The 72,089-nt window shown below is 45.5% G+C and overlaps 2 protein-coding genes across 3 annotated transcripts; both read left to right on the top strand.

The window, feature by feature from the left end:
• Positions 1–42,790: 42,790 nt before the first annotated feature.
• Positions 42,791–52,472, top strand: LOC140739856 (proteinase-activated receptor 4-like). Of its 2 annotated transcripts, none has more exons than XM_073068458.1 (2): positions 42,791–43,111; positions 47,344–52,472. In XM_073068458.1, the coding sequence occupies exons 1-2, from the start codon at positions 42,952–42,954 to the stop codon at positions 48,465–48,467; spliced, it is 1,284 nt and encodes a 427-aa protein (XP_072924559.1). In that variant the 5' UTR covers positions 42,791–42,951; the 3' UTR covers positions 48,468–52,472. The 2 variants fall into 2 exon arrangements, with proteins under 2 accessions (XP_072924559.1, XP_072924560.1); XM_073068459.1 differs by having other exon boundaries at positions 42,993–43,184.
• Positions 52,473–57,759: 5,287 nt separating this feature from the next.
• On the top strand, positions 57,760–70,658 carry LOC140739860 (proteinase-activated receptor 4-like). Its single transcript, XM_073068462.1, has 2 exons — positions 57,760–58,028; positions 66,825–70,658. Exons 1-2 carry the CDS (start codon positions 57,947–57,949, stop codon positions 67,856–67,858), a joined length of 1,116 nt encoding a protein of 371 aa, XP_072924563.1. The 5' UTR covers positions 57,760–57,946; the 3' UTR covers positions 67,859–70,658.
• The last annotated feature ends 1,431 nt before the right edge of the window (positions 70,659–72,089 follow it).

Raw genomic sequence — 72,089 nt, 5'->3', positions numbered from 1 at the left:
GCAGGGTGGAAGTCAGAAGCAAAGTTGATGAAATTGGTGAGCTGAGCATGGCTGCATGAAGCAGCACCAATATAGTGGAGGAAGATTTGGGGAGCATTACCGGGGGAGGCTTGGATCATGGACTGCCAACAAAAAGGCAGGCATAGCTGGGGCCATGTGGAGGCCTATGGCTACCCCTCGAGTCTGGAGACAGTGGGAGGAGCTGAAAGATAAATTGTGAGGTCCAAGTCTGCCAGACAGAGGAGCATGGTGGTGGAGGGGACCTGGTTGGTTCCTTTATTGAGAAAGAAGCAGAGAGCTTTAAGGCCTTCTTGATAAGGGGTAGAAGTGCAGAGGGGCTGTACATCCATGCTGAAAATGAGGAGGTCAGGGCCAGGGAATTGAAAGCTGCTGAGGACATGGAGAGCACGAGATGTGTTGCTGATGTACAATAGAATGGAGTTGAGGTATGAGGGCACGAGTTCAGTGGGGCAGGAGCAGGCAGAGACAATTGGCCTACCTGGACAGTCAGGTCTGTAATCTTGAGTAGGAGGTAAAAGTGATTAGTGTGGTAAGTTTCGAGGAGGAGGGAGGAGTGCTGTAGTCGAGGTGGTTTATGTCTCATTGCCAATTCAAGATGAAAAGGTCCAAAGCAGGCGGAAGAACCAGAATAGTGCATCCAAAAAGAGGAGGAGGGTTGGAGGTGGGAACAAGGGTCATTAGTGGGAGGTGTGGAGTTCTTGCCAAAGAAGATGGAAACGATGAAAGAGTAATTTGAGCTGGGATCGGGAGTGGGGTGGGGGGGAGGAAGAGAGTTGGTGATGCCAGAAGAGAGGGGGTGGTGGGGATGGTGGGGGTTTTCAGGGGAGGTGGGGTGGAAGGAAGATACCATTTTATTACCCTGCAGTACAGTGGCTGCACAGCCCTGGAGTTTAATCAATATCGGGACTAATTTCATGCCATGAAGGGAATCAATGGATATAGAAATTGGCTGGTACCAGCTGAGGCAAGACCACCTTAATGAATAGAAGAGCAAACTTCAAAGTTTGCATATTGTTTGAGAGCTAAAACATCTGAACTAATGTTTTCAAACTTCAAATGAAATATGGAGACATTTTAACCTTTTGGTCGAGGTTGTAGTCAGACTTTAATGTTATAGTTAAGCTGGTTCAGTACTTCACATCACTGACTGCACTTCCTTCACCTCCCTGTGCCCCCAAGCCCAATTTGATTTTGTTTCAGATCTGCTCCTGATCTAACCATGACAATTACTGAGCTGGAACAGCATATGTGTACATCGATTTGTATCTTCCAAAAGCACAAAAGGCTCAAGGAAATGTTTAAGTTCGTAACCTTGTATTTTGTTGCACTAAATAAAGTTTCTCTTGAAATCCTTGCCTATTTCAATGACTGTCGTTCAATGACTACCGGATACTTAGCTCGCTCACGTTTGATCTCAATGAAGCCTGATGAGCCAAAGCTAATGACTATCATCACTTACATCCATAGTGATGAAATGTTTTGAGAGGTTGTTGATGAAACATATCAGTTCCTTGCCTCCAATTTGTCTAACAGAGCAACAGGTCCACAGCAGATGCCATCTCATTAGCTCTTCACTCAACCCTTATCAACTACAGCTCTGCATTCAAGCCCATCATCCCCTCAAAACGAATCAATTGGTCTCAATACCTCCTTGTGTAATTGGATCCTTGACTTCCTTACTTGCAGATCCCAGTCACTTCAGATGGTAACAAAATCTCCTCCACGATCTCCATCAGTACCGGTACACCACAAGGCTGTATGCTTAGCCCCCTGCTCTTCTCACTTCACATTTATGACTTTGTGGCTAAGCACAGCTCTAAGGCCATATTCAAGTTTGCTGATGACATCGGTGAATGAGATTCATTAGAAAGGGCAAGTAAAGATAAGGCAGGGGAAAGTGGAGTGGCCATTGTGTGAGTGGGCCAGTGATAAAGAGGCTTTGGCTCATCAGGCTTCGCTGAGATCAAACTTGGGGGAGGTAAGTATCTGGTAAAGTTCTTCTAATTTTGTTCATTTCTCATCTGTTAGGGCACATTAGTGCAGAGAGAATAGCACCAGGGGCTGTGTTGTGTTCTGTGTGTGAGATGTGGGAAACCTGGGATACCTTTGGCCTCCTGGATAACCACATCGGCACCAGGAGCACCGAGCTGCAGCTCCTCAGAGAACGTGTTCCAGAACCGGAGCTGCAGCTTCTCAGAGAACGTGTTCCAGAACCGGAGCTGCAGCTCGATGAGCTTCGGCTCATTCGGGAGACTGAGGAGGTGACAGATGGAGTTACGGCGAGAGAGTCGCCCCTAAGTTGCAGGGGGCAGGTAACTGGGTGACTGTCAGGAGAATGAAGGGAAATGGGAGTTCTCCTGTGACCATTCCCCTCAGTAATACCGTTTTGAATACTGTTGAGGGAGATGACATACCGTGGAGAGCCACAGCGACCGGGTCTCAGCACTGAGTCTGGTGCTGCTGTTCAGAAGAGAAGAGAGGTGAAAGGGACTACAGTAGTGATAGGAGACTCTATAGTTAGAGGAATAGAGAAAAGATTCTGTGGGTGGTATGTTGCCTCTCAGGTGCCAGGGTCAGGGACGTCTCAGATCGGGTGTACGGCATTCTAAAGGGGGAGGGTGAGCAGCCAGAAGTCATGGTACATATTGACACTAATGACATAGGTAGGAAAGGTGAGGAGATCCTGAAGAGAGATTTTAGGGAGATGGTAAAATGGTGAGAAGCAAGAGCACCAGGGTAATGATCTCTGGCCATGTGCCACTAAGGGTAAGAACAGGAGCATTTAGCAGATAAATGCATGGCTGAGGAACTGTTGCAGTGGGCAGGAGTTCAGATTTCTGGCTCATTGGGATCTCTTCTGGGGAAGGCACGATTTGTACAAAAGAGACGGGTTACACCTGAACCCGAGGGGGACCAATATCCTCGCAGGCAAGAGGTACAGGAACCCCAGGATAAGGAACAGTTATTACCCCTCAACCATCAGGCTCTTGAACCAAAGGGGATAATTTCACTCAACTTCACCTGCCCCATCATTGAAATGATCCCACAACCTATTGGCCCACTTTCAAGGACTTTCATCTCATATTTTCAATATTTATTGTTTATTTATCTTAAATTAATATTCTTTCTTCTTTTTGTAATTGCAGTTTGTTGTCTTCTGCGCACTGGTTGAACACTCATGTTGATGCAGTCTTTCATTGATTCAATTATGGTTATTATCCTATGGATTTATTGAGTATGCCTGCAAGAAAATGAATCTCAGGGTTGTATATGGTGACATATATGTACTTCAACAATAAATTTACTTTGAACTTCGACCATGTGCTGTTTATTTTAGCCTTGGTTTGTGGTTGAAAATGGAAGGCTTGGACATTGGTGTGGTTTGGTCAATTCAAAATAAATTTATTATCAAACTATGTACAACCTCGAGATTTATCTTCCTGCAGGCAGCCACAAAATGAAGTGTGATGAATATTCACTGTCCTAGACCAGTGGGCCTCTTTCTCATATTTGCTAATCTCTGTTTTCTAAGCACAGTGTCCACCATTTGTAAGATGAAAAACAAAAACTTCCAACTAACAGTGTGCTTAGTTCCTGGTTGTAAAAGCTCTATTTATAATACAGACGCTCTGACTGTGAGAAAGCAGATGCTAGTCACTGCACCTGCTTTATTACTACTGGAAGGGTGCAGTTTAATTTGGGTTGTTTCAAACAGACTAGCTGACTATTAATTTGCTTAGTTCAACAAGCTTGCTGAACAGAAGGATAATGTCATTTAGCATATCAATAATGGATATGTTTATAGGTGGAAGGTTTATTTACTCAAGAAAGTTAGCTTCACAGCACTTACATCCTTATGTGAGGTCTATGAATCCAAAACATGTTTTAGATGATTTGTGTTAAAAGGATTTCTGATATATCGAATGTGTCACTTCGTCCCAATGGTAAAGAAATTGTATATGTGTAGAGAGCAGGTCAGGCTTATTAGGAATGGGTAAGGAACTTCAAGATGCTATGGAAGAATCAGGGGGTGAACTAGAATCTATTTGTCTAGTTTCTGTGACAGATGACTTGTTCATCTGTGTCGTGGTATGTTTTTAGTTATAAGGATTGTTCCTGTGTTTTGGAAATCCTTTGTGTTTAGGAGAGTGTTTGTGTTTTAAGAGCATTGTTCAGACTCAAATGTGTATCATTAAAAATAAATGAACTGTGTTTTAAACCACTTGTTGGCTGGAAGTATCTTCTCCTTGGTAGTGAGAGGAGACCCCACCCCCCACCAACCTCTGCTCGAATAGTGACTATTGGCATCTAAACTTGCCATGGAGAATAAACAGTCTTTGAAGATTAGGCAGTTACAGTATAATCTCCCTTTAGTAAGAATATTTGTGGCGATTTATACAGATAGAGCTCAAGGTCTTTCTTTGAGTTTAGAGCTTCACAGTCAGCAGATCCAATACCATTATAGTTGGGGTGCCTAATGTGATCACGCTATAACAAAAGTATTATTTTAAGAAATAATTTACATTGTTTACATTTACATCATCATTATTATTATATTGTAATTTGCCCTTTACTGTGCCTATTGTCTTGTTTATTAAATATTGTATTACCTTGCACTGTTGTGTGCATTGTATGTAGTCCCTTGTCGGTCTGAAGTCTAATGTAGATTTGTGTTGTTTCAGGTAGTCTAGTGTCGTTTTGTGTTGTTTCAGGTAGTCTAGTGTAGTTTTGTGCCATTTCAGGTAGTCTAGTGTAGTTTTGCGTCGTTTCACATAGTCTAGTGTAGTTTTGTGTTGTTTCACGCAGTCTAGTGTAGTTTTGTGTTGTTTCAGGTAGTCTAGTATAGTTTTGTGTCGTTTCACATAATCTAGTGTAGTTTTGTGTTGTTTCAGGTAGTCTAGTGTAGTTTTGTGTTGTTTCAGGTAGTCTAGTGTGGTTTTGTGTTGTTTTATGTAGCAGCATGTTCCTGGAGGAATGTTGTTTTGTTTTTACTGTGCACTGTACCAGTCGTTATGATTGAAATGACAACGAAAGCGACTTGACTTGACTAATTATTATTTAGCTGCAGTCCAACTAGGAGAGTTCTCAACAAGTGCTACGGTACCCCACCTAGAACCATAAAATTGTGACATTTTGGTTTCTGGTAGTTGCACAGACAACTGTTGGGTAATATTATGAATGTGTTTTAAATATAGCAGAAATATGGGATAGTACCCTGAGTGCCCCTCACATTGAACAGGATGAATATTTTATTCTTCAAGTCAGAGACTGGAATGATGATGGGATACAACACAGAGTAGGATGCAGATTAGACAGACCAAACCCCGCTGTACAACCTGCTGGACTCAGACCGTGACAATTTGTAGCAGGTCCCAACAATAGAGCAGAAATTCATGCCTGCAGACCACAAACTGGCCCCTCTTTAGATAGAAACCAAGCACCACGTGCTTATGTGATAGAATCAGGTGACCCAAACCAGGGGATTTCCACAGGGGTCGGTTTTGGGACCGCTGCTTTTTATGATGTACATCAATGATTTGAACTATGGGATTAATGAATTTGTGGCTAAATTTGCCGATGACACAAAGATAGGTGGAGGAGCAGGTAGTGTTGAGGAAACAGAGAGCCTGCAGAGAGACTTAGATAGTTTAGGGGAATGGGCAAAGAAGTGGCAAATGAAATACAATGTTGGAAAGTGTATGGTCATGCAATTTGGTGGAGGAAATAAATGGGCAGACTATTATTTAGAACATAGAACAATACAGCACAGTACAGGCCCTTTGGCCCACAATGCTGTGCTGACCCTTAAAACCTGACTCCCAAATCACCCTCCACGATAAATTCCTCCATATACCTGTCTAGTAGTCTCTTAAATTTCACTAGTGTATCTGCCTCCTCCATTGACTCAGGCAGTGCATTCCATGCACCAACCACTCTCTGAGTAAAAATCCTTCCTCTAATATCCCCCTTGAACTTCCCTCCCCTTACCTTAAAGCCACGTCCTCTTGTATTGAGCAGTGGTGCCCTGGGGAAGAGGCGCTGGCTGTCCACTCTATCTATTCCTCTTAATATCTTGTATACCTCTATCATGTCTCCCCTCATCCTCCTTCTCTCCAGAGAGTGAAATCCTAGCTCCCTTAATCTCTGATCATAATGCACATTCTAAACCAGGCAGCATCCTGGTAAATCTCCTCTGTACCCTTTCCAATCTTCCACATCCTTCCTATAGTGAGGTGACCAGAACTGGACACAGTACTCCAAGTGTGGCCTAACCAGAGTTTTATAGAGCTGCATCATTACCTCACGACTCTTAAACTCTATCCCTTGACTTATGAAAGCTAACACTCCATAAGCTTTCTTAACTACCCTGTCTACCTGTGAGGCAACTTTCAGGGATTTGTGGACATGTACCCCTAGATCCCTCTGCTCCTCCACACTTCTAAGTATCCTGCCATTTACTTTGTACTCTGCCTTGGAGTTTGTCCTTCTAAAGTGTACCACCTCACACTTCTCTGGCAGATGAACTCCATCTGCCACTTCTCAGCCCACTTCTGCATCCTATCAATGTCCCTCTGCAATCTTCGACAATCCTCTGCACTATCTACAACACCACCAACCTTTGTGTCATCTGCAAACTTGCCAACCCATCCTTCCACCCCCACAACCAGGTCGTTAATAAAAATCACGAAAAGTAGAGGTCCCAGAACCGATCCTTGTGGGACATCACTAGTCACAACCCTCCAATCCAAATGTACTCCCTCCACCATGACCATCTGCTTTCTGAAGGCAAGCCAGTTCTGAATCCACCTGGCCAAACTTCCCTGGATCCCATGTCTTCTGACTTTCTGAATAAGCCTACTGTGTGGAACCTTATCAAATGCCTTACTAAAATCCAAGTAGATCACATCCACTGCACTTAGGTGGCAAGAGAATTCGAAATGTAGAGAAAGCAAAGGGACTTGAGAGTCCTTGTGCAGGATACCCTAAAGGTTCACCTCCAGGTTGAGTCAGTGGTGAAGAAGGCGAATGCAATGTTGGCATTCATTTCTAGAGGTATAGAATACAAGAGCAGGGATGTGATGTTGAGGCTCTATAAGGTACTCATGAGACCACACTTGGAGTATTGTGTGCAATTTTGGGCTCCTTATTTTAGAAAGGATATACTGACATTGGAGAGGGTTCAGAGAAGATTCACAAGAATGATTCCAGGAATGAGAGGGTTACTGTATGAGGAACATCTGGCAGTGCTTGGGCTGTATTCCCTGGAGTTCAGGAGAATGACGGGGGATCTCATAGAAACATTCCAAATGTTAAAAGGCCTGAACAGATTAGATATGGCAAAGTTATTTCCCATGGTAGGGGAGTCTAGGACAAGAGGGCACGGTTTCAGGATTGAAGGACGTCCGTTTAGAACTGAGATGCGGAGAAATTACTTCAGTCAGAGGGTGGTAAATCTGTGGAATTTGTTGCCACGAGCGGCTGTGGAGGCCAAGTCATTGGGTGCATTTAAGGCAGAGCTAGACAGGTTCTTGATCAGCCAGGGCATCAAAGGGTTAAAGCCAGTTAAAGAAGAACATAGATACAGATTCCTATACAGAGAGCTGCTGCAGCTTCCCCAGTTCAAACCTCCCATCAAGATTTTAGACTTTTGACTATTCAGAGTTTGCAAGCAGTATACATCACAAGTCCAGCTGATGCTGAAGGAATATTGAAGTAGCTACTTCAGAATGTTAGGTTACAAGTCTTCCAGGCCCATCATACTCCCCGTATTTTCAGCAATTCTTAGTAATGATAGACCACATAGACTTGGTACCACCTCCACATGAGTGGGAAAATGGATATAAGAGATATGTGTGGATTTATACACAAATAAATGGTGGAGATGTACATGGAGAACATAGAACTGTTGTGTGGGAGTGGGAGAGGGAGAGGGAGAGGAGAGAGAGAGAAAAACACAACACACCCAAAATGAGTGTTAATTACTGTGATCTCTGAGGCTACGTCCACACTAGACCGGATAAATCCATAACCAAAGCTTTTTCTCTTTGGTTTGACCCTCTGTCCACACTGAAACGGCGATTTCCTCCCCTGAAAACGGAGCTTTGCTAAAACTCTCTCCAGAGTGTGTAAATCTGAAAACGCCAGCTGGGCGGTGTAGTGTGTACGGGGTAACCGGAGTTTTTTAAAAACGCTGTCACGACGTGCCTGTGGCTGTAGGAAATGTTCCCAGGGTGACCCCTCTGTGGGAGTGGGGAAGATGTTGGTGGGGCCACCCGGGGGTCTGTGTGTCTGTATGTGTAGCTATTGTAATGGCTGTGAGGCTGGTATTGTGGCAGTGAGAAGTACTGGGGGGAGCCATCATATTCCTCATCATTACAAATCCCTCTGCAACAGAGTCCGTCAGCCTGTAATTTCCTGAAAGAATTCCAATAGATTTGTCAGGCAAGATTTCCCCTTTAGAAAACTATGTTGACTTTGGCCTATTTTATCATGTGCCTCCAAGTTCACCAAAACCTCATCCTTAGTCATAGACTCCATCATCTTTCGAACCACTACTGAAGTTAGACTAACTGCCCTATAAATTCCTTTCTTCTGCTTCCCTCCTTTCTTAAAGAGTGCAGTGCAATCTTTTAGACCTCAGGAACCTCAAGAATCTAGTGATTCTTGAAAGATCATTACTAATGTCTCCACATTCGCTTAAACTACCCTTTTCAGTACCCTGGGGTGTAGTCCATCTGGTCCAGATGATTTATCTGCCTTCAAACTTTTCAGCTTCCCAAGCACTTTCTCCTAAGTAATAGCAATGACACTCACTTCTACCCCCTGACATTCTCGCACCGCTGGCATTCTGCTGGAGTCGTCCACAGTGAAGACTGATGCAAAATACTTAGTAAGTTTGTCCATCATTATTTTGTTCCCCATTACTACTTTTCCATCTTCATTTCCCAGCAGGCCGATATCCACTCTCATCTCTCTTTTATTCTTTATATATCTGAAAAATCTTCTCATAATCAGAATCAGGTTTGATATCACCGGCATATGTTGTGAAACTTGTTAACTTTGTGGCAGCAGTACAATGCAATACGTGACAAATATAGAAAAAACTAAATTACAGTAAGTATATATATGTATATTAAATAGACGGGTTAAAATAAGTAGTGCAAAAACAGAAATAAATAATGAAAAGTAGCGAGGTAGGGTTCATGCATTCAATGTACATTTAGGAATCGGATGGCAGAGGGGAAGAAGTTGTTCCTAAATCGCTGAGTGTGCACCTTCAGGCTTCTGTATCTCCTACCTGATGGCCACCATGAGAAGAGGGCATCCCCTGGGTGGTGGGGGTCCTTAATGATAGACGACACCTTTTTGAGATGTCATTCCTTGAAGATGTCTTGGATACTTTGGAGGCTAGTATTCATGATGGAGCTGACTGATTTTATAAATTTCTGCAACTTAATTTCAACTGAAATGATAGGAGAAGACAGGAGGGGGAGGTGGAGGGGTGAAGCTAAGAGCTAAAAAGGTAATTGGCAAAAGGGATACAGGGCTGGAGAGGGAGAGAATCATGGGACTGGAGGCCTAGGGAGAAAGAAAGGGGGAGGGGAGCACCAGAGGGAGATGGAGAGCAGGCAAGGAGTGATTGTGAGAGGGGCAGAGAGAGAAAAAAGGAGAGAGAAAAAAAGGGGGGGAATAAATAAATAAATAAGGGATGGGGTAAGAAAGGGAGGAAGGGCATTAATGGAAGTTAGAGAAATCAATGTTCATGCCATCAGGTTGGAGGCTACCCAGCCGGTATATAAGGTGTTCTTCCTCCAACCTGAGTGTGGCTTCATCTTGATAGTAGAGGAGGCCATGGATAGACATATCAGAATGGAAATGGGATGTTGAATTAAAATGTGTGGCCACTGGGAGATCCTGCTTTCTCTGATGGACAGAGCGTAGGTGTTCAGCGAAATGGTATCCCAGTCTGCGTCGGGTCTCACCAATATATAGAAGGCCGCACCGGGAGCACCGGACGCAGTATACCACACCAGCCGAAGTGTTGCCTCACCTGGAAGGACTGTGAGGGTCCCTGAATGGTGGTGAGGGAGGAAGTGTAAGGGCAGGTGTAGCACTTGTTCCAATTACAAGGATAAGTGCCAGGAGGGAGATCAGTGGGAAGGGATGGGGGGGGGACAAATGGACAAGGGAGTCACGTGGGGGCCATCCCTGTGGAAAGCAGAAAGGGGGGGAGGGAAAGATGAGCTTGGTGGTGGGATCCCATTGGAGGTGGCGGAAGTTACGGAGAATTATATGTTGGACCCAGAGGCTGGTGGTAGGTGAGGACAAGGGGAACACTATCCCTAAGTGGGGTGGTGGGAGGCTGGGGTGAGGGCAGATGTGTGTGAAATGGGAGAGATGCGTTTGAGAGCAGAGTTGATGGTGGAGGATGGTGTACAGAGGATGTGGAGAGTCTGCAGAGGGATATAGATAGGTTAAGTCAGTGGGCCAAGGTCTGGCAGATGGAATACAACATTGGTAAACGTGAGATCATCCACTTTGGAAGGAATAATAGAAAAGCAGATCATTACTTAAATGGTGAAAGATCGCAGCATGCTGTTGTGCAAAGGGACTTGGGAGTGCTTGTGCATGAATCACAAAAAGTTGGCTTGCAGGTGCAACAGGTTATTAAGAAGGCTAACAAAATGTTGGCTTTCATTGCTAGAGGGATTGAATTCAAGAGCAGGGAAGTTATGCTGCAACTATACAGGGTACTGGTGAGGCTGCACCTGGAGTACTGTGTGCAGTTCTGGTTTCCTTACTTGAGGAAGGATATACTGGCTTTGGAGGCAGTGCAGAGGAGGTTCACCAGCTTGATTCCAGGGATGAAGGGGTTAACCTATGAGGAGAGACTGAGTCGCTTGGGACTATACTCTCTGGAGTTCAGAAGAATGAGAGGAGATCTTATAGAAAGATACAAAATTTCTATATAAGATAGAAGTAGGAAAATTGTTTTCATTGGTAGGTGAGACTAGAACTAGGGGACATTGCCTCAAGATTCAGGGGAGAAGATTTGGGACAGAGATGAAGAGAAACTGTTTTTCCCAGAGAGTGGTGAATCTGTGGAATTCTCTGCCCAGGGAAGCAGTTGAGGCTTCCTCACTAAATATATTTAAGATACAGTTAGATAGGTTTTTACATAGTAAGGGAATTAAGCATTATGGGGAAAAGGCAGGTAGATGGAGGTGAGTTTATGGACAGATTAGCCATGATCTTATTGAATGGTGGGGCAGGCTCGATGGACTGGATGGCCTATTCCTGCTCCTATTTCTTATGTTCTTATGTTCTTAAAATCAGCTCCTAAATAAAGCACAACTTGCATTGAAAATAGCAGTTGAAATCGCTGTTTCAAAGCAAACAGCAAACAGAAACACAGTTGAGTTGCAGTCAGGAATGACAAACTTTGTCAGTGAACAAAATTGCAACGCCTAAACAGAAGACCGCTCGGTTGAACAAATTGTGTTAACATTGTGGCAGGGGCTCACATACACCAGACCAATGCAGAATTTAAAGGCAAAACTTGCAGAAAATGCAACAAAATAGGACACATACAAGGAACATGTTAGGCAGACAAAAATAAATGGACTGCATGGGGAAGAGGAAAAAGCTAAAAAGTCAAGTTACACTTTCAAAAAGAGCACTAATCTGCATGCTGTTGATGAGAAATCTGAAAATGATGAGAGGGACACAGGATTGTGCAGCCCAGAGATGTATAGTGTGAAAATTAACCATAGAAAAGCAATATGGTTTGCGCCAAAAGTGAATGGCAAATTAATTAAAATGGAATTGGACACTCAAGCAACACACACAAAATGCTGGTGGAACACAGCAGGCCAGGCAGCATCTATAGAAAGAAGCACTGTCGAGGTTTCGGGCCGAGACCCTTCGTCAGGACACTGGCTGTTTCAGTCACTCCACAAAATGAGTTTGAATGGCATTTTAAAGATACCAAACAGAAGCCTGCAGGTATCCAACCAAGAACTCATACTGGAGAAAAGACAACTCCTGTGGGAATGACATCCGCAACAGTGAAATCCAATAACCAACAAGCCACATTGAGCGTGTATGTGGTAAAAACAGAAAGACCAGCATTGTGGGGCTGTGATTGGCTGAGACAACTACAACTTGATCGGAGATCCATCCACCGTTTGCATGCCACACCCCCTGCAAAGAAGCCACATGAAAGTGAATTAAAAAGAGATACTGAATGATGCCACAGCAATGCTCAGGGATGGCATTGGAAACCTCAAATCATATCAAGGGTAAGATAGTGTTAAATGAAAATGCCGCACCCAACTTTTGCAAAAGCTGTTCAGCTCCTTATACCATCATTGATAATGTAGCCAGTGAGCTAAATCGCATGGAGGCTGAAGGAATTCTTTCCCAGGTTGCGTGGAGCTCACGGGCAAGGCCGTTGTTCCCAGTGGCCAAGAAGAATGGGTGTCTCAAGATCTATGGTGATTTTAAGGTTACCATCAACCCAGCGTGAAATTTGATCAATACCCTCTGCCCAGAGTAGAGGATACCCTTACAAACCTTTCTAAAGGGAAACACTTCAGCAAAGTGGATTTAGTTGAGTCCTACCTACAGATGGAGATGGAAGAAGAGCCCAGAGTGTTTCTCAACATAAACAAAGGGTCACACAAGTGTGCTGAAAAAAATTCCGGCTGTGGTGGATGCCCCAAGGCCAAAGGGTGTGATACAGTCCTTTTTAGCATTACTATAACTGGTTCCCACCAAACCTGGCTACCGTACTCCACCCCTTGAACTCATTACTGCAGATCGGGAAGAAATGGCATTGGACAAAGCAGAGGGAGGTGACTTTCAAAATGTACTGACTCATTATGATCCACGTTGTCCGCTGAAGCTTGCCTATGATTCCTCGCCTTCTGGAATAGGAGCTGTCATGTCACATGCTATGACTGAGGGAAGTGAACGCCCCATAGCCTTTGCATTATGTTCCCTTACTACTGCAGAGGAAAGTTACACCCAGATTGACAGAGAGGCCTCGAGTCTGGTTTAGGGTGCAAGATGTTCCAACCTGTACTTGTATTGGAGAGAGTTTACCCTCGTTACTGATCGTCAACCACTAGTGTCCATTTCCAATCCACAGAAGGATGTTCCACTAACAGCAGAAGCACGAATACAGAGATGGGCTCTGTTTCTTTAAGGACACAATTACAGGATTGAATTCAAGAGGATGACATCATTGAAATGATGATGATGGATTATCCTGTTTACCTTTGGAAAAGGAAGAACCAGAAAAATTTATTAAAAAGGACATTCCTCTTGACGTATTCTCCCTAACACAAATCGAAAGTCTCCCCATTACAGCAAAGATGGTCCAAAGGAAAACCAGAAAAGACCCCTCACTCAAGTCTACAGGGTGACCCGTAGTGGCTGGAATGTACAACAGAGACTCTAGTTTCCCCATTCTTACCAGTGCTAAGATGATCTTTCCCTTGACAGAGGTTGCCTTCTGTGGGGATTGAGAATTGTTGTACCATCCAAGCTGAGAGTTTAAAGTGTTAGAGGAGCTACCTGCTGGTCATCTAGGCATAGTCAAAATGAAAGTGTTGGTTCAAAGCTTTGGTGGATACATCAGCAGATCGAGCAGTTTGCCATGCCCTGTATGGGATGCCAACACCCAGAAAATGCCAAGAGCAGCGCCTCTCCATCCCTGGGAATGGCCTGCATTGCCCCAGCAGATGATCCATATCGATTTTGCTGGACCACTCATGGACTCAAATTTCTTGGTAGTAGTGGCCAGTTTCCAATAGCCTCCATTACAGCCTTACACACTGCTAACGTGTCGAGAAGCCTCTTCACGAGATCTGCTGTTCCAGAACACTAAATCAGTGACAATGGACCACAGTTCGTGGGGGAACAGTTTCAATATTACTAAATGAGAATGGAATAAGACATATCCGCACTGTGGCACCCAGCTACAAATGGCTTGGTGGAGGGGTTTGCCCAGTCTAAAGAACACACTGCGAGCAACTTCAGCAGAACACACTACACTGACGCTGAACCAGAAGCTCGCCAATTTCCTGCTTACGTATGTAATGTGACACACTCCACAACGAACAGCTCACCAGCTGTGGTTTTCCTTTGTCACCCCTTGTGTTCACACTTGGATCTCCTCAAACCCAATCCCAGGAGGAAGCAGGACAAACAGCTGAGAGAAGTTGAAGTCTCATCAAACAGGGAGGTTTAATATTTCATTCCTGAACAAGCAGTCCTGCCGAGGGACTACCGAGGTGATCTAAAGTGCGTACTCGTGAAGATTAAGCACAGACGTGGACCACTCTCCTGTAGGGTGGAGATTGAGTCTGATATCATCTGGATACGACGCATCGATCAGTTGAGGAGAGCACAGTCAATTGATAGAGAAGAAAATTGGCTACCACTATCAGAACCAGTCTCAGAGACAACTCCTACAACCACCATGGAGGAAGCTCCAGAACCTGAGGTTGTTTCACAGCCACGTGTCTCACATGCCAGGCAGAGTGATTCCCCCGTCACGAGCAGCGTTATCCCACATTAGTAAGAAATTTTCTACAGCGATTACATCATTCAGATTGAATGGCATGATTTATAAATTTACTATGTCGATGTCTGTATAGTACTTGTATAGTATATTGTGTATATAGTCTCAACCCTAACCCTTTTCTTTTTGACTAGATTTACAACAGCCTTTGTACACCACGGTTTCTGTATCCTTCCATCCTTTCCCTGTCTCATTGGAACGTACCTATGCAGAACTGCACGCAAATATCCCCTGAACATTTGCCACTTTTCTTCCATACAGTTCCCCGAGAACAGCTGTTCCCAATTTATACTTTCTAGTTCCTGCCTGATAGCCTCATATTTCCCCTTACTTAAACGCTTATTAAATGCTTCCCTAACAAGTCTGTTCCTATCCTTTTCCAATGCTATGGTAAAGGAGATAAAATTGTGATCATCGTCTCCAAAATGCTCTCCCACTGAGAGATCTGACACCTGACCAGGTTCATTTCCCAATACCAGATCAAGTACAGCCTCTCCTCTTGTAGGCTTATCTATATTGTGTCAAGAAACCTTCCTGAACACACCTAACAAACTCCACCCCATCTAAACCCCTTGCTCTAGAGGGATACCAATCGATATTTGGGGAATTAAAATCTCCCACCACAACAACCCTGTTATTATTACACCTTTTCAGAATCTGTCTCCCTATCTACTCCTCGATGTCCCTGACACCCAGTAGATTTATTGACCCCTTCTTGTTTCTAGCTTCCACCCACAGAGACTCAGTAGACAATCCCTCCATGACTTCCTCCTTCTCTGTAGCTGTTACTCTATCTCTGACCAACAGTGCCACGCCCCCACCTCGTTTGCCTCCCTCCCTGTCCTTTCTGAAATATCTAAAGCCTGGCACTCTAAGTAACCATTCCTGCCCCTGAGCCATCCAAGTCTCTGTAATGGCCACAACACCATAGCTCCAAGTACTGATCCACACTCTAAGCTCATCCACTTTGTTCATAATACTCCTTGTATTAAAATAGACACATCTCAAACTATCAGTCTGAGTGTATCCCTTCTCTATCACCTGCCTATCCTCCGTCTCAGACTGTCTACAAGCTCTCTCTATTTGTGAGCCAACCGCCCCTTCCTCCGTCTCTTCAGTTCGGTTCCCACCCCCCAGCAATTCTAGTTTAAACTCTCCACAATAGCCTTTGCAAACCTCCCTGCCAGGATATTGGTCCCCCTGGGATTCAAGTGCATCCCCGTCCTTTCTGTACAGGTCACACCTGCCCCAAAAGAGGACCCAATGATCCAGAAATCTGAATCCTTGCCCCCTGCTCCAATCGCTCAGCCATCGCAAACGCATCTCTCCCATTTCCCGCACATCTGCCCTCACCCCATCCGCCCGCCACCCCACTCGGTATAGGGTTCCCCTTGTCCTCACCTACCACCCCACCAGCCTCCAGGTCCAACGTATAATTCTCTGTAACTTCCGCCACCTCCAACGGGATCCCACTACCAAACACATTTTTCCCTCCCCCCTCTTTCTGCTTTTCGCAGGGACCGTTCCCTACGCGACTCCCTTGTCCACTCGTCCCCCCCATCCCTTCCCACCGATCTCCCTCCTGGCACTTATCCTTGTAAACGGAACAAGTGCTACACCTGCCCTTACACTTCCTCCCTCACCACCATTCAGGGCCCCAGACAGTCCTTCCAGGTGAGGTGACACTTCACCTGTGAGTCGGCTGGTGTGGTATACTGTGTCCGGTGCTCCTGGTGTGGCCTTTTATATATTGGTGAGACCCGACGCAGACTGGGAGACCGTTTCACTGAACACCTACGCTCTGTCCGCCAGGGAAAGCAGGATCTCCCAGTGGCCACACATTTGAATTCCACATCCCATTCTCATTCTGATATATCTATCCATGGCCTCCTCTATTGTCAAAATGAATCCAAACTCAGGTTGGATATACCAGCTGGGTAGCTTCCAACCTGATGGCATGAACATTGACTTCTCTAACTTCCGTTAATACCCCTCCTCCCCTTCTTACCCCATCCCTGACATACTTAGTTGTTTGCCTGTTCTCCATCTCCCTCTGGTGCTCCCCCCCGCCCCATTTCTTTCTCCTGAGGCCTCCCGTCCCATGATCCTTTCCCTTCTCCAGCTCTGTATCACTTTCGCCTATCACCTTTCCAGCTCTTAGCTTCATCCCACCCCCTCCGGTCTTCTCCTATCATTTCGCATTTCCCCCTCCCTCCACTACTTTCAAATCTCTTACTATCTTTCCTTTTGGTTAGTCCTGACGAAGGGTCTCGGCCCGAAACGTCGACAGCACTTCTCCCTATAGATGCTGCCTGGCCTGCTGTGTTCCACCAGCATTTTGTGTGCAAAAACAGTAATATATTTTTTTTTTAAAGTGAGGTAGTGCTCATGGGTTCAATGCCCATTTAGGAATCGGATGGCAGAGGGGAGAAGCTGTTCCTGAATCACTGAGTGTGTACCTTCAGGCTTCTGTACCTCCTTCTTGATAGTAACAATGAGAAGAGGGCATGTCCTGGGTGATGGGGGTCCTTAATAATGGATGTCACCTTTCTGAGGCACTGCTCCTTGAAATTGTCTTGGGTACTACAAAGGCTAGTACTCAAGATGGAGTTAACTAATTTTCTGTAGCTTTCTGTAGCTCCTTTCAGTCCTGTGCAGTAGCCCACACCCCCACCCCCCATACCAGACAGTGATGCTGCCTGTCAGAATGCTCTCCATGGTACATCTGTAGAAGTTTTCAAGTTGACAAACCAAATCTCTTCAAACTCCTATTGAAATATAGCCCCTTTTCTTGCCTTCTTCATAGCTGCATCGATATGTTGGGACCAGGTAAGATCCTCAGAGGTCTTTGACACCCAGGACTTGCTCACTCCGCAATTCTAATCCTCTGGGTCACAAACGTTGTCCCAGTATTAAAGCATAGGTCCAGCAGCATTTGTGGAGGTTACAAGATGACTATCAATTGAGTCACGTCTCTGAGACATCATCCCATTCCTAAAATAGAAATATTTGCATTTTATCTGGAAGACCACAGTTCCCTAAATTGGTTACCACTTGTCCACAGCAACAGATTGTTATAGAGACTGGGCTAAGAACTGTTTGTGTTCACATTGAAGTGATTTGTCTGCACCAGTGAGCCATGGGAATTTGCTGCAGGCAATTCCAGTGTTACTGTATACTTGGATAACGCCCTGGTTATGGCAGGTGTCTAAAGTGTGTTAAAAAGTAGAAAAAGCTACCTTTAGAAGTGTACTTGGTGAACTGAAGGACACCGGGTATTAAAGTATTACACCCTGTGAAAGTTAAAGTAAAACATCACTAATATTATTGTCATAATGGGGGCGAAGGGAGAGGACCCAAAAGCAAGACACAGACACTGAACTACCAGGAACAGGACTAGGTGTAAGAAGGAAGCAAGGGAAGTGAGGAAGAAAGGACGCTGGACATGACACATGCCCCGGACGAGGCAAGGAATCCGGGCCAGGGCTAGGACTTGACAAGGATAGCGGAACCAGGACATGGAACTAGGAACTAGGAGCCTGGGCTTGGACTCCGAGCCAGAGACTGGACAAGGACCCAGGACCTGGGTCTTGACTCAGGCTCGGGCTCCAGAACCAGGCGAGGAAATAACAAGGCTACAGGACGAGGAGAGGCAACAGGACTGGACGTGAGACTCCTGGACAGGACGAGGGAACCCCAGCACCGGACTGGGCAAGGTACTCCTGTGCTGGGCAAGGCACGTGGACATGACGAGAACACAGGCCGTGGCTCGGACAGGACAAGGACCTTGGACGTGACTAGGACTGGATGAGACCCCGAAGCCTTGACTTGGTCAAGGAAAACAGCAACACAGAGCCTGGGTTGAGGGAGAACAGGAACACAGAGCCCCGGGATCGAGGGAGAGTCAGGAACATGGAACACCAAGCCAGGACCCCTCCTTGGATACAGAACGTAGGGCTGGGACTCATGACGAGACATGACGAGACAGTTCCCAACACTAGGTAGCGTCAAATGGCCAGACCTTCCTAATGAAGGCATGGACACAGACAGACAGTTCCAAACAGGGCAAGGCTCCAGGCAGAGGCAGGGCGAGGTGAGGCTCCAGGCAGAGACAGGGCGAGGTGAGGCAAGGCTCCAGGCAGAGGCAGGGCAAGGTGAGGCAAGGCTCCAGGCAGAGGCAGGGCAAGGTGAGGCAAGGCTCCAGGCAGAGCGAGGTGAGGCGAGGCTCCAGGCAAAGCGAGGTGAGGCGAGGCTCCAGGCAGAGGCGAGGCGAGGCAAGGCAAGGCTCGGCTCCAGGCAGGAAGGTGAAGGGAAGGGATACAGACAAGTGTTTTGGACAGGAACACTCCAGCAGCCAGAGGCTGAATCCTGAAGCTATTTATGAGGCCAGCCCAAACAAGAATCAGCTGCCTCAACAGAAACTGGGGAAACCTGGAAAACCTGGAATAAGGAACATGGACCGGACCATGACAGTTAATACACAGAAAAAACAGACGAAACTCAGCAGGTCAGGCAGCATGTAACAAAACGAATAATCAGTCGACGTTTTGGGCTAAGATCCTTCATCAGCTCCGGAAAGGACCGGGGAAGAAGCTACAATAAGAAGAAGGGGGAGGGGGAGGGGAAGGAGTACAAGCTAGAAGGTGATAGGTGAAGCCAGGGAGGTGGGGGAGAGGTATGAAGTAAGAAGCTTGAAGGTGATAGGTGAAGCCAGGGAGGTGGGGGAGAGGTATGAAGTAAGAAGCTGGAAGGTGATAGGTGAGGCCAGGGAGGTGGGGGAGAGGTATGAAGTAAGAAGCTGGGAGGTGATAGGTAGAAACGGAATATGGTGAGAGAGGAGTGTGGACCATGAGGAAAGGGAAGGAAGAGGGGGCACCAGGGGAAGGTGATAGGTGGAGGAGGAGAAGAAACAGAGAAGGGGCTAGAGTGGGGAACTGAAGCAGGGAGACGGGGAAAATTTACTGGAAGTTGGAGAAATCGACGTTCATGCCATCATGTAGGAGATATGAACATTACCAATGTTCCTGACCTAAAGTCTGTTACTTTGCTGAAGGAACATCTATAACTGTTGACTTGTAATAGATTCTTGCCAGATCCAGCAGCCCTCCTGGCTCCAGCGCAGCAGTTGCGGTGAACGAATGCGATGTGCGGGTGGAATGAAGTTCTCTGGAAGCATTGCTACAGTCTGTGGATGTGCGCATCCACAACTTGCTAGACTAAGTTAATCGCAGTTTGTGCCACGCCTCTGTGGCTGTTGCTGCTCTGTTGCTTCATTAAATGGAAGATGGCTCAGATAATGCGCCCAATGCTGATAGCAGCAGAGAAGCAACAGTCTTAGCTGGATAGGTTTTGGCATCATAGCTCCATGAAGACTTTTTGAATAGTCACTCCACTATTTGCTCAGATAACAAAATGGAATGAAGCCAGAGCCTTAAAATTTTCCCATCTGTTCAACAATAAGTTTTGATTTTTGAGAGCAGATAAATATATTAATGTTTTGAATGCAAGGAAATGCCTTGGAAACGGATGCTCCCAGCCAGCTTCTGATGCCAGTGACAGGAATACAGGGCCAAATGCTGTGATTCATCTGGATGCAATGCCTGTGAGTGAGCCAGGCCCTGCTTTGCACAGCTCTGCAAAATATTGATTCATTATAGGGAACGTGGACCTCCAGTCTGCATCAAGCCCTGTATTTTAACAACAGCACAGCTAGTAAATCTTGACCTTGACTCTATCTGTGTGGAGTTTGCATGAGTGAGCCAGGCCCTGCTTCGCACAGCTCTGCAAAATATTGATTCATTATAGGGAACGTGGACCTCCAGTCTGCATCAAGCCCTGTATTTTAACAACAGCACAGCTAGTAAATCTTGACCTTGACTCTATCTGTGTGGAGTTTGCATGAGTGAGCCAGGCCCTGCTTCGCACAGCTCTGCAAAATATTGATTCATTATAGGGAACATGGACTTCCAGTCTGCATCCAACTCTGTACATTGATGGCAGCACAGCTAGTAGATCTTGACCTTGACGCTGTCTGCGTGGAGTTTGCACGTTCTCCATGTTCTGCCTGGTTTCTTCTGGTTTCCCCAGTTTCCCCACCCATTTGTCAATATTTCAAAGGTACGAGGGCTTGATAGGTTTATTGACTACCGTAACTTGTTCTGGGGAGTAGACTTGATGGGCTGAATGGCTTAATTCTGTTCCTATGTCAACTGGTCTTATGGCCTAGTCTGGAGAGACAAGAGAAACTGTAAATGCTGGAAATCTGGAGCAACGCACGTCAAATAGTAGAGGAACTCAGCAGGTCAAGCGGCATTTATGGAAAGAAATGAACAGTCGATGTTTTGGGCTGAGACACTTCACTTTTTTTGTGTGAGTTGCTCTAGTGTTGAGTTGGATGTTAAAATCTGGAAGGCAGGGTTTGTGGATGGGAATGAGAGAGACAAAAAATGGAATTAAAGTAGGGTTGGAATAAATGGACGGTTGATGTCCGTGTGGGCTCTGTGGCCTGTTTCCGAGGATCTCTGCGATTCTGAAAGGGACTCACTCAGGTTAATCTGCTGTGAAACCCTGCCCTCTACTGGGACTCTGCATCAAAGCATCAGCCAAGGCTCAGGGTGGAGAAACTTCTGCAACAGCTTGTGTTGTGTGTGGGCTAGGGCAACAGTTGCAGCTGTTCAATGCTAAGATATAGGGCTCGGGGCTCCACCCAGGCCAGCAAGGTGAGGATAAGACATCACTCGGGACTGGGATTACTTGCTCCAATACTGAATGTGACAGGAGCTGCTGTCTCCCAATCTCTTTGGTAGGCTGCATGGCTCTTCCCTGCCCGGAGTCTTCTCAATGTAAATTCTCCAGAAGGCATGGTGGGATTTGAACTTGTGTGTTAGAATCAAATGGCTGCTGGTCCAATACGCTACCATAGAAGGGCCATAGGGGTCGGCACAGCACTATTACAGCTTGGGGCGTTTTGGAGTTCAGAGTTCAATCCCAGCATCAATTTAGGGCAGCACAGTAGTGTAGTGGTTAGCACAACAGTTTACAGAAACAGTGACCCGGGTTCAATTCCCCTTGCTGCCTATAAGGAGTTTGTACGTTCTCCCCATGACCATGTGGGTCTCAATGGCCACTGACTACTGAAAGCATGTTCAGTTCACAATTTCTTCAAGTTCTCTCTTTTTCTTTCTTCCTCTGGCTCTTCCACTTTATACTCTGCTTCAGCTCTCTTTCTCTCTCCTTCATCTCTACTCTTCCTCTTTCTAATCTCATATGTTCTCCTCGTTCCTCTTTTGCTTTCTTTGGTGACTCCTCTCATTCTCTTCTTTCTCTACCTATCTCCTTCCCCATATCTCTTCTCTCATTTCCTGTTGCTATCTCTTTCTTTTCTTTCCCTATCATTACATCAGCTCATTCACTCTCGCAGATATGCGGCACTACATCCTGCCCCTCATTAATCAGCCTGCACCATCGTTGTAGTGGTGCAATCGCCCGTCCAGTATGATGCTCTCCAAATGGGTTGTCTATTGATGGGTCCTCAGTTGGCTATAGAGGCCGATCTGGGATCCACATATTCTGATGCAGTGTGGGCAAGAGTAAGCAGTGGCTGTTAGTGGTCAGGTCTTTTGTTTGTTCAGTCTCGCCTTTTGCAGCTGCCACTTGTTTCTCTACAACCGAGCGGAGGCCGTTCTCATGCAGCACAACTCCCTTTTGAACGGATTTCAGCCACGTGTATCTATGCCACTGTGATACTGATACATCTGACTTTTGCTTCTCCTTCTCAAGTTGCCGGGTGAACTCTATGATATTACAATCACTAGGAGTCCCTTTACCTTTAAGCTCTCTAATCAATTCCAGTTCACTGCGCAACACCCAATCCAGAATAGCTGATAACCCCTAATGGGCTCAACCATGGACCGCTCTAAAAAGCCATCTCATCAGCATTCTAGAAATCCACCCCACACAGGAATTCCCCCTATTAAACTGCATATTGAAATCCCCATGACTATCACAACATTGCCCTTATGATGTGCATTTTCCATCTCCCATTGTAATCTGTAGACCACATCTTTACCAGTGTTTGGCTGTCTATAGATAACGCCAATCAGGTTCCTTTTACCTCTACAGTTCCTTAACTCTACCCATAATGATTCAACAGCTTCCAGTCCTAGGTCACCTCTTTCTAATGATTTGGTTATATTTTATATATATCTTATTCCTTCAGAATACTCTCCATTGGCTTATCTACCATAGATTTTAGACTGACTGGTTGATAATTCCCAGAGTTGTTTTTTAACCGCCCTTTTTAAATAAAGGCACAATATTTGCCTCACCCGTGGCTAACAATGATGCAAGTAACTGTCAGGGCTCCTCCTGCTCTTGGCTATACAGGTCAGGCCCTGGATATTTGTTTACCTTCATACAGTTTAAGACATCCGACACCTCCTCTATAGTAATGTGAGTTATCCCCAAGTCGTCCCTATTTACATTTCTTAGTTCCAAAGTCCTTACATCTTTCACCACAGTAGCATTCATTAAGGACCTTTGACCATTTCCTGCAGCTCCACAAAAAGATGTCCCTTTCATCTTTGAAGGACATTATTTTGTCTCTACTTACTCTTTTTCCCTCAATATACTTGTACAATTTCTTTGGATTTTCCTTAATCTTCTCTTCCAAAACGAGCTCATTCCTCCTTTTTGCCCTTCTGATTTCCTCCTTGACACTCTTGCAGCCCCTATACTCCTCCAGGGATTCGCTTCATCCCTGATGCCTGTACCTGGCCCCTGCCCTCCTCTTTTTCCCGGCCAGTGCCTCAGTATCCTTTATTATTCAGGGTTCCTTACTCCTACTAGCCTTGCCTTCGCTCAGACAGGAATAAGTAGGCAGATTTTGAGCTCCCACTACCTCACCTTTAAAAAGCTCCTACTAGCCTGTAAGCAACCTACTCCAATCACCCTTTGCAAGCCCCTGTCTCATACTGTCAAAATGCACTTGCCCCAAACTAGGACTTAAACCTGTGGACCAGTTCTGTTTTTTTTCCCCCCAAACTATTTTAAAACTAAAAGAACATGCCCACTGGTCCCAAAATGCACCTCCACTATCACCTCCGTCATCTGGCCCAGCTTGGTACCCAAAAGTAGTTGGAGCTTTGCTCTCTCGTTAGTAGAGAGCAAAGTGGGGCCTTCTATATGCTGCCCAAGAGAACTTTCATGAACACACTTAACAAATTCCACCCCATCTAAACCTTTAACAGTATGGTCATCCCAGCCTATGATAAGGAAGTTAAAATCCACCACTGTAACAACCCTATTATTCTTACAACTCTCTCTGTATAGTTGTTCTTCTAGTTCCTAATGACCATTAGGGGGCATATAGTACAATCCCAACGACGTGATCGTTCCCTTCTTATTTCTCAGCTCCATCCATAAAGCCTCACTGGATAATCCTTGATGCACCATCAATAACTCACTCTGAGACGTAAGAAGCGAGGTATCGGCTTTTATTGACTGGAAGAATGAACAACACTACATCCTGGAGAATGAGGCAGGGCAACAGGTCACAGTCGCCTTTATACAGGGGTCTGTGGGAGGAGCCACAGGAGCAGCCCAGACAGATATATGTAGTTCACCACAATCCTGCACTAATTTCATCTCCGACTGCTGCTGTGACATTCCTCTTGATCAAAAATGCAACTCTTTTTCTCTCTGTTCTCCACTCTATCCCGCCTAATTATTAAGCAGCCAGTCCTGTCCCTGCCTTACAACACACACAAAATGCTGGAGGAGCTCAGCAGGTCAGGCAGCATCTGAGGAAAAGAATAAACAGTGGACATTTCAGGTGGAGACCCTTCATCAGTCCTGTTTACTTTTCTCCACAGATGCTGCCCGGCCTGCTGAGTTCCTCCAGCATTTTTTGTGTGTTGCTCGGATTTACAGCAGCTGCAGATTTTCCCATCTCTGTCCCTCCTTTAGCCATGTTTCTGTATTGGCTATAATATCAAGTCTTAATTAGCTTTCCAGGCCTTACCTGTCAGGCCTCTTGCACTGAACTAAATGCAATTTAATCCAATAAGCTTTCCTGCCATTCTCCAGCCTGCCAAGCCTATTCGACTTTCCGACACTGAGCTCTGCCTTTCATTTGTCTCATCGATGCTTGGGATCTCACACCTCTTGTTAATCTATTTTAAGTCCATCCACACAGCACTAGCAGATGTCCCTGCCGGGATATTAGTCCCCTCCAGTTCAGGGGTAACCTGTCTCTCTTGTAACGGTCACCTCATCCCCAGAAGACATCCCAGTGGTTCAAATATCTGAATCGCTAACCCCTACACCTCTTTTATGGCCATACATTCCATTACCGTGTCCTCCTATTTTTACCCTCACTAGCACGTGGCACTGAAAGCAATCTGGAGATTACTACTCTCAAGGTCTTGTTTTAAACAATGTCTCTAGCTCCCTATATCCACTCTGAGGAGCTCAGTATTTGTGTCAGTGTGCACAATGACTTCGAGGTGCTCATGCTCCCCCTGAAGAATGTTCTACATCCGCTCGGTGACATCCTGGACCTTGTCACCAGAGAGGCAACACGTCGTTCTGTGTCCACAGAATCTCCTGTCCGTTCCCCACCCCTCACCCGATCCTCCAATGACTGAATCCCCCTCGCTGGAGTCCTGTCAGCCTTCTCGCTTCCCTGATGAGCCTCAGAGCCAGTCCCGGTGCCGCAGACCCAGCCACTTCTGCCTTCTTCCACCCCACTGACCAACAGTTTCCAAATGGCATACTGTACTTGCCTGTCACACTGGTCGGCACAGCATTGTGGGCCAGAGGGCCTGTAATGCGCTGCAGATTTCTATGGTTCTGTAACTCCAGAAACGAATCAGAAGTAAAATACCGGAGCGTGGAGAACACATCTACTTCAGTGAGGAGCTCACTTATGACGCGATGGCATAATGACGAATGCCATTGAGATACTTCTCACGTAACCTGTAATGGGTTCTGTAAACAATTAAAGAATGCTTAATCAAACAATATATTTAGCATATTACTCAAATATTACTGAAATACTTTAATCAATGTGAAGGATTTCTTACTCTTGTGGGATAACATCTTTCCCGATAAGAGGTGTCACTCTGCATGGCAGGTGAGACAAGGTGGCCGTGAAACAATCTCAGGTTCTGGGCCGTCCTCATTGTGGTTGTAGGAGTTGACTCAGGGACTGCAGGAAGTGGTTCTAACCGATCTGGACACCTTTAACAATTGACTCTCTTCTCCTCAACTGCTTGACCAGTCATCTCCAGGTGACATCAGACACAATCTCCACTCTGTAGGAGAGTGGTCCGCTTCTGTCCTTAGTCTTTCCGAGTTCCCCCTTTTGATCACCTTGATAGTCTCCAGGAGTGAAGCATTGAACCTCCCTGTTTGATGAACCTTCAGTTTGTCTCAGCTGTTTGTCCTGCTTTCTCCTGGGATTGGGTTTGAGGAGATCCAAGCGTGAACACAAGGGGTGACCAAGGAAAACCACAGCTGGTGAGCTGTTCGTTGTGGAGTGTGTCACATTACATACATAAGCAGGAAATTGGCGAGCTTCTGGTTCAGCGTCAGTGTAGTGTGTTCTGCTGAAGTTGCTCACAGTGTGTTCTTTAGACTGGGCAAACCCTTCCACCAAGCCATTTGTAGCTGGGTGGCACAGTGTGGATGTAATATGTTCATTCTTAGGAATGATTGAACGTGTTTCTCCTCACACTGTGGTCCATTGTCACTGACTAAGTGTCCTTGCAAAGAGACTCCTCAGTAGATCAGCAGTGTGCGAGTCAGTAGTGGCACCTATTGGGAACACTTCTGGCCGCTTTGTACCTGCATCCACTACTGCCAAGAAATCTGTGCCCATGAACGGTCCGTCTAAATCCACATGAATCCTCTGCCAGGGCAATGCAGGCCATTCCCAGGGATGGAGAGGCACTGCTCTTGGCATCTTCTGGACACGTTGGCATTCTACAGAGTACACAGCAAGCTGCACGATCTGCTGACCTACAGGTGGCTCTGTAGGACTGAGACAGTGTGGGGCCTTTTCTGGGTTTCCTTTGGATCATCTCTGCCATAATAGCGAGACTTTCAATATGAGTTAGGCAAAATACGTCAAGAAGAATGTCTTTTTCAATAAATTTTCTGGTACTTCCTTTTCCAAAGATAAACAGGATAATCCATCAGCATTTCCAAGATTAGTCATCCTCTTGAATTCAATCCTGTAATTGAGTCCTTAAAGAAACAGAGCCCATCTTTGTATTCGTGCTTCTGCCATTAGTGGAACATCCTTCTGTAGATTGAAAATGGACACCAGTGATTGGTGATCAGTTATGAGAGTAAACAAACATTGGTTGAAACGTTTTACACCCCAATCCGGACTAAAGGCCTCTCCGTCAATCTCTGCATAATTTTTCTCTGCAGCACTAAGAGAATGTGATACAAAGGCTATAGGTGATTCACTTCATCACTCTGAATGCACGTATACATTAAGGTGAAGTGTCACAGGCAGGTTTCGCTGGATGATGTGGACCATAATGTGTGAGTACAGAGTCTGACATCACCATTTCCTTTGTCTTTTGGAAAGCCACCTCCCTCTGCTTTGTCCATTGCCGTTTCTTCCCGATCTGCAGTAATGAGTTCGGGGGGGTGGAGCACAGTAGCCAAGATTGGAAGGAACATGTTATAGAAATTGACAAATCCTAAAAATGACCACAGCTATGGCGTGTCCTTTGGCCTTGGGGCATCCACCATTGATTGAAATTGTCAGCACACTTGTGTAATTCCTGTGCATTAATGATGTGACCACAATAAGTGATACTTGGTTTAAAGAATTCATACTTGTGTCATGCTCTGATCCCATAATAGTCTAATCTTTTGAACACTGTCTTGAGGTTTTGGAGAACTTCCTTATCCTCTTCACTGGTTACAATATTACTCAAATATTACTGTAACATTAAATATACAATATCGTTGTCAAGGGGAATGGTCTCGGGGTTTTCCTTCACCCTCTGCCTACTTCCTTTTCTCTTTCAGGTGATGACTGAGATACTTCCAGGCAGGACTTGTAAAAGTTTCCTGCTCAAAGCAATGGCTGGTCTATGCAGCTGTGAAAAAATATTGAGTAAGACACTGCAGATCCCACACTTAAATTCTCTCACTCTATGAGTGCCAGCACATCATTTTCCAGAATCTCTGTGCTTGCACAATAGCGATGCCCAGAAGGGATATTGATCTTCATCGCTGTGCCAGACTCTGGTGAGGTCCCGCGTAATCTGAGCATCAGACAGACACAGTCATTGCTTGGCACTTGGAGCAAGGAAGGAGCAGCAGATGGGCGGTACCGTCCCTGACCAGCAGGTGGGGCTGTGGGAGGAGGAAGACACAGTCCCAGAGCCACAGCACTGGGAGTCCCCCCACCCAACCTTGTCACAGGCTGTGAGGTAGCACTTGATTCAGTAAAGGTTCCCAGTAATGACCACTGCTGCCTGCACTCATATTCTCAAATCATTTGCACATCTGCTGGCTCATTTAAAGCAGTTCAGCTTCTGATGAATAATCCTCACTCAGTGTGATATAGTCACTTAGTCCTTCCATACTCTGCAGCCCCAAATGCAACTAAATTCCAGAGATTCATGTAATTTAAAGTGCATGCCGATCTCATTCCGCCTTAAGCAAACAGCTGAAGCTAACACTTATTTGCCTCACGCACCAAGGTACAGTGAAAAGCTTAAACACAAGAGATTCTGCAGATGCTGGAAATCCTGAGCAACACACACAAAATGCTGGAGGAGCTCAGCAGGTCAGGCAGCGTCTATGGAGAAGAATAAACATTTGATTTTTCGGGCTGAGACCCTTTGTCGGGACTGGAAAGAAAGGGGGCAGAATTCAGAGTACACAGTGGAGGGGAGGAGAGGGAATACAGGTAAAAAGCTTGTCTTTACTGTTTATACAGATCAAATACTTAACACAGTGCATTGAGTTAGAATAAGGTAAAACAATGACAATGCAAAGTGTAAAAGTTACTGAAAAAGTGCAGGACAGCTAAAGTACAAGATAGATTATGAGGTCAAGAGTCAATCGTATACAAAAAGATCCTCTGGTTAGTTCTCTATCTTAGTTAGATTTTGCAACAATGACTTGATTAGAAAATGAAAAAAAAACACGATAATAGTCTTGCATGTGAATGATTTTTGTTTGTGTTCATCAAATCAAAAATGATCAGAAAGCAGGGGAAATGAAGGATACTAGTCAAGCCAAAAGTGGATGCCTCAAGCTGAATAGCTTCATAGCAAGCAACCTTTCCTCCATGTAAATGCTCATCAAAATTACCTTTTTGCAGCAGCAGCACAGTACATTAGAAACATGACAAATGTGACCTACATAGAGAGAGCAGATGTGGTGAAGATATAGGAACTGAGAGAATGGAATGTCACTTTTAAAAGTACCACCCCCTTCTCTCAGTTCCACCATCTTCACCGCGTCTGCTCTGTGGATGGGGCTTTTCATTCCAGAACTAATGAGATGACCTCCCTCTTCAAAGGAAGGGGCTTTCCTTCCCCCAGCATCAACGCTGCCCTCACCCCAATCTCTTACATTTCACGCACGTCTGCCCTCGTTCCATCCTCCCGCCACCCCAACAGGGGTAGGGTTCCTCTCGTCCTCACCTACCTCACCTGTAGCCTCCGTGTCCAGCACCAAATTCTCCATAACTTCCACCATCTCCAATGGGATCCCACCACCACTTTCCCTCCCCTCGCACTTTCCGCAGGGATTGCTCCCGATGCGACTTCCTTGTCCGTTCATCCCTCCCACTGATCTCCTTCCTGGTACTTCTCCTGGCAAAGCTGAACAAGTGCCATTCCTCAGTTTTTTATGTGTGTGTGTGTGGGGTGGATTTGGGGGCTGGTGTGCCTATTCCGTTTTTGTTGGTTATTTTTTTGCGAGGAGGTGGGATTTGGGGGTTGATGATCGTGCTGCCTTTCTTTTCGTTTTCTTTTTGTTCTAAGTTTCATGGCTATCCGGAGACTTGAACAATTCCAGAGTTGTATACTTTGATAATAAAATGAAATTTTGAACCTGCCCCTACACCTTCTCCCTCGCTGCCACTCAAGCCCCAAACAGCCCTTCCAGGCGATGAGACTGTTCGCCTGCAAGTCTGTTGGAGTCACATACTATGTCCAGTGCTCCTGGTGTGGCCTCCTGTATATCGGTGAGACCCAGCATAGATCGGGAGACTGCTTTGCCGAGCTCCTACTCTCCGTCTGCCAGAAAAAGCGGGATCTCCCAGTGGCCACCCATTTCAATCCTACTTCCCATTCCCATTGCGACGTGTCAGGCCACGGCCTCCCCTGCTGCTGCAATGAGGCCACACTCAGGTTGGAGGAGCAACACCTTGTATTCTGTCTGGTAGCCTCCAACCTGATGGCATGAACATCGATTTCTCAAACTTCTGGTAATTTGTGCCCCCCCCCATCACCATTGCCATTCCCATTTCCCTCTCTCACCATCTCCTTACCTGCCCATCAACTCCCTCTGGTTCTCCTACTCCTCCCCTTTCTTCCATGGTCTTCTACTGTCTCCTGTCAGATACCCCCTCCTCCAGCCCTTTATCAGCTTCCCAGCCCTTTACTTCACCCCTCCACCTATCCCAGTTTCATCTATCACCTACCACCTTGTACTTCTTCCTCGCCTCCCCCTGCCTTCTTGATCCAACTTCTCATTTTTCTCCCCAGTCCTGATGAAGGGCCTCGGCCTGCAACATCGACCGTTTACTCTTTTCCATAGATGCCGCCTGGCCTGCTGTGTTTCTGCAGCTTTTTGCGTGCGTTACGATAACCTAAGTGCAGGATAAGGTGGAGAGAAAGAAATATAGTCCGATGTAGAATTGGAGTTCTTCAGCTTGGTTGAAAAACCTGATGGCAGTGGGGGAGAAGCTGTTCTTGGGACTTCGGAGGTGCGAGTCTTCAAGCTCCTGGACCTTCTGGCTGATGGCAGAAGGGAATGGCCCTGCTGGTCAGGGTATGGGGGGGGGGGGGGGGGGTTACAGTTAACGATGGATTTTGTCTTCCTATGATGGACATCAAAGGTTACAAGGGAGAAAGCAGGAAAATGGGGTTGCCAGGGAAAATAAATCAGCCATGACCAAATGGCAGAGAACACCCGATGAGCTGACTATCCTAATTCTGCTCCTATGCCTTATCCTCTTTGAAACATTTATAACCAATTACATTAATGGCTAGTCTGGAGCAGAATATTACAATAACTGGTGCTTCAGCAAGGTACTTACTGGAACTAAAAGCAGCTGCTGTAAATGGTCAAAAGTTTCACTCCATCCGGGCAAACACTAAGTGGCACTGAGGGCTCGTTTGATCTTTGCAACCAAATCACTAGCCGCGAGGTAATCCCATCTTTCTAAGTACTGATTCAGTATTCATTGTCTGATCAGCTGTCCCAGCCCAGAGTATTCCCAGCAAAACTTTATGAAAAGTTTATTGTCATCTGACTATACATACATGGAACCGGACGAAACAATGTTCCTTAAATAAATACAATGTCAGAACTTTACGATAATGAGCCGAGGGACATCCATCTGCATAGTAGGTCACCATGATGAGCTCTTGAACCTCATGCATAAGCCAGATGATGCCTCAGATTTGTACGCCTTTCTGAGAGGAAACCCAGCAACAACCAGATGCTGCTTCATGCTACGTACCCAGTGCCGGTCTCGTGCGGCCAGCCTCTCCGTCCAATCACTGCGTGAAGATCACCCCAGCAGGGTCTCGGGCACCTGCCGTCCACAGCGACATGGGGCAAGTTTCCACCAGGTACGTGGAAGCTCAGCTTGTGCTTGGAGTGACAGATGCACACAGACCCCAAAGCCTAATCTCAGTAAGAGAGGGGCGAGGAAACAGAAGATTGAATCACAGGTCTGCTTCTCTTCCACGTGCTAAAGAAGTGCTGGAACAGAGCAACAGGACCTAAGGAGCCTGAGGTCCCACACCATCAGGCTCCTGAACCAGCATGGATAACTTCACTCACCTCAATTCTGAACTGATTCCACAACCTTTGGACTCACTTTTAGAGACCCTACAACACATGTTCTCAATAATATTTATTTATTCTTATTTGCTTTTCTTTATGCCTTGTATAGTTTGACATCTTCTTGCACTTTGGTTGTCGGAGTATACTTTCCTCAGTGATTCTATGGTATTCCTTTGCTCTGCTGTGAATTCCTGCCTGAAGACATATCTCAGAGTAGTCTCCAGTGACACGTACATATTTAGATTCTCAAGCGGCTGCTTCCTGGTGGAGTGGGAAATGGAGGGTGACGCCATGGCAACCGAGGCACAGGATGAAGGTGGTTGAAGTGGGACAGGCAATTCTGTGGACGCAGGAAAGAAACTCGGATGGTAGTTTGCCTCCCGGGTGCCAGGGTCCGGGATGCTTCTGATCGCGTCCACGATATCCTGAAGTGGGAAGGTGAACAGCCAGAGGTCGTGCTACATATTGGTACCAACGACATAGGCAGGAAAAGGGAAGGGGACCTGAATAAAGACTACAGGGAGTTAGGAATGAAGTTGAGAAGCAGGATCGCAAAGGTAGTCATCTTGGGATTACTGCCTGTGCCACGCGGCAGTGAGAATAGGAATAGAGTGAGGTGGAGGATAAATGAATGGCTGAAGGATTGGAGCAGGGGGCAGGGATTCAGATTTCTGGATTATTGGGACCTCTTTTGGGGGCAGCACGACCTGTACAAAAAGGTCGGGTTGCACTTGAATCCCAGGGGGCCAATATGCTGGCAGGGAGGTTTGCTAAGGTTACTGGGGAGAGTTTAAACTAGAATTGCTGGGGGGGTGGGAACCAAACTGAAGAGATGGAGGAAGGGGCGGTTGGCTCACAAATAGAGAGGGCTTGGAGACAGTGTGAGAGGGAGGAAAGGCAGGTGATAGAGACGGGACATGCTCAGACTGATGGTTTGAGATGTGTCTATTTTAATGCAAGAAGCATCATGAATAAAGCAGATGAGCGTAGAGCGTGGATCAGTACTTGGAGCTATGATGTTGTGGCCATTATAGAGACTTGAATGGCTCAGGGGTAGGAATGGTTACTTAGAGTGCCAGGCTTTAGATGTTTCAGAAAGGACAGGGAGGGAGGCAAAAAAGGTGGGGGTATGGCACTTCTGATCAGAGATAGTGTCATGGCTGCAGAAAAGGAGGAAGTCATGGAGGGATTGTCTGCTGAGTCTCTGTGGGTGGAAGTTAGAAACAGGAAGGGGTCAATAACTCTACTAGGTGTTTTTTATAGACCACTCAATAGTAACAGGGACATCGAGGAGCAGAGAGGGAGACAGATTCTGGAAAGGTGTAATAATAACAGGGTTGCCGTGGTGGGAGATTTTAATTTCCCAAGTATTGACTGACATCTCCCTAGAGCAAGGAGTTTAGATGGGGTGGAGATTGTTAGATGAGTTCAGGAAGGTTTCTTGACACAATATGTAGATAAGCCTACAAGAGGAGAGGCTGTACTTGATCTGGTATTGGGAAATGAACCTGGTCAGGTGTCAGATCTCTCAGTGGGAGAGCATTTTGGAGACGGTGATCACAATTTTATCTCCTTTACCATAGCATTGGAGAGGGGTTGGAACAGACAAGTTAGGAAAGCATTTAATTGGAGTAAGGGGAAATATGAAGCTATCAGGCAAGAACTTGGAAGCATAAATTGGAAACAGATGTTCTCAGGGAAACGTACAGAAGAAATATGGCAAATGTTCAGGGGATATTCTGCGTAGATATGTTCCAATGAGACAGGGAAAGGATTGTAGGGTACAGGAACCATGGTGTACAAAGGCTGTTGAAAATCTAGTCAAGAAGAAAAGAAAAGCTTACAAAAGGTTCGAAAAACTAGGTAATGATAGAGATCTAGAAAATTATAAAGGTTAGCAGGAAGGAGCTTAAGAATGAAATTAGTACAGCCAGAAGGGGCCATGAGAAGGCCTTGGCAAGCAGGATTAATGAAAACCCCAAGGCATTCTACAAATATGTGAAGAGCAAAAGGGTAAGATGTGAAAGAATAGAACCAATCAAGTGTGACAGTGGAAAAGTGTGTATGGAACTGGAGGAGATAGCGGAGGTACTTAATGAATACTTTGCTTCAGTACTCACTACAGAAAAGAACCTTGGTGATTGTAGGGATGACTTACAGTGGACTGAAAAGCTTGAGCATATGGACGTTAAGAAAGAGGATGTGCTGGAGATTTTGGAAAGCATCGAGTTGGATAAGTCTTCCGGGACCGGGCGAGATGTACCCCAGGCTACTGTGAGAGGCAAGGGAGGAGATTGCTGAGTCTCTGGCAATGATCTTTGCATCATCAATGGGGACAGGTGAAGTTCCGGAGGATTGGAGGGTTGCAGATGTTGTTCCCTTATTCAAGAAAGGGAGTAGAGGTAGCCTAGGAAATTATAGACCAGTGAGTCTTACTTCAGTGGTTGGTAATTTGATGGAGAAGATCCTGAGAGGCAGGATTTATGAACATTTGGAGAGGCATAATATGATTAGGAATAATCAGAATGGCTTTGTCAAAGGCAGGTTGTGCCTTATGTGCCTGACTGAATTTTTTGAGAATGTGACTAAACACTTTGATAAAGGTAGAGCTGTACATGTGGTGTATATGGATTTCAAGCAAGGCATTTGATAAGGTACCCCATGCAAGGCTTATAGAGAGAATAGTGAGGCATGGGATCCATGGGGACCTTGCTTTGTGGATCCAGAACTGGCTTGCCGACAGAAGGCAAAGAGTGGTTGTAGACGGGTCATATTCTGCATGGAGGTCGGTGACCAGTGGTGTGCCTCAGGGATCTGTTCTGGGACCCCTTCTCTTCATGATGTTTATAAATCATGAAGATGAAGAAGTTGAGGGATAGGTCAGTCAATTTACTGATGACACAAAGGTTCGGGGTGTTGTGAATAGTGTGGAGGGTTGTCAGAGGTTATAGCGGGACATTGATAGATGTAGAACTGGAGTGGCAGATGGAGCTCAACCCAGATAAGTGTGAAGTGGTTCATTTTGGTAGGTCAAATATGATGGCAGAATATAGTATTAATGGTAAGACTCTTGGCAGTGTGGAGGATCAGAGAAATCTTGGGGTCCGAGTCCATAGGACGGTCAAAGCAGCTGTGCTGGTTGACTCTGTGATTAAGAAGGCATACGGTGCATTGGCCTTTATCAACCACAGAGTTTAACAGCTGAGAGGTAATGTTACAGCTATATAGGACCCTGGTCAGATCCCATTTAGAGTACTGTGCTCAGTTCTGGTCGCCTCACAACAGGAAGGATGTGGAAACTATAGAAAGGGTGCAGAGGAGATTTTACAAGAACGTTGCCTGGATTGGGGAGCATGCCTTATGAGAATAGGTTGAGTGAACTCGGCCTTTTCTCCTTGGAGCAGTGGAGGACGAAAGGTGCCTGGAAGTAGATACAGAGGAGATGTCAGGGGTAAGTTTTTTTATGCAGAGAGTGGTGAGTGTGTGGAATGGGCAACGGTGGGGGAGGTGGATACGATAGGGTCTTTTAAGAGACTCCTGGATAGGTACATGGAGCTTAGAAAAAATAGAGGGCTATGGGTAACCCTACGTAACTTCTAAGGTAAGTACATGCTCAGCACAGCATTGTGGGCCGAAGGGCCTGTATTGTGCTGTAGGTTTTCTATGTTTCTAGAACTGCTGATGTGAAACCATTGGAGAAGGGACAGGAGATGAGAAAAAACTCTGTAATAAACCTAGAGCAGCAAGAAAAGTTGGGTGCACACAAGCCCGTAGGGCAGATAGAGAATGCTGCCTAAGTGAGAGGAGGCACCTCATATCTTGATGGGCAATATATTGTGCAAACTATGAGTGTTTTTTTGTGTTTGAGATTGAATGAAGTTAAACACTCCATCCACTGAAAGTCTTCAGTGTTTCTCTAATATACAGTAAGTACAACTGGGCAATTGAAGGTTAGAAAAGAAGAGAGAGAGATCGGGAAAGGACAGATAAAAAGATTAGGGTGAGAGAGAAAGGACAGAGTGAGAAACAACAGGGGAATGAAGAATGAACAAAAGGAAGATAATGAAAGTGGGAAAGAAATATAAGAAGAGAGGCAGAGAGAGATGGGAAGAAAGAGAGAGTGCATTTGACATCGACAATATGCTGTCAATGTAGATTATACTGAAGTCAGCTAAATGCTCTCTGATTCTTCCAAAGAATCAAACAAACAGTGGAGAGAGAGAGACAGAGAAAGAGTAAAAAAAAGAGATAGAAAAAGGAACGAGATAATGGAGGGAAGAAATGGAGACAGATAGATCGACAGGAGGGGGCAGATGGGGAGAGAGATTGTGGAGAAGCAGGGTGACAGCAAAAGGGAGGAAGATAGGCCACTCTCTGAGCTCTGATATGGAGGCATCTAAAAGAATACAAGACAAAATATCAATTGAAAATCAAAATTTGCAGCTGGAAATCTGAAATAAAACCAGAAAATGTTGGAAATACTCAGTTGGCTGGGCACATTCATTAAAAGAGAACCAGAGGTAATGTTTCAAATCAGAGACCCTTCATCAGAACTGGACAGATGAGATAGCAAGTTACTTTTAGGTTCAGTATGGGAGGGTGGGGAGTGGATAGGACAAAAGGAATATCGCTGATAGGGTGTGGCTGGGGTATATAAAATGTTCCTAATGTTTACAGAACCAGATGATTAACAAATTCATAAATGCAGTTGTAGAGAGAAAATAAATAGGCATGTTAAAGCAGTGAAATGCAGGTCAGCGTGGACTGAAACCAGAAATGAAAAGGAAATATAGTAGATTATTGTAAAGACAGAGAGAAAGGGGGAGAGAGGAAGAGGGAGAGGGGAGGGAGAGAGAGGCAGTGGGGGAAGGAGAGAGAGGGTGATGGAGGGAGAGAGAGAGGTGTGGGAGAGAGTAAGAGAGAGAGAGGGAGGGAGGGGAAAGAGAGACGGAGAGAGGGAGAGTGTCACACCCACGGATTTGGCAGCGCATCAGATTCGGCAACTGTGCTCGTGAATATGCATGTGTCAGCTAATTATTATTTCATTGTGATGGTATTTAACTCCATTCATGCCGTCACAGTGTTTGTCGAGACTTGTCGAGAAACATTGTCCAGAATTGCCAGGATTTTCCGTAGGGTCCTTTGTTCTACCACAGCCTCCAGTGTGTCCGGTTGACTCCTATAACAGAGCCAGGCTTTCTGATCAGTTTATTGAAATCACATGTGTTGATGCCATTGCCCCAGCACACCACTGCATAGAAGATTGTACTGGCGTCAATAGATTGATAGAACATGTGAAAGAGAGGCCTGCATACTCCAAAGGACCTCATTCTCCTCTGGCCCTTCTTGTACACAGCCTGTGTGTTGGTACTCCACTCATCTGACATCCAGGTGCACCCCCAGGTTCTTGGAGGTTCTCACCTCATCTACATCCTCACCATTAATGGAAACAGGAAGCAATTCAGGTTTAGCCCTGGTATCGATCCAGTTTCCCCTTACGTGCATCTTCACCACTCCCCTCAAATACTGCCTCTGGTCACTTCCACACCTCCCTCTGTGTAAAGCAGTTTTGAGTATTGTATTTATAAATGACTATAAACTATAGCCTAGTTTTGCTCTCCTATTGTGGACTGTTAGTTGTGTTAATGTCCAAATTACTTACATTTATGTACCACAAATGGAATTCTGTCCTCAGCAAGTTCCCAATAAATGTCAACAGGCAGGAAAAACAGAGACACATTTCCCTGGTAACCAACATGCCTGAATGGGATATTAAAGTAGATGGCGGCGTCATAGTCTAATCAACAACGTGACCTCAGAATGGTTTATGTATTATTGTTCACCGTGTCACCAAAGAGTTTGACTGCCAGCACCAAGCCAGAAATGGCAAAGGTCTTGATTTTAGTGACATTTCCTGTAATAGTCAAGGGAACCTGGTGGAAAGAGCTGCAAGTGTTTATCTGTCTGACAAAATGACTGATATCTGGAATCCGGGAAGGAAATGGAATTGATCTGGACATCTGCAGTCTGCACTCAAAACAAAAAAAAAACATTCTGAGCAGGCAAGGCTGCAGTTGGACCTCAGGAACAGAACCAGGGATAAAGAGCAGGAAATCTGGAGGAAATGAGATAAACGGCCTGACGGACAGGTCTATCAGCAACGGAAAAGAAGGACGTTAACTTCAGAATTTGCTCACTGAAGGCAGTAAAAAACTCAAGCCGCGGGCAGTACTCATTGAGCGAGGGAAGGAGTCAGAAAGGGCGAGGGGGTCTGTGTGCATGGAGAGCGTGTAAGAGGAGGGCTGGTAACAGACTTCTTTTTACAATTCATCCACATTATGCTGTAGATCCAACCTGCATTCTGCATTCTGAATTGCCCCAGAACGTAGAAAGAGAAGAGTACAGAACAGGAACTTGATGCCTGAGCTGACTGACCGTGCGGCCAAATTCATCTCCTGAATATGCTCTCTGCTCCTCCATCTCCTGCCTGTTCATGAGTCTGGCTAAATGCCTCTTAAACATTACTGCTTCCGCCAACTCCCCAGGCAGAAAGTTCCAGCCAACACCACTCTCTATAGTAAAAATTTACTTCATAACTCCCCTTTAAACTTTGTCCTTAAAGCTAAACCCTCCAGTGTTTGACATTTCCATCCTGGGGGTAAAAAAAGACTCAGATTATTGAATAATGTTGAATTATTTGACTCTAATGTCAAAAGACCTCGATAGAGTGGATGTGGAGAAGGTGGTTCTTATGGTGGGGGGAGTCTAGGACCAGAGGGCACAGCCTTAGAATAGAGGGACGTCCATTTAGAACGGAGTTCTTTGGCCAAAGAGTAGTGAATCTGTGAAATTTGTTGTCGCAGATGGCTGTGGAGACCAAGTCTTTATGTATATTTAAGACAGAGGTTGGCAGATGTTTGATTAGTTAGGGCATGAAGGCTCATGGGGAGAAGGCAGAAGATTGGTGTTGAGAGAGAAAATGAATCTGCCATAATGAAATGGCAGAGCAGACTTGATGGGCCAAATGGCCTAATTCAGCTACTGTATCTTATGGTCTTATCAGTTATCCTCCTATAATTTTATATATCTGATCACCTTCAGCATCCAATGCATCAGATAAAACAGTTCAAGTTTGTCCAGCCTCTCCTTAGAGCTAACACACTTCAAACCAGGCAACATCCTGGTGAATCCCTCCAAAACCTCCAGCTCTAGACTCACAAGAATGTTACTGGGACTGGAGGAGAGACTGGACTGTCTGGGGCTATTTCCCCAGCAGTGTAACAGGGGGAACTACAGAGATTTATAAAATCATAGGGGGCATAGATAAGGTGAATAGTCACAGTCCTTTCCCCAGGGTTGGGAATCTGAAACTGGTTAAAGATTGTTAAAGGTGGGAGAAGAAAGATTTAAAGACAACACGGGAGGCACATTTTCACAAAGAGGATGGTGGATGGAATCAGCTGCTAGAGGAGGTGGTAGAAACGAGTACGATTACAACTTGTAAAAGAGTTTTAGACAGGGGCACGGATTGGAAAGGTTTAGTGGAATAGACATAGGCGAAAGGGACTAGATCTGGTAGGTACCTTGCTTGGCACAGGCATCGAGCCCGAGGACTGTAAGGGTAACTTCACTGGACAAAGTTCAAAGTAAACCTATTATCAAAGTATGTACACGTCATCAGTTACTGTCCTGAGGTCCATTTCCTTGCGGGCACTCACAGCAGAACAAAGAAATATAATAGAACCGATGGAAAGCTACACACAGAGACTGACTAGCAACCAACGGGCAAAAGGAGACAAATTGCGCAAATACAAACAAAAATAATAAACAACATTGAAAACATGATTTGTAGAATCAGTTGGAATCAGTTCAGTGTTCAGGTGAGTGGGCGCTGGTTCAGAAGTCTGATGGTTGAGTGGCAATAACTGTTCAGTGTTTCATTTCCATCGAACTCCTTCCGGTAGTTCAGCCAGCAGAGTTGCACCGACCTGAAGTGAAAGTTGAGGGTTGGCCACATTGGTAGGTCTGGAGCTGCATACTGCCAGGCTAAATGAGGGTGACGATGATACTTCCTTGTTTAGTGGCAAGGGGAACATGGAGATGATGGCTAAGGACTGAAGTCTTCAGTGGGAACACAATATCATGTACCTTTTGTCCTAATAATAAGCTGGAGGAAATTGGATGACGTTGAAATACTGTGAAAGGCTCCTTAAAGATGTCTGATCTTTTTTTTTGTTAATCGTCCATTTGTACAATGCCGCGACATCTTTTAAGTAGTGATTTTGGGTGAATTTTTTCACTGGTCCAGTAATTAATCACAATTTATGAGTGACGTGGCCTGAAGACTGGCAGGCTGATATAACGTGTGAAGTGCGTGTTGACGTATGGAAGTGTACTGGTACTCTCACTGTTACCGTAAGCGGTGGGTGTGAATATGTCAAGCAACGGCAATAGAAGATGAAAAGTGACGAGTGCAGGAGGAGGGTTTGATGGTGATTTGGGGAGTGGAGCAGGGGCTAGGACGGCAAAGCATTCGGAACAGGGCGTACATGAGCGCTGGGTGACAGCGGGGTGCTAAGAAGTCTAAGAGCCTGGGGTAAGAAGCTGTTAGCCAGCCTGACAGTTCCGGTTCCTTCTGTCTGATGGCAGGAGGTCAGGGAGATCATGGAAAGGATGGGAGGGCTCTTTGGCAATGCTGAAGGCACTGTGAGTGCAGTTAGCTTCGCACTGTTACGGCAACGGCCAGGGTTCAATTCCGCTGCTATCTGTAAGGAGTTTGCACGTTCTCCACTTGACTGTGTGGGTTTCCGCCGGGTGCTCTGGTTTCCTCCCATAGTCCAATGACGAATGGGTTAGGGTTAATAAGTCGTGGGACACGCTCTATTGGTGCCGGAAGCGTGCCAACACCTACCAGCTACAATCCCTGAAATGTGTTGGTCATCCACGCAAACAATGCATTTCACCTTATGTCTTGATGTTCCTGTGACAAATAAAGCTAATCTAATCTAATCTATTGCCACAGTCCACTTTACTTTAAATTCAGAAATTGATTTGTATTAGTTACAGAGAGAAAGCGAGTTGGTCAGCAGATGGTAAAATCTAGTGAGGCAGAAACTCATCACTGAGAATGACAGGCCAGCACCTTTACCTGCGCAGAGTACAACTCCTCCTGTTATTATGTAGCTGTAGAGGCTCGCAATATGCCTGAAACCAAGGGTAGTCATAGCCGAAGGGTGGTAGTGGGGACGAGCTCTCACTGCTAAACAAATGCTCTTCATGTCGTGCGTCTCAAACAGCCTCTGACAACCAATTTCAACTCCTGGCCTTCACGTGTGGCATAGTTCTTATGCCCAGCGGAGCTGTTCTCACTGCCAGGAGAAGGGGCAAAGGCGGGCCACTGGAGCCTTAAAACCAGTTGCTCCGGGCAGATGGGGTTCGTTAAACATGGATGGTAGCTCATCTACGAGAGGGAAAACTCCTATTTCAAACCTCTGCTGCCTTGCGGCTATACCCGCTCACAGGAAAGGCTTTGGGAGTAAACCCTGAGGAAAATTCCGGAGTCGGAGTCCCGAAGGCGGCTGACTGCTGTACCCAGCATTGGCACGGCAACTCCTGCGATGCTGCTGGCACCAAACTGTATTGACTTCCGTCGTTCCTTTGGACCTGTCATCAGCATGGAGGGGGGGTCCCACTGCATGGGCAACAGACGGATCTCCATATCAACTCTGCCCTGGCTTGCGCCCTGGAGAGGCCACTCCCAGTGACTAGCAGAGGCGCAGTACCCATGGTCGACCACAACCGACGGAGGCCACACAATTCGGTTACGTGACAGTCACTGAGAGGTGATGCCAAGGGGAAATTCCTGCCTTTATTGACGAAGAGGAGCTAGGTATGGATCTGTCCCTAATGAGACCCAAGGCACTGCAACTAAGGGTGAAGACTGCTTTCAGACTTCTAGACAGCCTCTTGGCTTTCCACTTCCCTCATCCCTGCCTCCTTTGGGATTTTTAATCTTTCAAGCTCACCAACTTCTCTTATACTATTTTTATTCAGCTTCTCATTCTCACCGGACCCTTGATTCCCCTATCAGCTGGAGTTGTGACCCTTCTTCTGCAAGGGCTTAAAGTCATTGCCATTTCCTTGTTCTCTATTGTAAATTCCCATTATAAATTCTCCCGTCGCTCTATAAGGAGACCAGATTTGTGGCTGGAGTGAGTTGTACCTGGTGGAAGACACTGTGACAGCCAAGATAAAGGAATGAGGCATGTTGTAGTCTGACATTGATGCCAGCCAGGCCATTGGCAGCTTAGATCTTACTCGTGGTTCCAACAGCTGCTTTAAAGCATATTTACAGCTATTAGTCTACGGCCAGCTGTCATAGTTCTACCTTGCGGCTTTCCGGAGCTATCTTATCTTCTAAAACATTAAACTCACTTCAGTCCGCGGTACTTCCATGTTAACCTGAACCTCCTCACAGTTCCATGTTAGATGGCTGCAAGAATTTCCTCAAAGGTATTCAACCAAGATTCAGAATTCAAGATTCAAGATTGTTTATTGTCATTCTTCATTATAAAGGTGTAAAGGAGAATGAAGTGATTTTTATACAGAATTGGATACAACACAAAAACACAGTAAGTATAAAGAACACAAGAAATATTAATAGATTAGATTAGCTCGTATACCTGTACGTGGACTTATTGTATGTCCATAAGGTGATGCTAGGTGCAGGAGAATCTGTACATATGGTGACTCTGACAGAAAATGACAAATTACTGGTGGAGGTGTTGATCAGCCTGACACTTCGGGGAATTTACTGTCTTTGAGTCTGGTAGTCCTGCTGTGGATGTTACATAGCCTCTTCCTTGGGGGGAGTGGGACGAACAGTCCATGAACAGTGTGGGCCGGATCCTTCAAGGTATCGCTGACCCTTTTCCAGCACCTTTCTACGTATATGTCCTTGTTGTCCTCGAAATTCTTCCTGCCATGAAGCTGGTCGGCAAAGGATGCGATCAGAGTTGACCCTGTGCTAAGGTGTGGAAGTTCCTGCTGTGACCCAGCGATGGTGGTGGCGATGCGTCATTCCCAATATCAGACAGACCGAGGCAGGGAAAAACCTCACTGGAGCCCTATTGTCTCTCACTTCCCAAACACTGATTTTCTGTAGGATAGTCAGGAAAAAGGCACCCTCCCTGAACGTGGGCCTTTCCTACCTTGTGTAGCTCAGCTAGTTGCTGAATAGTACAAGCAGTGAGTGAAGGCGCCTCCTGGGATTTCCAATTGTAATGTTATTCCATGTAGTTTATACGAATTGGCTCTTGAATGACGAATTCAGTGTGGGGCGATACTTACATCCTTACGCACTGAAGATTTCCAGCCACACAATTAAACAGAAAGAGGAGAGTTGCAGCTGCGAGGATCGTTTACAGGCAGACACATATGGAGGTTATATCAATTCTTCGTTTGTCTTTTGTCCTTGCTCTTTTGTTCTCAGCCACTGAATTCTGCTGTTTACAAGGTGAGAGCCATCCTAGGCAATTCTTTTTTCCCTCCTCCTTAGGGAGAAGCTCACGTTTAAGTATCTAAAATTAAAACTTTGAATTTAGAGGGTGAATCTTGTGTAAAGTCTGAATTATTCTTCCTGATACATCAGTTCTTAGATCAAACATAGAAACGTTGGTGGGATCTGGTTGGATTTTCAGATTGTGAGGATGTACGTGGAAAGCTCAACTGCAAAAGCGATTCCCTGCTTCAAAAAGGTGCTGGAACTCACCCAGCAAACTAGTCAGCCTGGTATCAATTAGCGGGTGATCACAAGAGCTGAGACAGAATGCATGCTGCAGGACCTCTAGTGTGGAAATCTAAAAGGTTATATCTAACTATGTTTGTAAGAATGGTGCAGTGACGGTACTGTAATTTCAGGATGAGTAGATGATGAGATAGGTTAGGAAGCATTATAAACTGAACCAATATGGCAGGAAAGAAACTAAGGGGTCATAGTCAAAGGGTTTCAGTGCTGGAGCATGAAACGGGATTGAGACTGGTGAGTAGACACAGGTGGTTTAATATGTGTTTAGTACTCGTGTGTAGATTAATGCTCACGCTTGTCAATACGGTCACTAGTGTGTCATTATTGGTCCTTAAGATTGATTGATTAATGTGCATAACAGGCGGTGATATGGACATGCTTGTAAGGCCTCGACAAGGTAGATGCAGGAATGACGCTTCCTCCTGTAGGAGAACCTGGAGGTAGAGATTCAGAATAAAAGGTCTCTTCAGCAAAAATGGGGAGAGATGTGTTTTCTCAGAGGAACTTGAATCTTTGGAATTTGGACGGACTTTGAGTCCATAAGGTAGGGATGCAGAACAGGCAGAAAAAAGTAGATGTCGTTTGAAGATCAGGCCAGTGGATGGTGGGACAGGCTCAAGGGGCCCACATGGCTGACTGCTGCTCCTACTCCATATCTTCTAATATTCCCAATATTTTGTTGTTTCCCTAGTTTTCAAAAAAACCCCACCCCTAGTGTTTGGAGAAGGCTAGAATATAAAAGCAAGGATGTAATGCTGAAGCTTTTCAAAGCATTGGTCAGACTGCACTTGGAATACTTTGAGCAGCTTTGGGCCCCTTACCTAAGAAAAGATGTGCTGGTGTTGGAGAGGATCCAGAGGAGATCCACGAGTGTGATTCCAGGGATGAAAGGGTCAATGTACGAGGAGTAACACGTACAACACGCTGGACTGAAACGTTGACTGCTCGTTTCCACGGATGCTGCCCGACCTGCTGAGTTCCTCCAGCGTGTTGTGCGTGTTGCTTTGACCCCAGCATCTGCAGTGTACTTTGTGTTTAAGAATGTACAAGGAGTGTTTGATGACTCTGAGCCTGTACTCGCTGGAGTTTAGAAGAATGTAGGGGCATCTCATTGAAACCTATTAAATATTCAAAGGCCTAGATAGATTAGATGTGGAGAGGATGTTTCCTATAGTGGAAGAGTCCAGGACCAGAGGGCACAGCCTCAGGATACAGGGACATTCATTTAGAACAGAGATGAGGAGGAATTTCTTTAGATAGAGGATAGTGAATCTGTGGATGACATTGCACAGGAGGCTGTGGAACCCAAGTCATTGAGTATATTTAAGGCGAAGGTTCAGAGGTTCTTGATCAGTCAGGATGTCAAAGGTTATGGAGAGAAGACAGGAGAATGGGTTCCTGAGGGATTCACTGGACAACAAATTTTTTCAAACGTTTTGCTTCCTGATTAGAGATTATGTTAGACAATGTCAAGCTGAACACAAAAATAATTTCAGATTTGCTGTATCGTGTAGGAATTTGAATACACATTAAAATAACTTTTATTGAATTTAACATGTTTAATTGCATAACAATGCTGACTCATTGTGTTAGTTCAATTGAGCTTAAAATGTTTTGCAGTTGATTTTCATTTGTACTCAGCATCCGGTGCCTCTCGCGTCAGTGTCCAACAATAGTCGGCCAGCACTGACCGATTCCAGTTGCCCTGATTCCGCTTTTCCATGGTCGCAATGTCCCGGTGAAACCTTTCACCATGTTCGTCACTGACTGCATCAAGATCAGCAGGAAAGAAGTCTAAATGGGAATGCAGAAAATTAATTTTCAATGACATGTTGCACGTCATGGTTTTGTCTGCTTTAAGCATGTTGTCAAGCAGCTCAGTGTAGCTGGTGAAAGCAAACCCCATCCTTGCAATCTTGAACCAAGTAGTTCTGCTTTAGCTTTTGACAAATCTAAGTCCCTGACCAGGTCATTTAATTCTGGCTGTGTTACCAGATGGGGATAACCAGGCATAAAGGGTTCAACATCTGGATCAGTGTCGTTTTCCACATCTGGTTCATGTGCTGTGGCATCTTCATCTGCCTCATCTAGGCTCCATGCCTCTGGTGGCTTTGGTAATGGCAAACTGTCGTCATGTGGCACTGGTCTCATGGCTGAAGGCAGACTGGGGTATTCAGTAGATTTCTCATTTTTAGTAGGGAAGCCAGATACATTGGTCAGACAGAAGTAACAGTCCGTCACATTTTCCGTCTGTTCTCGCTATATCATTGGAACTGCAAATGGCGTTGGCTTCTGAGTAGCTCTGAGCCGAGCTCTCAGGCTGACTGCACAACAAATGTGAGGAGCCCAGGGTCTGTCTTGGTCACCAATTTTACATCCGAAGTAGAGCTCATGGGCTTTCTTAATAAGTGCAGTCATGGTGCGTCTTTGAGCCTTAAGCGTGTACTCGCAACAGATGTAACAGAGCATATCGCAGCTGTTGCGACATTGACAAGACTTTTCTGCTGTATTAAATCTTCCTGAAGACAATAAATCCTATTGTTCAGTATACTCACTATGTTACTGCCTGAGGAACATGTGCATCAACATGCATCCAAACAGCATCTGTAAACGTGAGCAGCTTTTGTAGCCTGTCTGCCAGCATCTGACCTGACTAAGCATACCCAGACAACATCTGCATAGCGCCTACTCTGAGTGCATGTCCAGGCATGCTTGGACTGACCAAAACAACTTGCTTTGTGGGCCATACACTAGTAGACTTAAAATATGATGGGAAATCACAAGATAGGTTATATCTACAAAACAGTATGTCGTAGGAATATTTTAAGGTGATTTTCATGATCGGTGGCCTAAAATCTATAAAATACACCCAAAAGTGTTCAGGAAGCAAAATCTTCGTTGGCCGCAATTGAATGGCTGAGCAGACTCAATGGGTCGAATGGCCTAATTCTGCTCCTATGTTTTATGGTCTTATCGTAGTTGGTTACTCAACAAAAGCCAGTTGTCAGATATAGATTGGCAGGATAGGTGACTGTTGACACATTGAACACACTTCAGAAGAGATGGAACTGGGCAGCAGCACGTTGGATTGATGGAACTAACAAGGAATTGCTTTCCATTGCAATTTACAGAGAGTTGGGAGATCTAGGCGTTCGACTCTGCAGTCATAGATTATTTCTGGGTAGGAAGGCATGTTGATGTTTCCCTCTCCTATAGTTATCTTTTGATTCAGGGTTGTTATTGAATAAAGTCCAAAGACTGTCAATAGTAATCCAAGCATTAAGGAATTTGGCAGCAATTTTGTATATAATGAATGTTAGACATTATGAAGACATTACTGGATTGCATTCAAGCTGCAATGGCATATCTCGAACTTGCCACACACAGGCATTAAACAGAGTGTGCAGATGAAAGGTATAGACAACGGTCTTGTATACAATTAACCAAACACTCTTTCAGTTACCAGATGTTATGAGGGATGATTGATATGTTCATGCCCTAAGGTAGAAGGATTCAATTTTAGAAAACCTAGCACATTTGTTTTTCACATTTATTTTCCTACATTTACACACTTAGTCCAGCGGTCATGGAGCATATGATCTTGGACCTCCAGAAAGTGTACACAGCTGGGTGATTGATAAGTTTGTGGCCTAAGGTAGAAGGAGATGAGTTATACAGCTCTCGTTACATGCACATACAGTTCAACTCTTTGAGTGATTATGCAGAAAGTTTGAAGTTAATAACTCATCTCCTTCTACTTTAGGCCACAAACTTATCAATCACCCCTGATGTTATTAACTGATGTTATTATTTAGATGAAAAGAAGACAATCCTAAAATTACAAATCTACTTCTTTTGTTAATTGCAGATTCTTCAGAATCCAAATCTGAAGATGCTACTAGACCAACCAAAGATTCAGTTAACAATTCTGAAATGATCCACTCTATGCAGAATGTATCAGCAAGATATTATCTGACTAGTTCCATTACCACGGTGGTCATTCCAGTTATCTCAAGCATCATCGTGATTATTGGGCTCCCGGCCAATGGGCTGGGCCTTTTGGTTCTGGCCACCAAGGTGCAACGAGTGCCTTCCACCATCTTCCTGATGAACCTGGCGACAGCCGACCTTCTCCTGATCCTGGTGCTCCCGTTCAAGATCCACTATCATTTCCAGGGCAACAACTGGATCTTCGGCGAAGCCCTGTGCCGGACGATGACGGCCTTCTTCTACGGGAACATGTACTGCTCCATCCTGCTGCTCACCTTCATCAGCGTCGACCGATACTTTGCTCTGGTCCATCCACTTCTTGCCAAGCGCTTCAGGGACAATAGGCTCGCTGTGGCCATCTGCTTGATCGTATGGACCGTTGTTGCTTTCTCTGTGCTACCTTTTCTCCTCCAGAGGCAGGTTTATCCAATCCAGGACCTAAACATCAAAGCCTGCCACGATGCTTTGCCAGAAAGCATGAACTCTGGTTATTTCTTCTATTACTTTGTGTGCTTGGTGGTAGTTGAATTTCTTATTCCTTGTCTGGTTACAGTATTTTGTTATGTATCTGTCATCAAAACACTGATGAGCAACGATCGCAAATATGTTAAAGCTGTAAGGGCCATAATTTTAGCGCTGATAATATATGTGGTGTGTTTTACTCCCAGTAAGATAATCCTGCTCATTCATTACTCAGAGTATCATCTCATGCACTCCAGTGGCCTCTATTTATATTATATAATCTTCCTGGAGCTCAGCACTCTCAATAATTGTATCGACCCCTTCCTCTTTTACTACTTTTCTGTTGAGTTTCGGAGCAAAGTGGAACGGTCAGTCCTATTTTTCAAAAAAAAGCCAAAGATAAAGGAAAAGCCTGGGAAGAAACTTTCTCAGCCCAAGATCACGTCGGGAGTCAGAGTGAGCACACCATTGGATCCAGAGCAAACCCAGCTGATCTGCCATAGTGAAATAGACAACTCGCATCAGGTGTTGCAACATTAAGATCAGTGGTTGTTATGAATCATGCTGCTTTCCCTTTTGGAAATAAAGAACAATCCAACAAGACTCTAAGTACAGTTGTACATGAGATTTAACCGCATAGGTCTTTTCATTTTACTTTAGGCTATATCTTTCTTAAATCCTCCTCCCACCCCCACAACACATTAAGTCATGTTTTTATGATTAGTAACATAATTGGGGAATAGACATTGCACAATATAACAACTATGCCAATTCTGTTTACTACACTTTAATTTGGCTATTTTATCTTCTCATTTGGCCGACAGACAAGGACAACCTTTCCTCCTACAATAATCTTTCCTCGTCAAATCACTGGCGGAAAATACTACAAGAAATCAGCACGTTGATCTCTTTCCCCACTTACGAATAGGCTGAGTCCAGCTCTGGTGAAGGTAAAACATTTTAGCACACCGCTTTTGGGAAAATTTATAGCCCTGCCAGACTATGTTCTATGCTGCTGAATCATGTCCAAACATTCCGGAGGACCCTCACTATCCGCTTGCTGACAGCAAGATGACTGAAAGTTATCGGCCAGGTAGATGGGTGTAAAAAGGTACCCAAAATTCAGCTTTGGGAAAGGAGAAAGTGAGCTGATAAAACGGCACTGGGGACACTGCAAACCATAAACAGGAGAAAGCCTGCAGTTGCTGGAAATCCAGAGTAACACGCGCAAAATGCTGGAGGAATTCAGCAGGTCAGGCAGTATCAACAGTCGACGCCTGGGGCCTAAAGAGGGGTCTTGAGAAGCGAAGGGTCTTCATTTCCACAGATGCTGCCTGACCTGCTGAGTTCCTCCAGCATCTTGTTTGTGTTGCTTGGGGACACGTGAGTTTGGTCAAAAGTTCAGACTTCAAAGTTCAAATGTCACTATTTACAACCCTGAGATTAATTTTCTTGGAGGAATTCACAGTAAGTGCAAAGAAACACAGGAGAATCAGTGAAAAAACACATACAAGAAGAACAAACAACCAATGTGCAATAAACAAAATGATGATGATGGTAATAATAATAAATAAACAAGCAATAAATATTGAAAGCATGAGATGAAGAGTCCTTTAAAGTGAGTCCATAGGTTGTGCGATTAGTGTTGAGGTAGCTAAAGTTGAGTGAAGTTATCCCCTCTGGTTCAGGAGCCTGATGGTTGAAGGGTAATAACCGTTCCTGAACCTGGTAGTGTGGGTCTTAAGGCTCCTGGATCTTCTTCCCAATGGCCACAGCAAGAAGAGAGCATGACCTGGATAGTGGGATCCTTGATGATGAACACTGTTTTCCTGTCACAGTTCTCCAGGTAGATGTCCTCAGTGGTGGGGAGGGCTTTACCAGTGATGGACAGGGCTGTATCCATCTTTGTACCATTTGTGGGAGTATGGTGGCAAGCTTATGCCGTGGGCCAGTCTGTGATTCCTATGTAGTCTGTGTGGATCACAACCAAGCTGTAGCACAATTTTATGTGTACTTTTCTTTTCAGTCAAAACACTTGACCAGCTCTGGAATAAAATCAGAAAGTGGTGGAAATACTCAGCAGGGTCAGGCTGCATCTGTGTGAAGAGAAACAGAGTTAACACTCAGGTCAAGGACTTTGCCAGAACTAGGAAGGGCACAAAAGAAACACGCAGGGAAGATGAGGAGGGGGAATAGGCCAAGACCAAAGACCATGGAATTAAATGAGGACATCTCGCCAATGAATGAATGGGACCAGTTAAAGAGGGAGAAACATAGACAAAAGAATGAAGCAATGAACAATCTGATGGAGGAACTGTGTCTCTGATGGCAAAGGGACTGCAGATACTAGAACCTAGAACAGATGCTGGGAGGCTCAACGGGTCGGAATCAGAATCAGGTTTATTGTCACTGACACTAGTTGTTTTGTGGCGGCGGTGCGGTGCAGGCAGAATAAATTACTATTAGTTACAATAAAGGAATAGTGCAATTGAGGAAATGTTCATGGGTTCATGAACATTTCAGAAATCTGATGGTAGAGGAGAAGAAGCTGTTCCTAAAACATGGAGTGTGAGTCCTCCGGCTCCTGGGCCTCTTCCCAAATGATAATAGGAAGAGGACATGTCCCAGATGGTGAAGGTTCTTAAGGATGGATGCCTTTTGAAGATGTTCTGAGTGGTGATGGAGCTGGCTGAGTCTACAATGCTCTGAAGCCTCTTACACTAATGCATCGGCACCTCCATATCAGACCGTGACACAGCCAGTCAGAGCACTCTCCACTATACATCTGCAGAAATTCGCTAGCATCAAAACTCCTCAAACTCCGAATGAAGTACAGACTCTGGCCTGCCTCCGTCATGATTGCATCAATACAAAAGGCGTATGTCAACGTTTCAAGTCAAGAGCCTGTGTCAAGAGTTCTGTAACAGTCAAAAAAATGGAGGTGTTGCAAAATGCTATCGATGCAATGCTCCTCAGACAGGATGAAGAGGTCAATACTCCCCAATGCCATTAGGCTTTACAATTCAACCGCCAGGACTTAAGAACTTTTTAAAAGCTATTATTAATGCTTTTTGAGATAGTGATTTAGATGCATATCATATTTTTTTACTGAGTTAAGTATTGTATGTAATTAGTTTTGCTACAACAAGTGTATGGGACATTGGAAAAAAAGTTGAATTTCCCCATGGGGATGAATAAAGTATCTATCTATCTATCTATGCAGTGCAAGAGGACATGGTATGTGTGGCTTTTCCTTCACTACTAGAAAGAAAAAGAAAGGATTAAAGGAAAAACAAAAACAAGCTAAGTTAATAACACAGATTGCTAACAGATATAGACAGAGAAATCAAGTTACCCAAAGTTGTCGAATTCAGTATTAGATCCAAAAAGCTCGATTCCCAGACGATCTTAACTCATGCTGACTGATGCACCATCAATAACTCACGCTGAGACTTAGGAAGCGAGATATCGGCTTTTATTGACTGGAAGAATAAACAACACTACATCCTGGGGAAAATGAGGGAGAGCAGCAGCCCACAGTCGCCTTTATACAGGGGTCTGTGGGAGGAGCCACAGGAGCTGTCAGCAGGGGGTCTGTGGGAGGAGCCACAGGAGCAGTCAGCAGGGGTCTGTGGGAGGAGCCACAGGAGCAGTCAGCAGGGTCTGTGGGAGGAGCCACAGGAGCAGTCAGCAGGGTCTGTGGGAGGAGCCACAGGAGCAGTCAGACAGGTATATCTAGTTCACCACACTGACACAATTGTATTTCCATGTTATATTGACTACCTTGTTGTACATACTATTTGTTATAAATTACTATAAATTGCACATTTAGATGGAGATGTAGCTTAAAGATGAAGGATGAAGGATGTAAGTTATAAATTCAGTTCAAGATCCTATCGCCAACAGCATTCCAGAGCGATCAGATAGCAAACAGCACTGCTAGCTTTATTTGTTTAGTGGATCATTCCAGCTCTTTGAGAATCACTGCCCCAGCAACCCCTCAAGCCCAATTACCCCCAACCTAATCACGGGACAGCTTACAATGACCAATTAACCTATGCAGTATGTCTTTAGACTGTGAGAGGAACCCAGAGCACAGGAGGAAAATCCATGCATCCTTTGGGGAGGGTGTGTACAGAGAACCCTTATGGAACAGCGCCGGAATTGACCTCTGAACTCTGGAATGCCCTGAGCCCTAATCGTGCCACACTAACCACTACGCTACACTACCGTGGCGTTTCTCTGACCCTATCCGTCCACTTGATTTGTGTAAACCTCTTCTGCTTACCTCTCTATCAAAGGCATAATCGACTTTTCCAAGGTTCACTCTGACCAAGCTTACATTTTCAAAACACGAGGGGTGATTGATAAGTTCGTGGCCTAAGGTAGAAGGAGTCAAGTTTAGAAAACCTAGCACATTTATTCTTCAACATACTCCCCTCCTACATTTACACACTTAGTCCAGCAGTCGTGGAGCATACGGATCTTGGACGTCCAGAAAGTGTCCACTGCAGGGGTGATTGATAAGTTTGTGGCCTAAGGTAGAAGGAGATGAGTTATACAGCTCTCGTTACATGTACACACAGTTCAACTCTTTGAGTGATTATGCAGAAAGTTTGAAGTTAATAACTAATTGGGGTGATTGATAAGTTCGTGGCCTAAGGTAGAAGGAGATGTTATTAACTTAAAACTTTCTGCATAATCACTCAGAGTTGACTTGCATGTGCATGTAACGAGAGCTGTATAACTCATCTCCTTCTACCTTAGGCCACAAACTTATCAATCACCCCTCATAAGTCAGCTTCTGCTTGAGCATCATGGTGCCAAAGAAGGAAGTAGAGTATCTGGTCTGGAGCAGGTCTGGTCTGGTTCCCCTGGCTGTCTACAGGACGTAAATTTACTAACAAAGTATATATACCATTTACAACCCTGAGACTCATTTCCTTGCAGGCACCCACAGGAAAATAAAAAAAGATACAGTAGAATGCATGAGAAACCACAAATAACAAACACCTGCAACAATCCAATGTGCAAAAGAGGACAAGTTGTGCAAACAATTCTAATTATTGAGAACATGAGCGGCAGAGCCCCTGAAAGTGAGTCCCCAGGCTGTGGAGACTGTTGAGGCGAGTGAAGTCTTCTACACCAGGTCCAGGAGCCCGATGGTTGTGGGGCAACAACTGTTCCTGAACCTGGTGGTGTGGGACCCAAGACCTCCTCACCTCCCACCCGATGGCAGTGGTGAGAAGAGATGAGAGGGTCAAACGCAAGCAGGCGGGGGATCTTGGCTGGCACAGAGTAGTGGGGCTGAACATTGGTTCGTTTTCTGCTCTCAACCCTTTAACAGATTGAAGTCTGTCCCGGCGACACTGGCCGTTGTCTGCTTTAAGGTGCTGTACTCACATTCCCAAGAGTCAAGCTTGCCAGAGGCTTGAAGACACACACTCAGCGATTCAGGAACAGCTTCTTCCCCTCTGCCATCCGATTCCTAAACGGACATTGAACCCGTGAACACTACCTCACTGTTTTTGCATGATTTTCAATCTATTCAATACATACATACGGCAATTTATTTACTTATTTATTATTATCTTATGATTTTTTTTCTTCTTCTAGATTATGTATTGCATTGAACTGCTGCTGCTAAGTTAACAAGTTTCACGACTCATGCCGGAAATAATAAACCTGATTTTGATTCTGCTCCTTCAAGAAATCATAAAATCATAAAATCGCCAAGTTCATTTACACGGTTCAAAAGCAAGTCTCTTAAAGGCTGCAGGTTGCAGCAATCGTAGTTCAGAAGAATACCTGATTGAGTATTTGGTAGCTTTGTGAGCTGCCCGCAAACTGTCGCCGTATATCGCCTGCGCCATCATGTTGGTCATCGTGAGTGATTTTCTGCCCATGTTATATTTTTGATGTTGATCATCCCCTTTGCCTCCATCGTAAAGCCCGGCTCTCATCGGATCTATTCAAATCTATTTCAACAGGGATGAGTTAAACAAAGTTAACATGAGAAACCTGCAGCAGCCTGATGAATAACACTTGAACTCCATGCCACTAATAGCATTGATTCCCCCACACAGTCCATTCCAGAACATGGCATTTGGTGCTATACAATTTCAAACCCAGTGAGTGCCCGTACTGGGGCATCATAAATCCACTACCTTAAAGATTCATCTGACTGTCATGGGCATAGATTTTCCACAGTATTATCTACAAAATGCTCTGCAGTTGCTCACCTCGGCTACTCCGAGAACAACACTCAAACCCACGGCCACTGCCACCAAGAAGGGTAAGGGTAGCAGACACAAAGGAACCATGTGTAGGTTCCCTTCCAAGCACACTTTTGTGACTTGTCATCGGAACCGTATTGGATCGATTGATAGAATGTGGCAAGAGCACACATGGGTGATGGTACGCTCGGTGTATCTACTGGGCCGCCTACTCACGGAAGACTCTGTCTATTTGTGAGAGTTTTCGCGTATGCATCGTTTTTTTTTGCTTCAGAGGGCCCGGTTCATTGCTCCCGCACTGTAAGTTGCCCAGAATGTACCGTGGCCAACATGATTTCATGACTCATGCTCTCGACATTTAGTGCTTATTTATTTATTTATCATTATTTATTTCCTTTCGTATTTACACAATTTGTTGTCTTTTGCACACTGTTTGTACGTCCATTTTGGTACAGTTGCTCGTCAATTCTATTATGGTTATTATTCTATTATGGATTTAATGAGTATGTCTGCTGGATAGAGAGTCTCAGGGTTGTATATGGTGACATATATGTACTTTGATAATAAATTTACTTTGAACTTTTGATTGAGTAAAAACATTTAATCCTACTACTCTGCTATTGTTGTTGCTTCACTCATACATAACAAAGTATGCTCCTCTTTGGGTAGGGACAACATATGTGTAAACAGTGATTTGTGTACTAGGATACATAGGTCCCTCTGAACATCGACACCTTTCAATGTTTTGTCATTGAAAAAAATGCTCCTTTTTATTTTCTCTCCAGAAATGGATGTCCTCACATTTTTTCCACATGGCAATAAAGGCTTTGCTATCTGCCATGTACTGAATATCATAGATGTAATTTAATCAAAAATGCTTTTTAATGCACTATCAGTAATGCACTCTTTCTATGTAATGCAATAATTCTCCATTTTCCACCAGCATTCTTCTGAAAGCGTGTCCTAAATACTAAGTGAGGCATTCTTGTCCATACATTTACCTGCCTACAACCCCCAAAGCCTCTTTGCATTTTTCTCCCAATCCACAATGAAACTCAGCAAACTTTGATATATGATCCTCGGTTCCCTCGTACAAGTCGCTGATATAGGTTGTGTTCAGCTGGGCCCTGGGATTGCTCTCTGCCTCACCACCCCTCCCCATGTGCTGCGGCCCCCTATTCTGAGAAGGATCTCATTATTGCTCCTCTATTTTCAATCCATTAATCAGTCCTCAACCATTCTGATATATTGCACCCAGTTCCAGGTGCTATCATCTTAAGTGGTATCTAATCAAAGTTCAAATATCCTTCTAATGCAACCTCAAAAAACTCTAGTAGAGTAGTTAGATGTGATTGCCCTTTCACAGATTACTGCCATGCTTGGTGCCTGTCACACTATTGTTACTTGGGGCAGCAATGAAGGTACTCCATCTCTGGTGGTGTTCATGGTTTCCTTCATCATATCAGTAGCTTCCTCTCGGTTTCCACTACCGTCAGTCATGCGAGTCCCAGCTGGACACTCAGGAATACTCAGATGTGGAAGGATTCACCATTGCTGTTTCTGTAACAATTTTGTTTTACCAGTCAGGGTTGTTAGCTCTGAGTTGAACCCCCCCCCCCCCCACCCCGTACCGTACCCTGGAAAACCAGTGGACCACTGTTTGTCCTCTACCCTTTGACCTGTTTGGCATGGGTGACCCCGCCAAGAGCCAAAGCACAAAGCCCTGACTCCCGCGAACACAGCCCTCCAGGTCACTGAGGCACGCAAGCCTCCAAACCACAACAGGGTTGTGGTCCTCTTGTAGGAGATCGCTGCCAATCCCATCATCTTTTCAATGGATGTGTTATTACTTTCTTGATAATAGATTCCCTCATGATAATCAGGTTAGGTAATCAATAGTTTCCGGTTTCCCCTCTCCCTCCTTCGTTCAATATGTGATTACATTTGCTACCTTTCAATCTTTGGGAACCCTTCCAGCGTTATGGAATTTTGGAAGACAATAATGTTTGCACTAATGTTGAAGTTGTACAAGACATTGGTGAGTCCTAAACTGGAGTATTGTGTGCAGGTCTGGTGGCCTATCTACAGGAAAGTTATCAATAAGACTGAAAGAATTCAGAGAAAGTTTACAAGGATGTTGCCAGGTCTTGAGGACCTGAGTTATAGAGAAAGGTTGAATAGGTTAGGGTATTATCCCCCAGAGCGTAGGAGAATGAGGGGAAATCTGACAGAGCAATACAAAATTATGCAGATATAGATAGGGTAAGTACAAGGAGGTTTTTCCACTGAGGTTAGGTGAGACTACTAGAGGTCATGGGTTAGGGGTGAACATGAGGTGGATCTTGTTCATTCGGAGAGTGGTGAGAACGTGGAGTGAGCTGCCAGCGGACGTGGCGGAAGTGGGTTCGATTTCAACACCAATGAAATTTGGATAGATACATGGATGGGTCCAACCCTGCATCCCTGTCATGAGAAGTGGAAATGGGTGAGGGAGCCAACAGGGCTCTGCTGAAGCTGCATAGGCCAATCCTCTGTACAGTGGACACAATGGATTACAGAAACGTTAATGAACTCCAACCTTTGGACAAGGGAAGCAGGAGGTCATCAGTGGGAGCTAAGGCCAAGAAGAAGAAGCAGCCATGGATAGGAGGGTCATAGGGGGCTATGGTCTGGGTGTATGTTGGTGGGACTAGGCAGATTAATAGTTCAGCATGGACTAGATGGACCAAAGGGTCCTTTTTGTGCTGTAGTATTCTATTCTATGACTCTGTCTCTATCACCATCTTCTTCAAAGCCTTGCACTGCTGCTCATCTCGTCCTGGGAATTTGTTGGCTTTTAGTTCCATTAATTTCTAATTTTGCTCCAATTATCTGTAGATAATTTTGTTTAGTGCTTTCTAAAACTGATGCTATTTTATTACCCCTCACTGAATCTAAACACCATTGTTGCTGGGAGGTTTCCTATGAAGGCTGAGACAAATTATTTGTAATTTCTCTGCAATTTCTTTGTTTCCCAATATAATCCCCCTATCTCTGTCCATCAGGGGCATACATTAACATTTGCAAGTCTTTTTTTCTTATTACTTATTGACAGAAGATTTACCATTTTGGGTTTTTTTTATGCCTGTTTTAATATTCTACTTCCCTTTTTTCAAATCAGTGCATGAAACTTTTTTCCTTGAAATGTTCCTATGTCAGAGGCTTTTCCCAACTCCCGGTGGAATTATATTTGTTATCTTTTTTTCTAAACATTGCAGAATCTTGAAAGCTATGACTAGACGACTTCCTGTTGGATCTTATATTCTAAATATTTTTACAAGCCAAATGTAAATGAACTGTTCATTAACCATCGCCTATTTACCATGAGTGTCTCCCTGGATTAACATTTGCAATGTTGTTTACTTAAATTTTGATAAAAGAAAGTGCACTTAACTCATTACTGACACGGAGATGACAAGAAATGATTTGTTAAAAAATGTTACATCAACTAACCAATTTAGAGTTTTGCTCCAATGGCCATCTGACAAATTGTTTACAGAGAGACAAGGTTAAATCAGTTAAAAACTTTGGAGAAATTTACTGAGTTATTTTCCTCTGAATTTGCCTCAGACTTCTAGAAGAAACCTCCTACCCTGTGCAACTCATCCCTATTTTCGGACTGTGAGTTAGCTGAGTTGCAAAGTGTATTTCCTGTGTGATTCTATCTGGATTATAAATAGCAGCCACAAAATTCACGACTAGCAGACAATTACTTAAGGCTTGTAGATTGCCGTCTCCATCACCATGGCTCTGCCTGCACACTGCCAGAAAATTGTTCTCTTTGGGCTTTTGCTCTCATCTGCTGTAATTGAAGCGGAGAATAAAGGTAGGATATTTCTATGTATTTTTCATCTTTCCGTTTCATATATACTTCAGTATATCGTGCACCTTTCATGTGACACTGGTGTTGTGAATAATGACCAGATTAAGACAAAAAACTGATATTCTTTTCTTAGTGAGAAAGAAAGTCCATTAAGTCCTCAGACTGGGTTTTGAATTTAGTATTGCCCCTCAGTAGAACAAGTAACATTTCTCTTTTCCATCAAATCAATTCACTATATTCCTTGTTAATCTTCAAAACTCAAGTGAACTGAACCTTGTTCTGTCTCTTTACAGATGTAGATCTCAGTTCCATTTATTATAATACCAACAGTTGACAAAAAAAGCAGTCAGTTTGAATTTTGAACCTTCCCACTGAGCTCCAAAGTTCATAGCTGTTTGAGAAGGAAGAGCTTCCTAGATTCCCGCTATTTTTCTTTGAAGAAGTTCTTCCTGATTTAACCTTTGAACAATACATGACTTATTTCAAGACTTCATTCCGCCAGATGAAATTTCTTCTACTTATTCTACCTACCATTTGTTTATCATTTAAAATATTTCAATAAAGCACTCCTAATCTTCTGAACTCAGGTGAATTGAATCTTAATCTGTGTAATTGCCCCTTAAACTCAATACGTCTTTCCTTGATGTAATGCCCAGAGCTGGGCACTGTGACTCTAAGCAAACACGAGGAAATCTGCAGATGCTGGAAATTCAAGTAACACACACAAAATGCTGGTGGAACGCAGCAGGCCAGGCAGCATCTATAGGAAGAAGCGCTGTCGACATTTCGGGCCGAGACCCTTCGTCAGGTCTGTGACTCTAAATCAGGTCTGGTACAGGGAAAAGTCAATCTATTTTGTAAGGTAGAATTCCTCTTCATTACATACCCTGTTCTAACTTTAGGCATCAGTTGCAATCGTTCTGGTAAAGTTACCCCTGTAAAACAAAGTACTTAATCTGCAGAATGGCTTATTCCTGGGCAGTTTTAGTGTGACTCAATGGTATAGCTATTAAATCTGCCTGCAACCCAGCTCCATTCTCAACCGAGGATGCTGCCTACGTGATGTTTACATGTTTTCTCTTGTGAACTTCCTCCAGGTGCTGTGGTTTCTTTTTAAGTCCCAATGACGTGTGGGTTGGTGGGCCTATTAACCACAATAGTGTCCCTTGTGGGAGGACAGTGCTAGAGTCTAGAGAGCAATGAATATGTGTGAGAAGGTGATAGATGGAAATAAGTGGTTGTTGGTCAATGTGAACTTCAGTGTGTGATTTCCTTTACTGCTTTTGTGACTCTTACGACTTCCACTTGAAAAAAAATTGTTTATTGAGAGTAAAAAGTTTCTAGATTACACATATAAACAACCTGGTTCAGACAATAAATAAATGTTGGAAAACGTATAATTATGAGAGACAATGTGTGTGATTTACCATGAGGATGAGTCAGCTGCCTAGAAATGACACCCAAAGCTAAACCACGAGAAGAAATGACAGGGTCATTCGGCAGCTGTGGAGCCAAAGGGGTGGGTGACGATTCCAGTCAATACCCTGCCCCTGAGGGTCAGAGGTAAAGTAGCCAGAATGTAGAATTGAGAGGCAAGATACAAGCAGGAAGGTGACAGGTGGACCCAGATGAAAGGCGTCAGGTGGGGAATGATGGGAAAATGGAGCCAGGTGATGGAGGTCGATGGCTGATAAGTGGAAACAGACATGTGGGGAATATCGAGCGCCATATGCAGTCTCCAGTGTTTCTGAGGATCGAATTGTGGCTTGTGTTGTATTAGCTGGTCTACGCCAGTACTGACTCTCTGATAGCACAGTGCTCCCTCGGTACTGACTCCCTCGCAGTGTGGGCTCCCTCAGTACTGACTCCCTCACAGTGTGAGCTCCCTCCGTACTGACTCCCACGCAGTGTGGGTTCCCTCAGTACTGACTCTCTGATAGCACAGTGCTCCCTCCGTACTGACCCCCTCACAGTGTGGGCTCCCTCCGTACTGACTCCCTCACAGTGTGGGTTCCCTCCGTACTGGCTCCCTCACAGTGTGGGCTCCCTCCGTACTGACTCCCTCACAGTGTGGGTTCCCTCCGTACTGGCTCCCTCACAGTGTGGGTTCCCTCAGTACTGACTCTCTGATAGCACAGTGCTCCCTCCGTACTGACTCCCTCACAGTGTGAGCTCCCTCCGTACTGACTCCCTCGCAGTGTGGGTTCCCTCCATACTGGCTCCCTCACAGTGTGGGTTCCCTCAGTACTGACTCTCTGATAGCACAGTGCTCCCTCCGTACTGACTCCCTCACAGTGTGGGTTCCCTCCATACTGGCTCCCTCACAGTGTGGGCTCCCTCCGTACTGACGCCCTCACAGTGTGGGTTCCCTCCGTACTGACTCCCTCACAGTGTGGGTTCCCTCTGTACTGACTCCCTCACAGTGTGGGCTCCCTCCGTACTGACTCCCTCACAGTGTGGGCTCCCTCAGTACTGACTCCCTCACAGTGTGAGCTCCCTCCGTACTGACTCCCTCGCAGTGTGGGTTCCCTCCATACTGGCTCCCTCACAGTGTGGGTTCCCTCAGTACTGACTCTCTGATAGCACAGTGCTCCCTCCGTACTGACTCCCTCACAGTGTGGGTTCCCTCCATACTGGCTCCCTCACAGTGTGGGCTCCCTCCGTACTGACGCCCTCACAGTGTGGGTTCCCTCCGTACTGACTCCCTCACAGTGTGGGTTCCCTCTGTACTGACTCCCTCACAGTGTGGGCTCCCTCCGTACTGACTCCCTCACAGTGTGGGCTCCCTCAGTACTGACTCCCTCACAGTGTGGGCTCCCTCCGTACTGACTCCCTCGCAGTGTGGGTTCACTCTGTACTGGCTCCCTCACAGTGTGGGCTCCCTCCGTACTGACTCCCTCACAGTGTGGGCTCCCTCTGTACTGACTCCCTCACAGTGTGGGCTCCCTCCGTACTGACTCCCTCACAGTGTGGGCTCCCTCCGTACTGACTCCCTCACAGTGTGGGTTCCCTCCATACTGGCTCCCTCACAGTGTGGGTTCCCTCAGTACTGACTCTCTGATAGCACAGTGCTCCCTCCGTACTGACTCCCTCACAGTGTGGGTTCCCTCCATACTGGCTCCCTCACAGTGTGGGCTCCCTCCGTACTGACGCCCTCACAGTGTGGGTTCCCTCCGTACTGACTCCCTCACAGTGTGGGTTCCCTCTGTACTGACTCCCTCACAGTGTGGGCTCCCTCCGTACTGACTCCCTCACAGTGTGGGCTCCCTCAGTACTGACTCCCTCACAGTGTGGGCTCCCTCCGTACTGACTCCCTCGCAGTGTGGGTTCACTCTGTACTGGCTCCCTCACAGTGTGGGCTCCCTCCGTACTGACTCCCTCACAGTGTGGGCTCCCTCTGTACTGACTCCCTCACAGTGTGGGCTCCCTCCGTACTGACTCCCTCACAGTGTGGGCTCCCTCCGTACTGACTCCCTCACAGTGTGGGTTCCCTCCATACTGGCTCCCTCACAGTGTGGGTTCCCTCAGTACTGACTCTCTGATAGCACAGTGCTCCCTCCGTACTGACTCCCTCACAGTGTGGGCTCCCTCCGTACTGACTCCCTCACAGTGTGGGTTCCCTCCGTACTGACTCCCTCACAGTGTGGGCTCCCTCCGTACTGACTCCCTCACAGTGTGGGCTCCCTCCGTACTGGCTCCCTCGCAGTGTGGGCTCCCTCTGTACTGACTCCCTCACAGTGTGGGCTCCCTCCGTACTGACTCCCTCGCAGTGTGGGTTCCCTCTGTACTGGCTCCCTCACAGTGTGGGTTCCCTCCATACTGACTCCCTCACAGTGTGGGTTCCCTCCGTACTGACTCCCTCACAGTGTGGGTTCCCTCCGTACTGACTCCCTCGTAATGTGGGTTCCCTCCATACTGGCTCCCTCACAGTGTGGGTTCCCTCAGTGCTGACTCTCTGATAGCACAGTGCTCCCTCCGTACTGACTCCCTCATAGTGTGGGCTCCCTCCGTACTGACTCCCTCACAGTGTGGGTTCCCTCCATACTGGCTCCCTCACAGTGTGGGCTCCCTCCGTACTGACTCCCTCACAGTGTGGGTTCCCTCCATACTGGCTCCCTCACAGTGTGGGTTCCCTCAGTACTGACTCTCTGATAGCACAGTGCTCCCTCCGTACTGACTCCCTCACAGTGTGGGCTCCCTCCGTACTGACTCCCTCACAGTGTGGGTTCCCTCCATACTGGCTCCCTCACAGTGTGGGTTCCCTCAGTACTGACTCTCTGATAGCACAGTGCTCCCTCCGTACTGACTCCCTCACAGTGTGGGTTCCCTCCGTACTGACTCCCTCACAGTGTGGGTTCCCTCCGTACTGACTCTCTCGCAGTGTGGGCTCCCTCAGTACTGACTCCCTCACAGTGTGGGTTCCCTCCGTACTGACTCCCTCACAGTGTGGGCTCCCTCCATACTGACTCCCTCACAGTGTGGGTTCCCTCAGTACTGGCTCCCTCGCAGTGTGGTTTCCCCCAGTACTGACTCCCTCACAGTGTGGGTTCCCTCAGTACTGACTCCCTCGCAGTGTGGGCTCCCTCAGTACTGACTCCCTTGTAGTGTGGGTTCCCTCCATACTGGCTCCCTCACAGTGTGGGTTCCCTTAGTACTGACTCTCTGATAGCACAGTGCTCCCTCCGTACTGACTCCCTCACAGTGTGGGTTCCCTCCGTACTGACTCCCTCACAGTGTGGGTTCCCTCCGTACTGACTCCCTCGTAGTGTGGGTTCCCTCCATACTGGTTCCCTCACAGTGTGGGTTCCCTCAGTACTGACTCTCTGATAGCACAGTGCTCCCTCCGTACTGACTCCCTCACAGTGTGGGTTCCCTCCGTACTGACTCCCTCACAGTGTGGGTTCCCTCCGTACTGACTCCCTCGTAATGTGGGTTCCCTCCATACTGGCTCCCTCACAGTGTGGGTTCCCTCAGTGCTGACTCTCTGATAGCACAGTGCTCCCTCCGTACTGACTCCCTCATAGTGTGGGCTCCCTCCGTACTGACTCCCTCACAGTGTGGGTTCCCTCCATACTGGCTCCCTCACAGTGTGGGCTCCCTCCGTACTGACTCCCTCACAGTGTGGGTTCCCTCTGTACTGACTCCCTCACAGTGTGGGTTCCCTCCATACTGGCTCCCTCACAGTGTGGGTTCCCTCAGTACTGACTCCCTCGCAGTGTGGGCTCCCTCAGAGTGTGGGGAGTATGAGGAATGTGCTTCCCGAGGATGTGGTAGAGGTGGGGACAATTATAATGGACAGAAAGTCTTTAGAAGGATATGGGACAGATACAGGAAAATGGGACTATCTCAGTGAGGAAGTATGTTCAGCACGTAGAAGCTGGGCCGAATGGCCCATTTCCATGCTAACCAGCTCTACAACTCTAACTCTTTGGTAGTCATGTCCTCCCTCAGTCTTCACTGCCTGGCAGCACTTTCTCATAGTCAGAGGTCTGTGTCTCAAAGGTAACAGTGAACCTTTCATACAGTTGTAGGCTGGTGGTGCTTCAAGGAGACCCTTTCCCACTGCTCCCCTAATGGCCCAGTATCACCTCTCACCCTTTTACTCTTTATGTAACTGAAAAAACCTTTAGTATCCTGCTTTATATTATTGGCTGGTTTGCCCTCATATTTCATCTTTTCTCTTATAGTTTGTTAAGTTGCCTTTTGTTGGATTTTAAAAGCTTCCCAATCAACCAATTTCCCACTCACTTTTGCTACCTTATTTGCCCTTTCCTTGGCTTTTATGCAGTCATTAACTTCCCTTGTCAGCCACAGTTGCCTACCCCCACCAATTGAGAACTTCTTCCTCTGTGGGACATATCTGTCCCATGCCTTGTGAACTATTCCCAGAAACTTCAACTATCTCTGCTCTGCCGTCATCTTTGCCGGAATCCTCCTCCAATCCACCCGGGCAGCTCCTCTCTCATGCCTCTGTAATTCCCTTTATTCCATTGCGACGCTGATACATGTGAGTTCTGCTTCTCCCTCTCAAATTGCAGTATAAATGTATGAATTCAGTCATATTATGACCACTGCCTCCTAAGGGTTCCTTTATGTTAAGCTCCCTAATAAGATCTGGGTTGTTACACGACACTCAGTCTGAAACAGCCTTTCTCCGAGTCGGCTCAAGCAAAAGCTGCTTTAAAAAGCCATCTCGTAGGCATTCAACAAATTCCCTCTCTTGCAATCCGACACCAACCTGATTTTCCCAATCCCCTTGCATATTGAAGTCCTCCATTACAAATGTGACATTACCCTTATCACATGCCTTTTCCAGCTCCCTTTGCAATCTCAACCCCACATCTGGGCTACTATTTGGAGCCCTATATCTGATTCCCATAATGGTGTTTTTACCGTTGCAGTTTCTTAACTCCACCCACAAAGATTCAACGTTCTGTGACCCTATGTCAGCTCTTTCTAAAGATATAATTCCATCTCTTACCAACAGAGCCACATCACTGCCTGTGCCTTCCTGCCTGTCCTTTTGAGACAAAATACATCCTTTGATGTTAATCTCTGAACTCTGGCCTTCTTTCAGCCGTGACTCAGTGATGCCCACAACATCATACTGACCAATCTCTAATTCCACCACAAGTTCATCCACTTTATTTTGAAGGCTATGCACATTTAAGTAAAGAACCTTTAGTCTAGCATTCTTCGCCCTTATGAATTTTGCCTCAGTGGTATAACTTAACTCTTTGCATTTGTACCCAATCATTGGTTTGTCCTTCCTTACGTTCGTGTTACACCCATCATCTACTTGTAAACCTGCCGGCTCACCCTCAGCTCTGCCATACTGGTTCCCATCCCCCCCCCGCCATATTAGTTTAAACCACTCCCAACCGCTCTAGTAAACCTCCCCGCAAGGATATTGGTTCCCCTCAGAATCAAGTGCAGCTCGTCCCTTTTGTACAGGTCGCGCCTGTCCCAGAAGAGGTTCCAATTATCCAGAAATCTGAATCCCTGCCCCCTGCTCCAATTCTTCAGCCACGCATTTATCAGCCACTTCATTCTATTCCCATTCTCACTGTCATGTGGCTCAGGCAACAATCCAAAGATTACTACCCTTGAGGTCCTGCTTCTCAGCTTCCTTCCTAACTTCCTGTATTCTTTTTTCAGGACCCCCTTCCTTTTTCCACCTATGTCGTTGGTACCAATACGTACCGCGACTTCTGGCTCCTCACCCTTCCTTTTCAGGATATTGTGGACGGGTCAGAAACATTACGGATCCCGGCATGAGGGAGGCAAGCTACCATCCATGTTTCCTTTTCGCATTCACAGAATCATTTATCTGTCTGCTTGACTATAGAGTCTCCTATAACTGCTGCCATCCTCTTCATTTCCCTACCTTTCTAGCCCACAGGGCCAGACTCAGTGCCGGAGGCAGGGCCACTGTTGCTTCCCCCCCGGAACGTTGTTCTCTATCACCTGCTAATCGGTACTCCTTCCCCACTCTGTCCATTCTTGTTCTGGCTACTTACCCTTCCTTTACAGTCCCGATGAAGGGTCTCGGCCCAAAGGGTTGACTGTTCAATTCCTCTTCAAAGATTTGATTTGCTGATTTCTCCAGGTGTGTGTGTGTGTGTGTGTGTGTGTGTGTGTGTGTGTGTGTGTGTGTGTGTGTGTGTGTGTGTGTGTGTGTGTGTGTGTGTGTGTGTGTGTGTGTGTGTGTGTGTGTGTGTTTCCTATTAATAATTAATTTTATGTATACCATTTCACTCTGCCTAACAATGGTGTTTCTCTGGCTATCAGGATGGGCGGGGAGAGGGGGGTAGAGAATGATCCAGTAGAAGTCCTCAGCCTGGAAAGTGCATTCATTTGGAGACATTACCTCCTCCAATCAGGAATCAAGAGTAACTTTAAACTTAAATTAGACCTGTACCAATTAGAGCTAATGTTAGGACATAGCTTTTCACAAGTGTTTGTGAAATCTGGAAATCTCCTTTCCCAAAAGTATTTGGGATTAGGTGACATTCTGGAGATCCACTTAAGCAGACCATCTTTCAATATTGGACGGTGAAGGTCAAGCAAAGATAAATGGATTTCAGGCCCAAATCAACTGTAATCAAACTGAATGCCTAAATAGGTTGAAGTGGTTAAATAAGCTTTCTACCTCCGATAAAACCAACTTACAGGACAGAGTTTTCTTTCACTCTGTTCTTCTTTTCTTCCATATTTGAATTTACCAGGTTGTTTTCCACTTCCAACATAGAATGGGATTTTTGTTTTAGATCATTCAGTATTTTGGGCACGACTTCAGGATTGAAGGACGGCCTTTTAGAGCTGAGACGTGGAGAAGTTACTTTAGGCAGAGGGTGGTAAATCTGTGGAATGTGTTGACACGAGCGGCTGTGGAGGCCAAGTCACTGGGTGCATTTAAGGCAGAGATAGATAGGTTCTTGATTAGCCAGGGCATCAAAGGGTATGGGGTGTAAGCAGGGGAGTGGGATGACTGGAAGAATTGGATCAGCCCATGATTGAATGATGGAGCAGACTCAATGGGCTGAATGGCATACTTCTGCTACTATATCTTATAGTCTTTTGGTCCTATTCCACGGGCCAATGAAATCCAAGCTGAATTGTATCTCCTCTTCCTACTCTCTGCCTTTATATGCCTCTATTCCTGTATTTGACAAAACAAACCCTTTCCTCTTGAAAGCTGCCCCAGCCTCCACAGACTTTGGGGCCAGAGATCCATATTTTAACAACTGAAGGACTCAAATGCCGATGTTAAAAATACAATCTTTTCTATTTTAACAGTTGTTCCGGGCCTACGGAGCTTTCGGTTCCATCTTAATGAAGGTAACCAGACACTGGATGAGACAGTAAAGAATCATCTGACTGGTTCCATTACCACGATGATGATTCCAGTCATTTTAAGCATCATCGCGATTATTGGACTCCCGGCCAATGGGCTGGCCCTTTTGATTCTGGTCACCAAGGTCCAACGACTACCTTCCACCATCTTCCTGATGAACCTGGCGACAGCCGACCTCCTCCTGATTCTGGTGCTCCCGTTCAAGATCCACTATCACTTCCAGGGCAACAACTGGATCTTCGGCGAAGCCCTGTGCCGGACGATGACGGCCTTCTTCTACGGGAACATGTACTGCTCCATCCTGCTCCTCACCGTCATCAGCGTCGACCGATACTTTGCTCTGGTCCACCCATTCTACTCCAAAGGTTTCAGAGACAATCGGTTCGCTGTGGCTGCCTGCTTCGTGATTTGGGCTCTCGTTGGAATTTTCATGATCCCGCTTCTTCTCGAGAAGCAGGTGTACTCATTCCAGGACCCAAACATCACAACCTGCCACGACGCCTTGCCTCTCAAGGTGGACTCTAGTTACTTCTTCTATTTCTTTGTGTGTCTGGTTGTTGTCGGGTTTCTCATTCCTTGTGCAGTTACTGTATTTTGTTATGTGTCTATAGTCAGGGCATTGCTGAAAAGCAGTGACCTATTTGGCCAGGCTGTACGGAACATGGTGTTAGTGCTGATTACGTACGTGGTGTGTTTCGCCCCCAGTAATATCATCCTCCTCATTCACCATTCTGGCCTCCACTTCACGAACCTCTATCAGAGTTACACAATCTCCCTCATGCTGAGTACCCTCAACAACTGCATTGACCCATTCATCTACTACTATGTTTCTGACGAGTTTCGGAATAAAGCGAGAAGTGTGATCCTCTCCTTCACAATGAAAGGCAAGAAGTCAATAAAAATAACTCAGCCACTGATGGAGTCCGGTTCCTCCTCAGTACCTGAGAGCAAAGCAACAACTGAGCACACTATTTAAGCACAACACTCATCTCTTATTGAGAGTAATTATTGAAGCAAAGCTCCTAATGGCTTTCATATCAGGGGCAGGAAACTCTGCAGGGTTACGGTGCCAGCAGTTACCAGAAACAAGAGAAATCAGTCTCCTCTTTTAAAATAAGCTGAAAAGTTCACCACTTCTGATCTCGACTCAAGTTTGAGAATGTCGTCTGGTGGTTGGGCACAGTTCTCTGGTCTCATTGCAGTGAACATGGGAGAATTCAGAAGAATCAGATAGTAAGTGGCATTAAAGGTGAGGTTAGGACAATCTAAGTGGTGAGTAGATGAATGACAGATGCCAAAGGATGATATGCAGGTGGGAGTGAAATGGGACATAGTAAATTGCTCTCGACATTAAACCACTCGACATGGTCAAGTGAGGCGGTAGCAAAAATCAGTAGTTTCCAGTGTGTAGGATTGGTGCAGGTCATTAATGATGTGCACAGGTTGACATAAACCTCACTGAAAGAGCCATAGATCATGGTGCCTTACAACAAAGAATCAGTTCCTCTAATTCCATTTCTCCTTTCACCCTAAACCTATTACCTTGTTCTAATCTCACCCAAACTGAGGAGTGGGGAGCCTGCAAGCTTCATAATTTTGTATGCCTCTAAAAGATTTCCCCTCATTCTCCTTTGCCCCCATGAATAAAGTCCAACCTTTCCCGATAACTTAGGTTCTCAAGTCCAGGCAACATCCTGAAGGAGCTTTGGAGGCCTCCCTCCGGGTTTCCACTCACATCCCAAAGGCATGTGGGTTTGTAGGAGGTTAATTGCCAATGTAAATCATGCCTAGTCTAGTGCCAAAATCCAGTGGCATTTGAGAGTAATGAATTAAAATTTATTTTATTTCTTACATCCATCTTACATGAGGGGATAAAGATCTTTATGTTGCGTCTCTGTCGTAATGTACAAGTAATAAGGAAGGGAAAAGTAGGATATTGCCCAAACACTGGGATTGTAGATACCAGGCATGGGCAAACTACGGCCCGGGGGCCATATGCGGCCCGTTAAGCTTTTTAATCCGGCCCGCAGAACTTGATGAAATTATATTAATAAACCTTGTTAACGTTTTTTTCCCCGCAATTCTGGCGTTTTCACCACAACAAAACTAAATCCAGACTTTGATGCGCTGGCTAAAAAGGGAGACCAACAACACTGTTCCCACTGAAATTAAAAATAAGTTTCTTCGTTGTGTTATGTAAAAAATGCATTTGAAAATATTTTTTTCAATAAGCCTTACATGTTACATGTCATTTCTGTTAAGTGATGGACATGAGTAGTGCGCAGGTGCACGTACGTTCTCAAAATAAAAAATGCGCTCCAGATCAAATAACGCGCTCCGCATACTGGCGCGCTGTCACTGTTCTGTCCTTGTGCTAGTCGTTGTTGAGTTTTGGCACAGGGGACAATTGAATAAGAAGGAGCAAGACAAGTAGACCTGCATCTCCTACCGTTTTTGAAATAAAGACAGTCAGGAGGAGAGTGATGATGATAATATCTTGAAGGATAACAGAATTTTCAGTGCTTTAAAATAATAACTGTTACTATTAAAAAAAGCTGTATTTTATTCATTTAATTTTCAGTGTTTTAAAAGTCATTTCAATAAATAGCTAAATACCATGGGACTTCAAAGACAGATATTTTGTTGTAATGCATTTGTTCATTTTCAATTGAAATTAAAGCACATGTTTTCTACATATCCCATGATATTTTATTTTCTCTTATGAGGTGTATTACCAAAACACTCCGTCCATCTGCTCCTGGTCCGGCCCCCCTGTCAAATTTTAGAACCCTTTGTGGCCCACAAGTCAAAAAGTTTGCCCACCCCTGGTCTATACAGTCAGATCAATGTGTATTGATAAATCTGATACCTGGTGAAAGAAGCTGCCCCAGAGCCTGTTGGTCCTGCCTTAATGCAGCGGTGCCATTTGCCAGACCGTAGCAGCTGCAACAGTTTGTGGTTGGGGTGGCAGGAGTCCCTGATGATCATCCGGGCCCTTTTCTACGCACCTGCTGCTGTAAATGCCCTGAATAGTGGGAAGTTCATGCCCACAGATGCGCTGGGCTGCCTGCACCACTCTCCGCAGTGGCCTGCAATTGACGGTAGTACAGCTCCCGTACCAGGCGGTGCTACAGTCAGTCAGTGTGCTCTTGGTGGTGCTCCTGTGGAAAGTCCTGAGGATCTGGGGGATCTCATGCCGAACCTCTTCAGCCGTCTGAGGTGAAGGAGGCGTTGCTATGCCTTTTTCACCACATAGCCGGTATGTACAGTCTAGCTGAGATCCTGGCTGTGCAGAGAATAAAGTACGGTATTAGCATAGAATTATTGGAATGGGGTGTTGGATGGCTGACACAGACTTGGTGGACTAAAGGCCTATTTCCACGCCACGTCAGACATTGTCACCACAGGTTTCATTGCAATATTCAGTGCCAGTGAAAGTTTTTATCCTCATGGAAACCCAGAGATTAGAAAAGGTCTCATCACTTTAACCTTTAAGTGAGATTGAAAACCATATGAATAAATAATATTATTATTCCAGTCTTCCTTCTTGGGAATTGTATCACACTCTTCATTTATTTATGTAATGCAAAATTTGTTTACTTTCAAATAGAGTAGCATGCATCGAAGTGCTTTTATGTAATGAACATTTAGATTTATTACTTGGCTCAGAATTGTAACAATTTTATGTTATCAAGCAACTAACATTTGATGTAATCTCTTAATTGTAAGTTAAATATTTTTACATGTACTGCATCTTTAATAAATTCGTGACATTTGGTTTTCTGTGGAGGAATCATTGATTCAAGGATCAAATTACAAATCAGCATAATTTCAACAGCACTGGCTGACTGTTGTAATCAGTGATGCACTAGCCTTTGGTTCTGACAGAATGCAGGCCTATCCACTTGCATCCCCAGACTTCTGTTTAAATATTTACAGAGTGTGGCTGTCAAGATTATTTAAAGTGATTACCAGCCCAAAAGTATGAAGGAGGATATAACACTTGTTATTCCAGATCTGCAGCAGCACAGAAAAACCCAATAAGAGAGAGCACAACAATAAAAAAGCAGGCAATAAATATAAACTCACAAGATAGCTTACATACGCATGTAACGCCCTGGTTCACATCTTTACTGTTATGCTGTAAGTATTTTATTTCTGCTTCTGCTTTCAGCCTGTTTGGGTTATTGTTGAAGATGAGGGATGATGTGGTAAACACAAAGTACGCTGCAGATGCTGCGGTCAAATCAACACGTACAAACAAGCTGGAGGAACTCAGCAGGTCGGGCAGCATCCGTTGAAACGAGCAGTCAACGTTTTGGCCCGAGACCCTTCGTCAGGACTGAAGAGGGAGGGGACAGGGGCCCTATAAAGAAGGTGGGGGGGGAGGGTGGAAAGGAGAAGACTGGTGGGTGTCAGGTGAAAAACCAATCAGAGGAAAGATCAAGGGGTGGGGTAGGGGAAGCAGGGAGGGGATAGGCAGGAAAGGTGAGGAAGGAATGTAAGAGGGAGGGAATTACCGGAAGTTGGAGAATTCGATGTTCATACCAAGGGACTGGAGACTACCCAGATATGTCCATACATGGCCTCCTCTACTGCCATGATAAGGCCAAACTCAGGTTGGAGGAGCAACACCTCATATACCATCTGGGTAGTCTCCAGCCCCTTGGTATGAACATCGAATTCTCCAACTTCCAGTAATTCCCTCCATCTCCCTTCCCCCAACCCACTTTCATTCTGCCTCCTCCTCCAGCTGCCTATCACCTCCCTCATGATTCTGCCTTCTCCTACTACCCATAGTGCTTTCCCCTTACATTCCTTCTTCACCTTTCCTGCCTATCCCCTCCCTGCTTCCCCCCCCCCCACCCCTTGATCTTTCCTCTGATTGGTTTTTCTCCTGGCACCTTCCAGCCTCCCCCCCCCACCTTCTTCTTTTAAGGGCCCCTGTCTTCTCCCTCTTCAGTCCTGACGAAGGGTCTCGGCCTGAAACGTTGACTGCTCGTTTCTATGGATGCTGCCCGACCTGCTGAGTTCCTCCAGGGATGATGAGGGATGTGTGCCATCCAATTAGCAGGAGGTTTTCTTGGTGAGGGACATTAAGGTTGGGCTTGGCCCTTTTGTTCTAGAGGAGGTGAAGAGAGAAGACGCTGGGGAGAACCGGTCGTAGCGTACGGTCCAGTGGGAGACCCGTTTGTTCGAGGTGGATT

The sequence above is a fragment of the Hemitrygon akajei genome, chromosome 16 (genome assembly GCF_048418815.1).
Source record: "Hemitrygon akajei chromosome 16, sHemAka1.3, whole genome shotgun sequence".
Classification (NCBI taxonomy): Eukaryota; Metazoa; Chordata; class Chondrichthyes; order Myliobatiformes; family Dasyatidae; genus Hemitrygon; species Hemitrygon akajei.
The sequence above is the reverse complement of the archived record's forward strand: the minus strand, read 5'-3'. Positions and strand labels throughout refer to the sequence as shown.

What these genes read in the sequence shown, in the direction of transcription:
- LOC140739856 (XM_073068458.1), top strand. Translation starts at nt 42,952, where the DNA reads ATGTTATTCCATGTAGTTTATACGAATTGGCTCTTGAATGACGAATTC. An exon ending in ACAGGCAGACACATATGGAG is followed by an intron (nt 43,112 to 47,343) that starts GTTATATCAATT and finishes TGTTAATTGCAG; the next exon opens with ATTCTTCAGAATCCAAATCT.
- LOC140739860 (XM_073068462.1), top strand. Translation starts at nt 57,947, where the DNA reads ATGGCTCTGCCTGCACACTGCCAGAAAATTGTTCTCTTTGGGCTTTTG. An exon ending in AATTGAAGCGGAGAATAAAG is followed by an intron (nt 58,029 to 66,824) that starts GTAGGATATTTC and finishes CTATTTTAACAG; the next exon opens with TTGTTCCGGGCCTACGGAGC.